This window comes from Rattus rattus, chromosome 9, assembly GCF_011064425.1.
Source record: "Rattus rattus isolate New Zealand chromosome 9, Rrattus_CSIRO_v1, whole genome shotgun sequence".
Classification (NCBI taxonomy): domain Eukaryota; kingdom Metazoa; phylum Chordata; class Mammalia; order Rodentia; family Muridae; genus Rattus; species Rattus rattus.
Window position 1 is genome coordinate 85829613 of NC_046162.1, and position 70663 is coordinate 85900275.

General features: G+C 44.7%; 3 protein-coding genes and 1 long non-coding RNA gene across 10 annotated transcripts; 3 read left to right on the forward strand and 1 right to left on the reverse strand.

The window, feature by feature from the left end:
• Positions 1–1899: 1899 nt before the first annotated feature.
• LOC116909194 lies at positions 1900–2759 on the reverse strand. Its single transcript, XR_004389057.1, has 2 exons — positions 2515–2759; positions 1900–2436 (listed from the first exon to the last, which is right to left on the reverse strand). It is a non-coding gene; the product is annotated as an uncharacterized LOC116909194 (long non-coding RNA).
• A 96-nt stretch (positions 2760–2855) lies between these two features.
• Ggnbp2 (gametogenetin binding protein 2) lies at positions 2856–34583 on the forward strand. 7 transcript variants are annotated; one of them, XM_032912682.1, is made up of 14 exons: positions 2856–3040; positions 3540–3735; positions 12395–12475; positions 13677–13930; positions 16166–16264; positions 20078–20203; positions 20291–20404; positions 27564–27773; positions 28655–28829; positions 28915–29109; positions 30176–30323; positions 31207–31481; positions 32600–32848; positions 33947–34583. In XM_032912682.1, exons 2-14 carry the CDS (start codon positions 3643–3645, stop codon positions 34148–34150), a joined length of 2223 nt encoding a protein of 740 aa, XP_032768573.1. In that variant the 5' UTR covers positions 2856–3040; positions 3540–3642; the 3' UTR covers positions 34151–34583. The 7 variants fall into 7 exon arrangements, with proteins under 7 accessions (XP_032768573.1, XP_032768574.1, XP_032768575.1 ...); XM_032912683.1 differs by having other exon boundaries at positions 2856–3010; XM_032912684.1 differs by having other exon boundaries at positions 2857–2974.
• Positions 34584–37826: 3243 nt separating this feature from the next.
• Dhrs11 (dehydrogenase/reductase 11) lies at positions 37827–47480 on the forward strand. Its single transcript, XM_032913172.1, has 7 exons — positions 37827–38206; positions 42633–42842; positions 45082–45176; positions 45751–45880; positions 46455–46547; positions 46740–46805; positions 46927–47480. The coding sequence occupies exons 1-7, from the start codon at positions 37850–37852 to the stop codon at positions 46966–46968; spliced, it is 993 nt and encodes a 330-aa protein (XP_032769063.1). The 5' UTR covers positions 37827–37849; the 3' UTR covers positions 46969–47480.
• Positions 47481–48974: 1494 nt separating this feature from the next.
• On the forward strand, positions 48975–54168 carry Mrm1 (mitochondrial rRNA methyltransferase 1). The gene is made up of 5 exons (XM_032913121.1): positions 48975–49536; positions 49691–49784; positions 52378–52510; positions 52592–52711; positions 52881–54168. Exons 1-5 carry the CDS (start codon positions 49001–49003, stop codon positions 52958–52960), a joined length of 963 nt encoding a protein of 320 aa, XP_032769012.1. The 5' UTR covers positions 48975–49000; the 3' UTR covers positions 52961–54168.
• Positions 54169–70663: the final 16495 nt, after the last annotated feature.

Genomic DNA, 70663 nt, shown 5'->3' on the forward strand with positions numbered 1-70663 from the left:
TTTAAACTAGTTGTCTTCATATTATAGATTATATGTTTTGTGGTGCTGTGAATCAGAACTTCAAGTATCCTGGGCAAGCATTGTACTGAGCCACACCCCTAAATCTCAAAAAAAAAAAATTTTTTTTTTTTTTAAAATTTTATGTGAGTACACTGTAGCTATCTTCAGACACTCCAGAAGAGGGCATCGTATGCCATTAGAGAAGGTAATGAGCCACCATGTGGTTGCTGAAAATTGAACTCAGGACCTCTGGAAGAGCAGTCAATGCTCTTAACTGCTGAGCCATCTCTCCTGCCCTCAATATATTTTTTAATGTAAATATACTGAGTAATAAATGTGTTTTGTTTACTTCAATTTCTTAATTTAATGGCTAATTTAGTGGGCTAAATATGACTTTGTATTTGCTGACTACAATTATATCTGATTTTATTTTCAAGTAAAAAATAAGACTTGAAATTTAACCAATAAGATTATAGTATGTAAATTAAGCATGACTACGAAAGTTGATTTTTCTGCTGTGTCACACACTGTACCAGTACCTCACAGTTTATCTATTGGAGCAGCCAGAAGGAGGCATAGTAGTTTAACTAGTATATTCATTTAAGGAAAGTAGTTATGACAGTGAACATCTCATTTGGTCTGTTGCTTATTGTCAATAACTTTTTTTTTTTTCTGAGACGGGGTGTCACTATATAGGACAGGCTGGCTTGGAACTCACCGAGATCTACCTGCCTCTCCCTCTGGCATGTTGGGATGTGTACCATGTGTACCATGTCTAGCACTTTTTTATTTGATATTATGGTATTTATTTCTGTGGTACTGGATACTGAACCTTGGGCTTTGAGCCTGCTAGACCAAGTGTTCTACCATTATACCCTCAGTCCTCCATACTTTTCTAGTCTCACTAAGTTTATATCTTGATAATTACAGGTGTTAACTAAAAAGGACAAAGTGTACACTGTTTTTCTCCGTTCCAATTCCTAATGTTCTAAAGAAAAGCTACTGAGCTCACAAAATCAGAATTAGTAGGCAAAACTCCCTCTGATTTTTCAGAAGAGAAAGACCACAATTAATTTACTGAGCTCTGTGTCAGGTACAGGTGCCAGGAATACAGATGAGACAAAATCCCTACCTTTAAGGAGCTTACATTTTCATTTATGTTTATTAAAAAGGTATGTTTACTTAATTCCTATTTTGAGAAAGGGTCTGTGCAATCCAGTTTGTCCTTGAATTTATGATAAACTCCCTGCCTTGGTCTCTCCAAGTGCTGGGCTTGCAGGTCTGTGCTACCATGCTGGGCTTGTGTTTCTATTTTTAATTGATTAAATAGAATTTCACACTATCAGATCATGAAAAGGAAAATCCAACTTTCAGGTTTTCAGATGTACTAATTTAAATAACATGCCACTGATTTTACTGCCATATCAAATATAGCCATTATAGTGAAAACAAGGTATCCTAGCTTGTCAACTGCCATTTTCTTCATAGCCTAATTCTTTGCTAGTACCTGGTGTGTATTTAATAGTGAAAATTAAAGTTGGCAGCTACTTATATATTGGCTCAATATTCATTACCAACCATAACCTAAAATTCAAATAATCAAAGTAGGTGCATGGATTGTAGTAGTTGTAGACATAAAGCACAAGATTCTCTAAAAATGTCTGTAATTTTACTGTGTATTCTAACCTGTCAGAAGTGCATGAAAAACTGGATTTAAGCCGAGGATAAAACTGTTCTACTTTTAATATGGCCTAAAGACATACTTACTAGATAATCACACCTTTGGGAACACACAATGGTTCTTCCAGTTTATTATGTCACCTACTCTAACAGTGACCACACAATGTGATAAGTCAACATGGTTAAGGATGCACTATGGACTTTTTTTTTTTTTTTGGTTGACTTGAAAGACTTCATGTGATCAAAATACTTTTAAAGGTCAGTAACAACCGTTTTAGCCTATTTTACCAGAAAATATTCGATCTGTCCTTAAGGTCAGGCAGTTTGTACAAGCAGCGAATGGATTTATCATTAAAGCCATCGAGACGAAACAATTGCCATCTTTTTGGCTTCACAATGGGCCCCCTTAGACTAGGACCTGAGAACGTGGCAGTGGTCAGAGTGCAGAGGAATTGTCTTTACAGCAGCTCTGGTTCTCGGAAGATGGTCAGACCGAAGGGCCTTTGGCCACTGTCAGTACTTTGCCCAAGGGAGTCCCTTAAGTTAATATTAACTTAGGAAGTTCCTTTGGTCAGAACCTATAACATAGACTACAGCTCAATTTTCTGTCTATTATAACAACAGGTTCTGCACGTATTTTCCATCCTGTCAAGATATCTTGACGCTGTCCCCATAAGGCGGCTGGCTCTGGGTCAGTCAGGGTCGCAGAGCCCTTTCCTCCAGTCTTCCAGTGGTGGAAGTCCGCATGTGTCAAACCTGGAAAACAAGGTCAAAGGTCTCTCCACTCACTGTCCGTTCTCTAGACCTCGACCGCCTCGGCTCCTCATCGCTCACCTAAGTCTTATCGGGCCCGGACCTGCGCCGTCCACCCGGAGTAGGCGCTTTTCACCCCACCGGTCCCCAGAGAGCAGATCCTAGTTCTTTACGGGCAGGGATCCAGGCTACTCCTGCTCAGCCTCCCTACTGGCCCTATTTCACGATCATCTTGGTAAATCCGGGCCTCCGCGCAGGCCAGCCGCGCGCGACGGCACAGGGAGTTCCCCCCACCCCGACACGCCGATTTCGAAAGTCGGGACACGAGCGAGGTGGCCGCGGTCTCGCGAGAAGAGGCAGGCTCCGCCTGGAGTTCGCGGCCCCTCCCGGCCCCACCCTCCCCACGTCCCCCGCCCTCCCTCCCACACTCCCCGTGGCGCGAGCGGCTGACTGAGCCTGGAGAGGAAACGGCATTCGCAGCCGCGCTCCCGCCCAGGCCGGCCCTGACGCGGGCCTCGTCAGCCGGTAACGGGGAGCAGAGGTGGGGGTCAGGGAGGCGTCCGCGAAATCAGTGAAGGTCAGAACCGAGAGCCCTCCTCCGACCTGGGTGAGGACAGGGTCTGAGCTTGCCCCCCACCCCAACTCTGCAGAGCCGAGGCGGGGTCGACCCCTCCCAGGGGCGGGGTGGCGCCGGGCAACTGCAGCCTAGGGGCCACCCTGGGCGGGGCGCTCCGACCGGGGAGAAGGGGTCAGCGGCGGGCACCAGGCATGGGCTGTGGAGCCGAGGCGGGGATGGGCTCCTGGAGCCCGGACTCCCGAGCCGGGCGGGGATGTCCCGGGGCCAGCAGGTCCTTTCCGCCTCTCCTTTGGACCCTGACTGGAGGCCAGCGGGCGGGGGGGGGTAGGTGGGGGAGGGCAGGCGGCGCGAGGGGGCGGGTCCCGGCCCTGCGGGGCGCTGATTGGCTGGGCGCGTGTGGAATCGGGTGATGGGAAACGCAGCGCGGCTCTCCCGTCCTTCTTGCTCCGCGCCCCCCCACCCCTTTCCCCCGTGGCGAATGTGCTGCGAGGTGGCGGGTGCTTACGCTCGCGGGGTTTGGCTGTTGCAGGCAGGAGCTGGGAGGAGGCAGCAGCGGCAGGAGCAGCAGCGGCGGCGGCAGCAGCGGCAGCTGGGAGGAGGTGGTGACGGTGGCAACGGCAGCGTCGGGAACGATGGCGCGACTGGTGGCAGTGTGCAGGGACGGGGAGGAGGAGTTCCCCTTCGAGAGGAGGCAGATTCCCCTCTACATAGACGACACTCTCACGGTGAGCGGACTGGGCCGGGTTGGGCCCGCTGCTCCCCTGGCAGCTGTTTCCCCTCCTCCCCCTCCCCCAGGCCGAGTGCTGCGCACTAGAGAAAGAGTGTGTTGCAACTCCTAGGCGAGGCCGTCTCTCCCACAGGCCCCACAAACTCGCCTTTGCAGTGGCCCCCTTAGTACCCTTGGCAGGCCCCAAATCCAGCGCCCCGAACGCACTTGGAGGTCCTCTTCTCAGGTCTTCCTCCCTTTCAGAACCCTTGGCCTTTATGTCTTCCTTTCAGACGCTGCTTTGCCTAAGCACGCGCCTGGAAGAAGGGTTGAAGGAGCTGGGGCGTTTAGGGCCTATCCTCTACAGAAACCACTTACCCTCCGGGAGGCTTAATTATCTGAAAATGTCGCAGCTGCATTGCTACCTGTGTATTTTCTGTTTTAACACTATAGCTATTACTACATAAACGTAATTACAGAGGCTAGAGTGACATTCTCTTGCACAGTGAAGATTCCACCTAAATGATTTGATTTCCTAATAGGTCTCATAGTGCCTAGTACATTATAATTCTTGAAATGATTGTGTTAAGCCATGACTCTTCAAAATGGGCCTTCTTGGCATTATTTGGTTTACAAGTAGCCCAAGACCAAATTACTGACTGTGTAAAGTATATTAAAACCTGACTGCTCGCTGTGGATATAAGAACACAAACGTGGGAAGATGGTTACTTGGTGTAGGTATGCCTTTGCCGACCCTCTGCTTCTGCTCTGTGTTGTAGTACTGTTTCCTTTAAAAGGAAATGGCAGAAATTTGAGTTGATTCTGAGCAGGAAGTGAATGCAGTTGCTTACCACAGTTAAATGAACCTCCTCTGAACAAGTTTTGAAATCTTCATTTTGATGCTGACGCTCTTGGATTTTACACTTGCCCATTGTGATCTGATGTAGATCAGTCTTCCAACCTTTGACTCTTTTCCACTCCCAGGCAGAACGGTTATCTTCCTGAAAAAAATTTTTGTAGTTATCTACTGAAGGTTTTAACATTTTATGTAAAATGCAAGTCATTGTGGAGATGCCAGTCTGAGCCTTCTTTTTGACAGCCTCAATTAAGAGGTTCAGTACTTTAAAAGAATTAGGGGAGCTATTGACTGGTTCACCTCCATGGGACTTTGCAAGGGAAAGCATGCTTTAAAAAAAAAGTCAAATGATTTGACATAAAATAGAATTTGTATTAGAAATCACTTGTATGTATTGGTTATGGTTTCTTATTTTCTTGAATTTTAATTATAATGGACTTATATTTAAAATACTTAAAAGAACAAGCTAGAACACGAGTTAAATGATTTCTTTCTCAGTGTGACAATGCTTGGTCATAGTTCATTTGTTATTACCTTCTGTCCCCTTCACCATAAAAGCTTCAAAAACTCAGTTCGGTAACAACCTTTCTGTGCAGGTTCACTTTTTCCCCTTAATCCTGAGGGTTTTTTTAATTATATAATATGAAAACAGAAAACCATTGTAAATTTTATGCATTTGTAAATTTTAACATAACTTATACTCTCCTTTCACATAACCACCCTTATCGTGAATGTAGCACATTAATCAATATTTACTTTATAAAGCACTTTAAAGTGAAAAGTATGTATATTCTTGACAATGTGAGTTTCCAGTTTTTTCCATGGATAATCTTACACTATGGTTTAGTGTCACCTGCTTTTGCTTTGTACAGTGTGTCTGAAGTTTGCTTTTATTACAGACTCATTACAAAGATAATTTAAGCCTATTTAAATAACTTCAAGTAATAGGTATAATTTTTCCTTGGTTAGGAATGGATTTTTGTCACAAAGGAATTAATTTTGTTAGTTTGTCTTAGAAACTTGTGAACTGTCATTAAATGTCATTAATGAATGGGTATTGAAAATTCATGTAAAGCTGTGCCACATTTAGGGACACAAGCTTCTTATCCCTCCCAGTTCAAGGGAGAGTATAGAACAAGACACCTGTTGGGAGGGAAGTGGGAAGAGGAGGCAGAGGTGTGTGTTGTGTAGTGGTCTGTTGACGTTTGATGGCAGTGTTTGCCTGAAGTTAACTTGGTTTGATCTTTGTTCCTAGGAACCCAAAGGGGAACCTTGTGATCTTTGAGTAAATGGTTTTAGAAATCTTGTTTGCAGAAAAAATGTTATCCTAGTTTATTCTAGTTATCACTGCACATAGGCAGGGTTGAGATACATTGGAACATTTTATACGTGCGTGGGTGTGTGTGTGTGTGTTTGTGTGTGTGTATGTATACATGTATATAGGTTTATGCATATTCATTTTGTGTATGTGTGTACATGTAGATGTGTATGCCATTGTATATGTGATGTATATGTGAAGATACAGGACTGTTGATGGGGAATTGGTCTCTTTCCACTGTGTAAGTTTTGAGATGGAAGACAGATTGTCAGGCTTTACAGCAAGAACCTTTATCCACTACACACGCCATCTCTCTGGCCTTTTTTTTTTTTTTTTTTTTTTAAAGATGGGGTCTCAAATTCCTGAGCTAAAATGATCTTTGCTATTTTAGCCTCTAAAACACTAAGATTAAAGTTGTGTACCACTACTTTTTGTCATTTTTTAAAAATGTTTTTAATGGTTGTACATGTTGTATGATATTCCATAGTATCACCCTTCCATGAGGTTCTGACTTCTCATTTTTGAATAATATTGTAAGAATATAGAGAATGCACTGAGTTAATTTTTTCCCATTGGGCTTTTGGAAGTAGAATTACTGAAGGATAAGAACATTTTACAAGTTTCTTGGTTCATGTTGTTGAATTATTGCAACATTTCTAGAAGATAACCCTTTTAATTCAGATTGATCCAGATGAACTGTAAACTGGGATAACAAAATGGTTTAGTGGGTGGGTAAAGGTGGTTGCTGCCAAGTACGATGATGGGAGTTCATTCCTTGGGATATTAATGGTAGAAAGGAAGAACTGATTCCTGCAAGTTGCCCTCTGACTCCTACATAAGCACCTCTGGCATGGATGTGCCCCCTACAATAAGAATAATAAATAGACTAGGAATTGATAGGAGTTCTAAACTGTCTGAGGTTAAAAGGCAGAAAATGGTAACCCTAGGGGATTAGGAGTTTAGCATTTTCTTTTTTTTTTTTGGAGCTGGGGACTGAACCCAGGGCCTTGCGCTTGCTAGGCAAGAGCTCTACCACTGAGCTAAATCCCCAACCCCAGGAGTTTAGCATTTGCTACAAGTTTAGTAGTGTGTTTCTTTCAGCTCTTTAATATTACCTTTCCTAATGCCTGCTGAACTTTCCTGATGCACGTTAAAAGTATTTTGTTTGTGAATAATGAGACTGATACAAAAGAGTAATACTAAAGTGACATTTTGATAAATATATTAATTGATTGATTAATTAATTGATTAGAGCTCATGGAAATGGTCTGAACCTTTTTTTTTTTTTTTTTTTTTTTGGTGTGGTCCAGTAAAACTGGGGCAGATGCTTAAGAGTGAAAGTCAGTAATAGATGCAATAAACTTGACAAAGCAGTAATTGCTGTGCGATGACTTGTTCTATTTGGGTGGCTCTGCATAGGCATTCTCATAATGCAGCTGAACTGATGACTCCTGAAACCTCACCTCCTGCACTTTACAGGGTTGTCTTCCTTCAGGTAGCCTAGGGTCTAAGGTGAAGTCAAGCAAGAGGTTTGAAAGAGTGGGGAAAGTGATGCTAGCAGCCCTTTTGCCTTTCCCTTTTTTTACCGTTCTCTTAAAACATCAAATGACATACACTAGCTGACTAGAGGACGATGAAGTAAAAAAAAGCTGTTATCCGGCTGGAGAGATGGCTCAGAGGTTAAGAACACTGATTGCTCTTCCAGAGGTCCTGAGTTCAATTCCCAGCAACCACATATATAACCATCTATAATGGGATCTGATGCCCTCTTCTGGTGTGTTTGAAGATAGCTACAGTGTACTTATATATAGTAAATAAATAAATCTAAGAGAAAAGGCTGTTATCCTAAAGGTTCAAAAGGCAAGGATGAGGCAGAGAATATAGTTCAAGAGAAAATATAAAGCAGCCAATTCAGGAAGAATCTGATCTTGATAGTTATGCTATCAAGTTGTTAAGAGTATCAACGCACAGCATATGTGTCTATGTTTTATTGGTGTTTGAACTCAGTATCTCCCATATGCTATGCATCTACTTCTGAGTGAACATCCACATACCTTCAAAAAAAGTTTTTATTTTTATGTGTGTGGTTGTTTTACCTGCATGATGTATGTATATCTGTGTGTCTGGTGCTCTTGGCCGCCAGAAAAGCAAGACTGATCCCTTAGAGCTGGAGTTACAGATGTTAGTGAGCCACCATGTGGATTCTGGGAATGAATCCTGGGTCCTCAGGAAAGAGCAGCTCTTAACTGGTGAGCTGTCTTGCCAGTGCCACCCCCTGCCTTTAAATTTTTAGATGTGGTTTCAATAAGGTGGTTAGACTGGCCCACAAATGTACATTTATTTATTTGTATGCATGTTTATGTGAATGACCATGCATACTTCACCCCCACTCATATGTGTGTAGAGGTCAGAGGAAAACTTGAGGGAGTTGTTCCTTTTTAACATGTGGGTACCTGGGATTGAACTCTGGTCATCAAGTTTGGCAGCAAACACTTTGCCCTGCTGATCTTGCTGGCCCTGGCCTGAACTTTTGATCCTCTTTCTTCAGCGTGTCAAACTACTGACTACTACCTAATTTTATTTTCCTTTCTTGTGCTCGGGAGCCTGAACACAGGACCGCTCATATTAGACAAGTGCTATACTCTGAACTATAAGTCCAGCTTGACAGTTAAATTCCTTAGTCTCTTAAATTCTGTGAGGTGATTCTGAAAAACCTGTGAGTTAATTGAACAGCTTGTTTTTGTTTTGTTTTTACCCCCAGTGCTGGAGGTCAATCCTAGGGCCTTGTTTGTGGTAGACAAGAGTCACATCTCTAGCCTGTGGGATTAAAAATTAACTATTTTTAGTTTAGTTTTCAGGACCAAAATTTGGAGTGATGATGGTGATGAGGTAGAAGCATAGGTAGGTTTTTTTTTTTTAATTAATTTTTATTTACATGAGTACATTGTAGCTGTCTTCAGACACACCAGAAGAGGGCATCAGATCTCATTACAGATGGTTGCTGAGCCACCATGTGGTTGCTGGGAATTGAACTCAGGACCTCTGAAAGAGCAGTCAGGGCTCTTAACCACTGAGCCATCTCTCCAGCCCCAGGTTTTTTTGTTTTTTGTTTTTTGTTTTTAATGTAGCCTAGGCTAGCCTCAAACCCATGACTTTCCTGCCTCAACCTCCTGTGTGCTGGGATTATAAGCATGTACCATCATGTCTAGCTTGGACCAAGGCTCCTAATATCAGGCTTATTTAAAATTTGAGTAAGTTTGACTAGAATAAATATAGTGGACAATATATGTTATTAGATAATTCTGCCTGTACATTAAAGTGGTTATTTATAGCTACAGCATTATATGAATGACTTTAATTTTACTTAGTAGTGTTGGTAGAGGTGACGTCAGAGTGCTTAGAGCATACCCAGTAAGTACTGAAGCTGCAGCAGGTGCTGTGTCCACCCATTGGAGGTAGTAAAGAGAAGGCTGGTTGGGAGCAGTGGCCTTTAATCCCAGCACTCAGGAGACAGAGGCAGAGGCAGGGGCATTTCTGATTTCAAGCTTAGCCTGGTCTGCAAAATGAGTTCCAGGACAGCCAAGGCTACATAGACAAATCCTGTCTTCAAAAGCAAAGATGAGATGGGTCTGGGGGGATAAAGCAGAAGAAACAAGATGTGATTGATAAACTTGAAAATTGGAAGCTTTTAAGCAGTAGGATTAGGGCATTTTGTATATGCATATTGAAAACAACTTTTTTAACCAAAATTTTCTTTATACAAAGTATTAAAATACAATTGCATTCATTTCTAAAATGAAATCATCGGTATACAGTTGTAGTCATTAAGTAAACTAAGTTAAATGCTATATATTAAAGAGAAACATCAATGAGGCAAATGTATGAATGAAGACACTCCTGAACTCCTCCCCCCATTTCATTGAGCATCAAAAATCACCAATCCTTTTTTTTTTTTTTAAGATTTATTTATTTTATATATGTGAGTACACTGTTGCAGTTGGATCCCATTACAGATGGTCGTAAACCAACATGTGGTTGCTAGGAGTTGAACTCAGGATCTCTGGAAAAGCAGTCAGTACTAACTGCCTAGCTATTTGTCCAGCCCCCCAAAACCCACCAATCTTTTAATCCTTTTCTTGTACATTACTCTGTATCCACATTTTCTACATCTGATTGGATCCCTGGATTTTATTTCATTTTTGGTGTGACACTCTCCACAAATCTGTATCATTGGCTGCTGCTTTGGTGGTTGAGCATCTTTCTGGGTGTCCAGTGTTAGTGTCTGTGCAGCTTGAAGAAGCGTTCCTTCTCCTGAAAAAACTTTATAAACAGTAAAAACTGTGTTGAGGTAGAAGCTAGTCTTACAAAGTGATAAACTTACTGTAGAATTGGAAGCAGGGAGCATTGACTCCTTGATAAGTGTGTGCATTGAAACACACTTGGAAAAGAAAGCCACACACAGTAGCTCATAACTGTAATCCCAGCACTTGGGAGGTGGAGACAGGAGGATCAGGAGTTTGAGGCAACTCTTTTTTTTCTATAAGGTAAGCTATATACATGCAAAATTGTCTATGCAGTTCTGAGTGTGTGAGACTGAAATCCTCTGGATGACCTTGAACTTCAGGTCTTCCTGTCTTATATGCTGGGATTATATAGGCTTGTGTCTATATGCACATGAGGATTTATGCAATGTTGGGGATTGAACCGAGAGCTCTGAGCATGCTAGGCAAGCATATATCTACTCCACGCCTCCAGCCTGGGAAGGATCTTTTTAAGGCAGCAGTCAGTGAAGTGGGTCTTATTATTCTTGTTTTGCAAACTCAAATGGCTCTCTTTATCTTGACTCATTGGGTATACAGGAATTTGAAGCCCTTGTTATCTGGGAATAGTTTGCCCTTGTATGTTTGATATTTTTTACATTGTTTTAGTTAAGACAGGTGTGAAATATATATACATATATCTGTGCATAACTTGTGTGCCTGGTGCCCTCAGAGGTCAGAAGAGGGTGTTGGATCCCCTGAAACTGGAGTTGCGGACAGTTGTGAGCTGCCATGTGGGTGCTGGAATAGAATTCAGATTCTCTGTGTGAACAAGTTCTCTTGAGTGCTGAGCCATCTCTCCACTCCTGTGCATATGTGCCTATATTACTGTTTTGAAGGCATACATTTTCACCTGTCTCTGAATTTATGATGCTTCCTATTTCTTACCTTAAGCTCTTTCCTTGGTTGATATATAACTTCACAGATTTAAAAAAAAAAAAAGTCTTACTCACATGTGCTGGTGTGCTTGTAGGTGCATATGTGCACATGAGTATAGTACAGCAGAATCCAACACATTGGATACCTTGGAGCTGGGGTTGCCCTCCCTCCACTTCATGGATTTTAAAATCTGTAATGTTACAGATGAGTGAAACTACTAATTTATATCGTCACACACTGGAGCCTCTTAAATTCCTCTGGTAGTAGTTTTTAATAACTGAATAAATACCTCAGTACTTCCTTTTTCATTATACATAGCACAGACCTTTACTAAATACTAGATACTAAGTTACATAAATGCTAGTTCTAAGTTACTAGTGAATGTGTGTGTGTGTGTGTGTAGTTGGGAATTAAACCTAGAACCTTTAGTAGATTGTTAGTACTAGCTGGGCTACTATTCTGTTGCCGAACTATATCCCATATCAAAATATGTCTTAGTTTTCAAAAAACCATTTCTTTGTTGGGGTGAGGGGTGGGTCAGATGTCCCACAGTGAGCATTAGACAAAAGACAATTTGAGAAGTTTATCCTCTTCTTTTCACCATTTAGGTTCCAGGGTTCAAACTCAAATTATCAGGCTTGATGGCAAGCACCTCGATGGCCACCTGAGCCAGCTCACTGGCCCCCAAATAAATTTTAACAAATAAAAGTCTTATATTCCACAGTTACAAGCATCTCACTCAATTCTTGTATCTAATTAAATATTAGTGTCCACTACTACTTTCGAAAATACAACTTATTTTTACAATTGCTCCATGAAGTAGATTCTAGAAATTATTAATCTTGTTTTACAAATAAGGTAATATAGGGGTTAAATAACTTGCCCAGAGTCTTGACAGACTCTTAAGTGCCAGAGCCTGGATTTCTACTATGTGTTTGACTTTAGTGCCTTTGGTCCTAATGACAACACTATGTCTGGCTTTAGAAATTTATATACTTTTGGCCAATGGGGCAGCTCAGCAGGTAAAGGTATGTGTCCACAGAGACTGGAAAACTGAATTTGATTCCCAAGATCCATGTTATAGAATGAAAAAGCTGACTCCTGCAAGTTGTCCTCTAACACACATGTGCATGTGTTTGTGTGTGAAATTTTAAAATAGAAAAATTTGTATACTGAATATCAGGACCCCTTTTTGCAGGAGACAGTCTAGCTTTATAGATGTTTCTGTCCTAATATTTTATAAAGAATGCTGTAGAATGTGTACAAAGATTCCGATGAGTGATATCTGTTTTGCTTGCCTTTTAAGATGGTGATGGAATTTCCTGACAATGTTTTAAATCTTGATGGGCATCAGAATAATGGTGCACAACTAAAGCAGTTTATTCAGGTAATAGTTTTTAAATCATTGTTTTCAGTCATGTGTGTGTTTTTTTTGTTGTTTTTAATTTTTTTGTTTGTTTTTTGTTTTTTCCCCCGGAGCTGAGGACCGAACCCAGGGCCTTGCGCTTGCTAGGCAAGCGCTCTACCACTGAGCTAAATCCCCAACCCCTTTTTTAAAAATTTTATATTTAGCTATAACTTTTTTTTTTTTTTTTTTTTTTTTTTTTTTTTAGCTATAACTTCTAATTTCTTTTTGAGCAAATCTCGTAGTTCTGGCTGGACTAGAACTCTATGTAGAGTAGACTTGCCTTGCACTTACAGAGATCTGCTTGTTTCTGCCTCAAATGAGCTGGAATTAAAAACTTGTCTCTCACCACACATTAGTTTTTTTTTCTTGTCATTTTTTTTTTTTTTAAACCTAGGCTTTTGCTCAGGTATTAATAGTGTACTGAAGTTGATTTCATTTTTACTATGGCAGTAAATATAGTTATGTACCTGATTTATAGATTACTCATGTGAACGAATTGGGTTGTGTTCACATTTTACAGGTCTAAAAGTCTTTGATTTTATCAGGTCATCTTTCTTAGTTTTTATAAGATAGGGTGTGCAACATTTTATTAAGAACTTGTTTGGGGCCAGGGATGTCGCTTGGTGCCAGAGTATTTGTCCAGCATGTGTTTGGCCCTGAGTTTGATGTCCTGCACCACCAATATATATATACCATATATATTTTTAAATATATATTTAAGGTCAGTCCTACAATATGAATTTCTTAATTTTTGTATATTTATTTAGACATAAGATACTTTTTAAATTCTCAAAAATACACGATTAAGATAATAGGAAATGAGTTGTTAGATTATTTAAGAACTCTTTTTACTTTTAAAGATCATTTTGAAAAGTTAATGGTAAAAATGAAGAAATACTTGAATATTCTTTTCTCATTGTCTTTCTGGAAGTGTTAGTTGTAACATAACTGTTACCTTCCTTAAGTAGAAGAAGTTACTTAGCGGGGTTTTGCCCATTTCTCTGTTGCTGTGGTTTCCATTCATTTTTGTTCTTTGTCATAACTAGTAGGTTACATTCATGTATGCTAACTTATTAGTTATTAATTGCAGGCCTAGTTCTTTCCCAAAGATAGAAGCCAACAGTAATAGAAGAGTAGTTTTATGTCTTAAGAAATCTTCATTTTTCTTTCTCCCTTTCAGCGACATAGTATGCTTAAGCAGCAAGATTTAAGTATTGCCATGGTGGTAACATCACGTGAAGTCTTGAGTGCACTTTCTCAGCTTGTCCCATGTGTTGGTTGTCGTCGCAGCGTGGAACGCCTCTTTTCTCAGCTTGTAGAGTCTGGAAATCCTGCCCTTGAACCCCTGACAGTAGGGCCCAAGGGAGTACTATCTCTGACTCGAAGCTGCATGACTGATGCAAAAAAGCTTTATACATTATTTTATGTACATGGGTAAGTATAGTTAATTAAGAAGAGTGCTTTTATTTCAAACAACTTTATAACAATAAGGTCTTTCAATGAAGGGAAACCTCTATATTTGGTTAGAGCAAAGACTGAATTTAGCAGTTTTATTGAGTAGCCTCTAGTTTCTGATTTCATATGGAGAGACTAAGCAAATAATGTATTAAGTATAAGTTAAAAAGAAAACAGTAGGGCTGGAGAGATGGCTCAGTGGTTAAGAGCACCGACTGCTCTTCCAGAGATCCTGAGTCCAAATCCCAGCAACCACATGGTGGCTCACAACCATCTGTAATGGGATCTGATGCCCTCTTCTGGTGTGTCTGAAGACAGCTACAGTGTATTTGTATATAATAAATAAATAAATCTTTTAAATAAAAAGAGAGAAAGAAAACAGAAAGATGGGTGGGTAACAGAGAATGAGTGGACTAAAGTAATATGAAGAATGATCTGTCAATGCCCTTCTGATAAAGAAATAAGTAAAGGGAGGGATCCTACATCTGTCTGGATGAAGGAACAAAAGGAATAGTAAGCATAAAGGTTCAGAGGTTAGAATTTTCTTGACATGTCTAAGGAACCACGAGAGTGTGTTGGTTAAAGTCTGCTGAGTGAGGAGAACAGTAATAAAAGATGAGATCAGGGGGTTGGGGATTTAGCTCAGTGGTAGAGCGCTTGCCTAGGATGTGCAAGGCCCTGGGTTCGGTCCCCAGCTCCGAAAAAAAGAATCAAAAAAAAAAAAAAAAAAAAAAAGATGAGATCAGAGGAGTAATAAAGATTCAGTTGTGGTCGTCAGTGCCGTATAGGTCATGCTAAGGTTAGAACTCTTGAGTACACAGGAAGCTTGGAGAATTTTCAGAGATGAACAACACAGTCTCCCTTGAAATTTGGCCTATAGTATTGTATTGAAAATATCATGAAGAGAGTACAAGGGTAGATACAGAAATCAAGAAATGGGTTCTTCATTGTTAAGTAGGGAATGCAATATCAGTTACAGGTGATAAAGATACCAAGAAATGATAGGATCCTGAAATCTTTGGAGGACTGAGTAAATAGGATTTTTGTGTAGGTTGATAAGGGAGGGATAGCTTTAGTGATGATTTTTAGATTTGTGGTATAAAGTAGTCTAGGCAGACCAAGGTACTTCTTGTCAAGACTAATGGATTCAGTAGGACCCACATGGTTTAAGGAAAGAACCAGCTCCAAGACACTCTTGTTTGACCTCCATGTGTGCTTGAACTCACCCACATACATGTATGCATACATACATATGTAAGTGTCATTAAAAGAGTTTTAATGGAGGTGGTAGGGACTTCCAGTTTGTTGTTGTTTTGTTTTGTTTGAAATTTATTTTGAAGTTCAGGGGACTGATCTTAAGACTTCATGTGTATTAGGCAAATGCAATACCTCTGAGCTCCAGCTCCAGCTTGAAGTAGAAGCAGCTTTAGAGTTTTTTAACAGAGGAGTAGCATAATCTGATATTCTGAATTAAAAGGATTGATTACTCTTGTAAGTGAAGCCTAGAATGTAAAAGGCAATGGTGGCAGTATGGAACCATTTGGGAAATTGAAGTTGATTAAGCTGGAGGTTGGTAGGTTGGGCAAGGGATATAAGTGTAGATCTCTATTAGGGTTATGAAAGTTGATATGCTTTGCTAATTAATTGGATGTAGGATGTGTGTATTCTGTATACATTTGGTATATTTTTTACATTTATTACTCGTGTGTATGCTTACATGCCATAGGTCATGTGTGAAGGTTCGTGGACACTGTAGGGAGCCAGTTCCACCATGTGAGTCCCAAGGGGTCAGACTTGGCAGCAAGTTTCTTTACCCATGAGCTGTCTTGATAGTCCAACATTGTTTATTCATATAAAATTTCTGCAGTTTACCTCTCAAGAATAGTATTTATATAACATTTGGGAAAGGAAGATGGGTGAAAGTCATGTAAACAATGTCTAAAATATCAGGAGTATCAGACAGACCGGTAGCTACCAGTATAAGAGTTGTAGTCTAGGGAAAAAAGGCACTGAGTCAAGTAGGTTTTTTCCAACTGAACTGGCTAGGTATGGAGAGGGAAAATAAGTGTAGACTGCTTTGTGTATTTACTACAGAGACAAAGTCAGGGTAGGTGATGTCTCTGTTAAATATACCTTCTCACAAAAGGGCAGCTAATAGAAATTTTAAAATTTGAAAGTGAAATGATAAACCTTTAATGGCTTCTTTTTTACTAGGTCCAAACTAAATGATATGATAGATGCTATTCCAAAAAGTAAGAAGAACAAGAGATGTCAGTTACACTCTTTAGATACACACAAACCTAAACCTTTGGGGTAAGTAGAAATAAATGTCAAAATGTTCTATCAATGTTAAGTAGATTAATGTTAGTCGTATTTAATAAAAAGGATAACTTGCTAGTTTTGTTAATTGGATTACATTCTGACAAATGTCAAGATAGCATGTTCTTGGGTTCTATGGATCTTTCTGAATTGAAACTATAAGGTCACTGAGTTAAGTTTTTTTCCTTTATGTTTCAGGAGATAAGAATTTTGAGAAATTTATGTCACTAATTTTAAAGTTTTCAAAGTAGTAATATTATTTGATTTGTAACCATCATGTTTAAATTGTTTTCGTCTTTCTTATTTTTAGATTTCCCTAAATACTTTTTCAAAAAGTAGACAATGTATTTTATTAAAGATTAAAAAAAAAAGCCTTACTCAGTTATGGTGATGTGTATTTGTGTAACTAATTTTCAGTTTTCTTGGTTGGATACACAATACTGGTTTGCCCTCATTTTCTGGCACAGTGCCACAGTTGTTTGCTGGTTTGCCCCAAGTATTCTTGGGGAGGATAGAGTCAGCATAATTTATAGGGAGTTTGAAATAAATTTTGGGGAAGAATAAGGTGATATAAAACTGTTCTGAGTTAAATATCTCTGTCATTGGAGCCATTTTATAGACTTATTTCCCTCTAAAATAAAGACCTGAATATCCAGGTTTTTCCATGCCCAGGAAAAACATATTTAAAATTTTTTTCATTAGGACTTGGTGTGTAGCACAACACTTGGAAACAGAAACAGGCAAATCCCTGTGAGTGAGGCTAACCTGATCTACATAATAAGTTCTAGGCCAGTCAGGACGATATAGTGAGACCCTGTCTCTCAAAAATAAACAAAAAATCATGAAAGCTATGAAATTCAGAGAAGTAGAAAGACCATGAAGTAGAGACTTTATTATTTGAGATAGCATCATCACCTTAGCTTGTCAGGAACTCTGCTCAAAAGATCCTCTAACCTCAGCCTCCTGAATACAAGTGGACACTGCAGGGACTCCTGCAGTCCTGTGTATCTTACTCAGATTCAACACTTAACAAACTTTGAAACATTTGTTTCATTCATCTGTTTGCCTTTTTCTTTGCTGAAGTATTTTAAAGAAACTTAAAGGCATCCTGCCATTCTCCATTGACATGGGTCTCTAAAACTATGAATATTTTCTTTCATACCTACAATGGTATAGCACTTATTGGAATTAATTATAATTTGATACCCAGCTGATACTCAGATTCACTTGTGGTGCTTAAAAATATCTTTTTGGATTTGTTTGAGGTAGGATCTGAACAACACCCATATATTCCATAGTATCTAAATACAGAGTACTCTGAAACCAATGAACATTTGTACAGTTTACAGTTTTACAGTAGTTCTCAAGCTTCATATACTTGTGGAATGTGTTGTTGTTGTTGTTGTTACTGTGGTTGTGGAGACAGGGTCTCATGTAGTCCTGGCTGGCCTCTAACTTTTTGTATAGTTTGTATAGTGGAAGATTACCTTGAGCTCCTGATCCTGTTAGTACCTCTCTAGTACTGAGACAGCAGGCATGGACTAACTACTGCATCTGTCTTTAATACTTGTTTTTCTCTGTATTTGTTAGAGGAGTCCTCTCTAAATGTTCATTTCAGTCGTCATTTTCTCATTAGAAAGCGAGCTGAGCAATATGGCATAGTAGAGAGGTCTGTTTTATGATTTTGTTTTCTTCTTTTGTGGTTGTTTATTGAAGACTAATAAAAAGCAGTAGATAGCCCAGCACCTTACATACCTGTTCTCACTGCTGTTTTCCTGTGAAGACCAGTTCTTCCTGTTTTGCTCCAACTGCTACTCTGGTTCTGCAGTGACTTGCTTTTTTGTTAGTTGTCTATGAGGCTACATCTTCATATCTTGTAGCTTACAAAAATAAGTAAGTCTCCACAAACTTCATGTTCTCTTTCAAGTACAGCATCTCTACATGGAAAATAAATGGTTTCTGAAGATTGTTGATTGAATGTGAAATTAATGTAATGGAGCTAGTTGATCTTGGGTAGTGTGGCCTAACTAAAGTAGCTTTAGTTATTTCCCAGTGTGTGTAGATAGTAGTCAGTGAGTATAGTCTTGTTTACTCAGAATACCTGGAGTAGGTAGAGTACTTTGAAAGGCTTCCACAATTGTTTACTGTTAAGTCTTCATTTTATGTTTCTTCCCTGTTCCCTAGCCTCAGATTTTTAATCAAACTTTTTCCAAGAAAAGTATACTCACTGGGTTCCAGCTTTATAAAGAACAGTGGTTGAGTTGCCTTTACTGAGAGTGTTCTTTTAGCTGTGCAAGTAAATCCTAGGTTTTTTGTTGTTGTTTGGAAGTTTGGTATCTGAAAGAAAGATCCAGGCCAGACTTGTAGGTGAGAAGTTAGCAGTTAAGGATACTTTGAGAACACAGAATGTAAAACTGTGTAGAGAGAAAGTAGAGCAAGAGCAGAGAAGATAGGAGGTTTCAGTTAATCAGAAGAGTATGGCTGGATGGGTAGGAGGGGACCAAAGAAGGATGTCTCAGATTGGTCTGGTCAGCATACTGAATGTTCCTTAGTCACTGAGGACCCCAGAACAGACACTGGTTTACAGCACTGTTGTAAACAATGGTGGTTGAGTAAATGCAGAATCTAGATTGGAGTGGATAGAAAATGAAAACAAGGTTGTACTGTGTTAAGCCTTAGATGGAAAGTACAGGAATAGAAGAAGGAAGTGACTTTGAAATTCTTCAGAAAGCATGTCTTAAAGGAGACATACAGAGCATAGGCCTAGACTCTGATTTGAGTGGTAGCTTATTTTAACTGTCATCAGAGGAATGTGAGACTTGAGACAGTATTTAACATGCAAGATAGAGCAGAAGTTGACATTTCATTGTCAAAGTAGGTAGAACTGAACCTCAATTTGATCTTTCCCCTTAGTGGGATTAAAGTGCTCAACTGTATAATGACCTGTTAAGCTGAAAGTTGAGAAATTCTTATTTAGCTATGAAAAGACTTGGGTCTTACCATCTTAAGGAGGTGTGACATTGAATTTCTAGGATTGTAATGAGACCTGTAGAAGATCAGGCAGGAGCCAGTTCAGAAGTAGTAAAAAAATCTAGAAGACTCTCCCTGAATGGAATATAGACAGACATTTGTGTAGGAATGCACATCTGCCACACAGCCAACATGTATGACCAGTGTCACTGAAACTGGTCTGGGAGGAGGGGCTAGGAAGTTCTCAGTAAGTGTAAAGAAATTATGTGTGTATGTAGTACTCGCTAATTTAGGCTGTTTAGAGTATGCATCTTAGTATGCTATTTTTATTAACTATAAAATTTACGTACTTTGTTAGATTAATATGTGACTTTCACAGCTACTTGGAAATCAAAGTTTTGTTGCCAGATCTAGCTGTAAATAAGAGTGATTTAATCATTTAATGATCACATTAAAAGAATTTTCACTTGGTTAAAGATTGATCCATGTTTAATAGGTGAAAAGACTATCACTTTTTAAGTGCCATTTGGCTTTAGAACATTTGAAGTATATTTGCTTGTAAAATGCTTAATATATAAATGAGTTTTTATTTTTATAACTGTAAATAATGTTAAGCTATATCAACTAAACTTGATAGTCAAGTGTTTGATGTAAATGTGTGAAACACATTAAGTAACAATGTATTATAGTTAAATATATAATTTATTATTCAAATTTGCAGATTTATCTACTAATACCGTAATATGTTAAAGAATTCATGATTTTAACATAGACCTTAGAGATTATCTCTTCAGGTTATCTCAGTGTCACTAAGCCTTGTACCATACTGTACTGCAGTGAAGGGAGCAGTAGCAGTGTCAGTTCAGAGAAGTTAAGTACAGATAAGAGAAGTAGTGAAGACCACAGGAAGGACAGCAAGTGTAGGATCATTTTCCATTATGGACCTTTCCAGGGAACAGCCAGGTAAAACCAAGCAATCCTTTATTCTGCCTTTTTAAACCTTTTACCTCATGTATGCCTCCTTTTCACTAATATTTATTCTTTTTACAGAGGATGTTGGATGGATGTTTGGGAACTAATGTCCCAGGAATGCAGGGATGAAGTAGTTTTAATTGACTCTAGTTGTCTTTTAGAAACACTAGAAACGTATCTTCGAAAGCACAGGTAAGTGCAAAAGTCATTATGACATAGTGGGGAGGGTATCTTAATGTCTGACCTTCAGAGTAGCCTGACACTGGCTAGTCCAGTGACAGGCTTCCAGTATTCCAGTTGTCCTGTTAATATGTGCACTAGGAGTCATGGTAGGCGATTTTTTTATGAAGTGACCTTGAGTGTTAGTCTTTTTGTGTCTTTTTAAAGACCTATTCTTATAATTATTAGCTTGTTTTTTTGTTTGTTTGTTTTGAGACAGGGACTTTCTATGATCCCTGGCTATCTGGAATTTATTATGTAGATCATGCCTGCCTCTGTCTCTTGTGCTGGGATTAAAGGCACGTACCACGACCAGTGTTGTTTCCATTTTAAACTTTGTGCGTGGGTGTGCGCGCACACATTTGTGTAGCTTGTAACCAAAGGTTATGTTGGGGTCGTTCGAGCTGGAGTTACAGGGAGTTGTGAGCTACCTGACATGGCTGCTGGGAGTCAAACTCTGCACTTTTACATAAATAGTTTGTACTTATTCTCAATCATAGAAACAGTTTCTCTGGTTTTTGTCTTTCTCTTTTTCTTTTTTCTTTTTTAAAATATTTACTATTTGTTCCAGATTGGTCTTTCATGAAACACGGGTTGACTGAATCTATTGAAGTATAGTTAATCACTTTGGAAAGTATAATATTCCTGGGTTTTTTGTAATAAAATCATGCTTGATAGATTTTCAAAATTAAATTAGCAGGTTTCAGCCTAGAGTTGTGTGGCTCAGTTAGTAAAGTACTTGCCTAACATGCATGAAGAGTTTGACCCCCAGCCCTAGCATAAATTAGGCCTGGTTAAACTACATTGTAATCCCAGTGCTTGGGAGGGAGAGGCAAGGTGATGGTGAGTTCAGGGCAGCCTGGGAGACAGGAGACCGTGTTTCACCCCAAAAGCTTTTTGATTTCTCTTTCTTTTCTTTTTTTCGGAGCTGGGGACCAAACCCAGGGCCTTGTGCTTCCTAGGCAAGCGCTCTACCACTGAGCTAAATCCCCAACCCCAGCTTTTTGATTTCTCATTGGAGATACATCTTCTGTAATTATTTGTTAGAATCTTTAAATATTTAGAGTTAGAATATATTTGTTTCTTGTAACCTCATAGTTTTCTTTATATAATACTATTACAAAGGAATTTTCTAAGTGCCCTTAGCATTTGGAATCCCTTAGGAAGGAGAGAAACTGGTAAAGGAAACATCTAGTGGATACTGTTTTTTTGTTGGTGTTATTGGGAAAGCTCTGCTATTACAGATTTGTTACATTTGGCCTCGGGTTCACTTTAAAAAAGAAGAATTATAGCCTGGTGGCTATGCTTTTTATCTCAGTACTTGGGAGACAGGGGCAGGCAAAGGAGGAGTTTGAGGCCAGCCAGTTCCAGGACAGCCAAGGCTACACAGAAACCCTGTCTCAAAAAACAAAGCAAAAAGAATTATAAACACATGTGTTAACAAAAATCCATGTTTTTTTTTGTTTGTTTGTTTTTTTTAAAGATTTATTTATTTTATTTATAGATGGTTGTGAGCCACCATGTGGTTGCTGGGAATTGAACTCAGAACCTCTGGAAGAGCAGTCAGTGCTCTTAACTGCTGAGCCATCTCTCCAGCCCCAAATCCATGTTTTTTTTTTTTTTAAAGATTTATTTATTTTATTTATGTTATTGCACTGTAGTTCTCTTCAGAAGAGAGCATCTCATTACAGATGGTTGTGAGCCACCATGTGGTTGCTGGGAATTGAACTCAGGACCTCTGGAAGAGCAGACAATGCTCTTAACCGCTGAGCCATCTCTCCAGCCCCCAAATCCATGTTTTAAAAATTGTCATGAAGGGTTGGGGATTTAGCTCAGTGGTAGAGTGCTTGCCTAGCAAGCGCAAGGCCTTGGGTTTGGTCCTCAGCTTAAAAAAAAAAAAAAAAGTCATGAATTAATGAACTGCATACTCAGCTCCTTTTTTTTGTTATAAACTTTCTCATCTTTTTTTTTTTTTTTTTTTTTTTTTTGGTTCTTTTTTTCGAGCTGGGGACCCGAACCCAGGGCCTTGCGCTTCCTAGGTAAGCGCTCACCACTGAGCTAAATCCCCAGCCCCATCTTTGCCTTTTTTGATTGGTTTTCAAAATGTAGACAATATATTGATGGTTTGAATTTGAGAGGGGAGACTAAATGACATAAAGTTTTTGTCCTTCCTCCTTAAATATGAATTGCTTCACCCCGAAAGTGTCTTTAGGGGTGTTTTAATAATTTATAATAATTTAATGTTTTAAAGTTTCCTATATTTTGGCTTTTAATTAGGTGATAATAGAGTATTTTATAAATATCCTAAGAATGAGAAGAAAAATTTGATTAAAAGAGTAATTTTATATTTAGAAAAGAAGTTGAGATTGCATAGAATTTGTTCTACCCATTAAAGCTTTATGACGTTTCTTTTTTGGTTTGTTTGTAAATATAATATTTGTGCATGGATACCTATACCACAGCTCCTTCTGTGGTGGTGAGAGGCTCACTTCTCTCCTTTCACCTTTACACGGGTTCTCCTTCCTGTATGGTGGTGAGAGGCTCACTTCTCTCCTTTCACCTTTACACGGGTTCTGGGTTTGAACTCAGATTACTCAGCCGAGGAAGCGAGGAAGCACCTAACGTAACATGGAGCTCTCTCAGATTAATTACATTATTTTATGTGTATGTACGTGGGACTGAATATATGTTTGTACATCACATGCGTGCAGTGCTTACAGAAGCCAGGGGAGGGTGTTGGGTTCCCTGATGAGGGCGCTGAAAACAAATCTGTGTCCTGTAAGAGCAACACGTGTTAGCTTCTGAGCCATGCCTAAGTGTTTAAGACAATAGAGTTGGGTGGTGGTGGTGGTGGTGGTGGTGGTGGTGGTGGTGGTGGTGGTGGTGGTGGTGGTGGTGGTGGTTTTGTTTTGTTTTTTGAAACAGAGTTTCTCTGTGTAGCCCTGGTTTATCCAGGAACTTACTGTAGACCAGACTGGACTTGAACTCAGAGAGATCCACCTACCTCTGCCTCTGAAGTGTAGTCCTTAAAGGGATATGCCACTTTATCTGGCTAAAAATAGTAACAGTATTGGTATAGGGTTTATTATGGGATTAGATTAAATTGTAAGGATTGACAACATAGTACTGTTTGCTTAGGAATATATTTGACAGTATAGTAATGTCAGAGTGTTTGCAGAACCTTGTCTCTCAACTTTTAACTTTGTCTTTGTTTTTGAGGATCTGTTTCACTTGCTTTCTCAATATTTGCTTATTTATTTTATGTATATATGAGTACGCTTGTAGCTGTCTTCCTTCTTAAAAGTTGGATAATGTCCATATTTATATATATATATATATATATATATATATATATATATATATAGAGAGAGAGAGAGAGAGAGAGAGAGAGAGAGAGACATCTCCTTTACTCATCTATTGATGAACTATAGATTATTTCCATGTCTTAGTTATCACAAATATTGCTATGGTGAATGCGGGCTTGCAAAACATACATAATTTATTCCTAGAAATGGGATTCCTCAATCATGGTAGTTTTATTTTTTTAAATTACATTTTATTTACTTGGATTGGTGTACTGTGGGCATGCACACACTAAAGAGTGCATACAGAGGTCATCGGATAACTTCTAGAAATTGGTTCCTGCCTTAGGTTTTACTGCTGTGAGCAGACACCATGACCAGTGCAAGTTTTATAAACGACAACATTTAATTGGGGCTGGCTTACAGGTTCAGGGGTTCAGTCCATCATCATCATGGGTGGGAGCATGGTAGCATCCAGGCAGGTATGGTGCAGGCAGAGCCAAGAGTTCTACATCTTCATCTGAAGGCTCCTAATAGAAGACTGACTTCCAGGCAGCTAGGGTGAGGGTCTTTTTGCCCACACCCACAGTGACACACCTACTCCAACACCTTCTAATCAAGCCACTCCCTGAGCTGAGCATATACAAACCATCACAGTTCCCTTCTATCATATATATCCTAAAAGTTAAACTCAGGACTCCAGTCTTGGCAGCAAGTGCATTTACCCACCAAGCCGTCTCACTTGCCTCAAGTTTTTATTTTGAGGAACCTTCATATTTGTCTTATTTAGCTTTTTTGGGGGGCGGGGGGCTCTCACTGAGTAGCCCTGGCTTCCCTGGAATTCTCTCTATAGAGTAGTAGGCTAGCTTTGAACTCACAGAGATCCACCTGATTCTGCCTCCTGAGTGCTGGAATCAAAGGTGTGCATCACCATTCACAGTGTGTTGACATTTTTATGATTCTATCCCAGCATGCAGCAGTAATTTCTCTGCATTCCTATGACCACTGGTTTTTCCTTTGGGTGTTCGTTTGACATTTTGTTTATTAATAGTAACTATTTTAGTAGGAATGATGACAATCGTGGTTTTTGGCTTTGATTGGCTCTAATACAGCATTTCTATGTAGGCTAAGCTGGCTTGCTCCTTCTGCCTTTTCCTCTATGTTGGGATTACAGGTGTAAAACACTGTGCCTTGTTTATAGGAATTGTTTACATTCTGGATATTAATTGCTATCCAAACACTATCCCTGATTCTGTGGTTTCCTGTTACTGATAATTCCTTTTCTTTTTCTTTTTTCTGTCTTTTCCCTCCTTCCTTTCTTCCTTTCTTGTTTTCTTTGTTTGTTTTGTTTTTTGATACATGGTTTATCAGTATGTTCTTGGCTGTCCTGGAACTCACCCTGTAGACCAGGCTGGCCTCAAACTCAGATATCTGAGATCCTTCTGCCTCTGTCTTCCAATGCTGGGAGTAAAGGTTCGTGCCACCACCATCTGGCTTCCTCTTTTTTCCTTACTATTTATTGTAGTAGTGTGTGTGAATTATGTGTGTGTAGGAGCCTCATGGAGGTTAGAAGAAGCATCAGGTCCCTTGGAATTGGAGGCAGAGACAAGTTGTGAGCTACTGTGTGTGTGCTGGGAACTGAACCCAGTCTTCTGTGTAACACATACTCTTAGCTGCTGATCCAACTCTCCAGCTCTAGCTTAGAAGTTTTTAGTTTAATGAAGTCCCTGTTGTATATTTGCTTTTGTCGTGTTATGATCCATGTTGTGCCATGTCCAAGAAATTGTTTCTTAGTTCAATGTTGTGATATTGTCCCCCTATATTCTAAGAGATTTATAGTTTTAAGTTTTAATATGTGTATCTTGAATCCATTTTGAGTTAATTTTTGTATTTCTGTATGTACGTTTTTCAAAGCATTAGTGATGTAGAATGAATGATTTACTGTAACTTGTCAGTCTTACTACCTCCTAACCTTAGCGGCTTAGGAAGCCTCTAACTTAGCATAAAAACATAATTATCTTCTATTGGGCCAGAAAGACCTGGCCCATGATAGTTGCAAGATAAAGCAGAAAGATGTGCAAGGCTGTACCTATACTCACTGCTATTTCCACCTTCTAGGGAGGCAGAGCCATGGAGATTGTACAAACCCAAGAATTCAAGAATAGCCTAAGCAATGTAATTAGGCCTCTCACCCCAACTGTTTGTGCATGTAATGTGCATGTGTGTACAGTTACATATGCTCATAAGGCCACATGTAGAGGCTAGAGGTGTTAATATCAAGTTTTTCCTCTATCAATATTCTCTCTCCCCACCACCTGCTCAGAAGCAGGGTCACTCACTGAACCTGGAGCTTGATATTTTGTTAGATTGACTAGTGGGTAAGCCCCTGAGATTCACCTTTCTTGCCCTTAAACTCTGGGGTTACAAGTATGTGCTGCCAAACTCATCTTTTTATGTGGGTACTAGGGATCCAGACTCAGGTCCTTCCTCATGGTTACACAGTAAGCTCTTTGCTCACTGATTCATTTCCTAGGTCTCCCTTGCTCTCTTTTTAAGATTTATTTTGTTTTTAGTTTTGTGTATATGTGTAGGTTTGTGCACATGAGTGCAAGTACCTACAGAGGCGAGAGGAGAGCATTGGATCTCCTATAGCTGGAGTTGCAGGTATTTTTAAGCTTCCCAGTGTTGGTGCTGGGTCTGAACTCAGAACCTCTTGAAAGATAAGGAAACATTGAGCTCTAGAACCATCTTTCCACACCTCACACTTATCTCTTAGTAGTAATGGCTGGCCTAGAACTCACTATAGACCAGGCTGGCCTGGAACTCAATGCCTCTGGATCTGTCTACTTCTGCCTCCTGAGTGCTGGGATTAGGGCATGCAGCCACCACCACCTGGCAAGCCATCTTTTATGTTGTTAAACTATGTCTTCTCTCTTCTATGTTATACTTTTTTTTAAAAATTTTTTTTCAGGCAATTTAAACCAGGGTAGAAGATACTGAATTAGAAGGACCTACAAAAAGATGGTGAAAGTCAGTTATAATAGTTGGGTTCATATTTAATCCAGAACTAGGAAGAAGTTGAAATTAACTGAGGTGATTCTCTGAGTGATTGTTTTTAACTGAGGTTAGAGAGGACATCCGAAGAGAATGTTGCCCTGGAACACTAAGTGTAAGCAATTGTCTGCTAGGTGTCTCTAGTGTCTCACTATTTTATATTATAAGTCTAGCCTCAGGCAAGAAGAATGAGATCTTGGTCATAAGTCATCATCATAAACTTGGCTGAAGCCATGGATGTGTGCCCATGGGTGCAGGTGACCACCAAGTTTCCATGAGAAATGAATTTAAGTCAGAGAGAGTCAATATTTTTTTTCCCATCACAACAGCTCTCTTCCGACAGTCAATTAGTAATATTGTAAACTTGGTGTTTTATCCAGGTTCTTGTTTTGGGATTCAGAAATAAAGAAATTAGGTTCTGAGGGTCATGGTGGTATATACTTAGATTTGAATATACTTGAGGCGGGGGAATCACATGTGTTTTTTGAAACAAGAATATATCTGCCTTAAGCCCATTTTTAAAGTTTAAAATCTTTATACTTGAGCCCATATTCTAGTTTAAAGTCATTTCTAGTTGACAAAGCTGCATTCATGTAATCTTTAAATTTGCATTTAATGTGGATATTTTTATTTTGTCTTATTTTTATTATTTTTTAGACTTTGTAACTCTGGCTGGCCCTGAATTCTCAGAAATCCATCTGCCTTTGCCTCTGCCTCTATAGTCATACCCCATTCTTAATTTTGAAAGTTTCTGTTTGTTTGTTGTTTTAAAACAGGTTTTGCACTGATTGCAAAAATAAAGTCCTCCGAGCATACAATATCCTCATTGGCGAACTTGACTGCAGCAAAGAGAAGGGCTACTGTGCTGCCCTTTATGAAGGCTTGCGGTGCTGTCCGCATGAGCGACACATACATGTTTGCTGTGAAACAGACTTCATTGCACATCTCTTGGGTCGTGCTGAGCCAGAGTTCGCAGGAGGGTATGAGTATGTAGTTTGCTAGAATGGGCTATCTAGCGCTTTGCTTCATTTTATTACTCAAAGTTTATTTCTCTCACCTATGCCTCACTACATAAGTGTACACATTAAGGTATGCTGTAAAGATTATGCTTTCTTAATTGAATGAAAATATGGGAAAAGTGTTCTGGTTTTTGGTTTAGTCCTCTGCTCTCCTTAGTTTTGGAGAAGAGATAGACTTTCATTATAGATTAACATTTTTACTTGAAAATGATTGAAATTAATATTTCTTCATACATCCTGCTTTATCATGTTTAGATTTTATTCACAATTTTGCATACAAGTTAGGTTTTTGCAGCACGGGGGTTAAATGCTTTATTGAATGTAATTCATTGTATTATGTAACTATTAAATTATAAAAGAGCCTAAATTAATATCTCTGGCTTTGTTATGAATATGAAATTAGGAATAGTTTTTCATAGGCTACATCAAGCCCATTCTTCCTTTGGGTTTTATGTGTGTCAGCTCCCTTTTGAGTCCTAGTGTCATCTAGCAGTTTTTTAATTCCTACTAGACTAGCCCTAGAAGGCCTCTGCCTGTCATTGAATCACTTTGGAATTGCCTTTTTTCCCATTCTTCCTCAAACCAGCTTACCAATCAACTAAAAAACAGTTGGCATTTTGCTGGAGTTGAAAGGAGCCTACCATATCTATGAGGGAACCGCTCCATGGCACTTCTGAGCGCTAAGACCGATTTCCTTAGAGCAGTTCCTGAATTATCTTAATGTTCACCAGGATTAGAATCAGTTTTACTTGCATATATATTTCTTATTGACTGTGTTAACAATCTGAATTTTCAGGTTTTACTATTTCAGTAAACTCTAAGAATTGATGTTTGATTGTTCTGAACAGGCGACGAGAAAGACATGCTAAGACAATAGATATAGCTCAAGAAGAGGTTCTCACCTGCTTGGGGATTCATCTTTATGAACGACTGCATCGAATCTGGCAAAAACTACGGGCGGAAGAGCAAACGTGGCAGATGCTCTTTTATCTTGGTGTTGATGCTTTACGTAAGAGCTTTGAAGTAAGTGGATCACTTCTGACGGGGTTCTATTAATCATGAGTCTAATCTTTTGGATTTTTCACATTCAACTTTGTTTTTATAATAGATGACTGTGGAAAAAGTGCAGGGTATTAGCCGCTTGGAACAACTTTGTGAGGAATTTTCAGAGGAAGAACGAGTTAGAGAACTCAAGCAAGAAAAGAAACGCCAAAAACGGAAGAACAGACGAAAAAATAAGTGTGTGTGTGATATTCCTGCTTCCTTACACACAGCAGATGAGAAAGCAGTAAGCCAAGAAAAGGTATGTATATGTTGTTCTTGCTTTTGGTAGAGGTAAGACTGTAGATTTGGGCATTTTTATTCTTTTTACTTTTTTTTTTTTTTTTTAAAAATACGAGGTCTTATAATTTGTATGACTTTTCCTCCAAAATCATGGGTAAATCACAACATTTAATGCATGCACTTGTTTATAAAGGCAGTGTGCTGGATTGTTGTTTCTTCATAACAAAGTCAAAACATGAGTTATTGTTTTTGTAACTGACCAGCCACTTCTCAATTAGAACCCCTATCTCTTAAAGTACCCAAACTTTTTGTGGGTTATATTTAAGCAGTATTTATTATAATAAGTAATAAACTGGGGATATCATAAACCATTTAGAAAATTGTAAGCCTACTCTCTATTAATCGAATAAGATTTAAAGATAGGTCAACATAGTGAAACCTCATCTCAGAAAAAAGTAAGCTTTCAATATCTGGCATTGTCTCAAGATGTAAGAGATTTTTGCTTTTTTTAAAAAATTAGGACAAATACTATGGGTTTTTTTTTTATTTTGTTTTGTTTTTTTGCTTTGTTTTATTTTTGAAGTGACAAATTGACTTTTCATTTTTGGGGAAGTACCTGCTAAATACACAAGTTTGAATAAGCAAAGTTTGTCTCAGTCATTCTTTGAAGTGAAATTGTTCTTAATTTAGTTACCAAAGTGTAGGGTATGGGACAAAAGATTTTTGCTAAGTGTTTAATAACTAAGGGGATACAATGACTTCAGTACATTTTGGTTGACCCAGTCTTCACTTACTAAGGCTGGACTAGCAGTGTCTTAATATGGTGAAAAGGAGCATAGTAACACTAAGTATTATGATAAAACATTTTGCCTCTAAGGAACCCTTTCTCAAAAAGTTGGAGCAGCCCTCCTGTCTCAAATGGCTAGGCTTACTGACATGAGCCTCTGAATGTCTCAGTGATTTTTGATATGGATACTCTAAAATTTTTAACCTATAACTGCTGTTTTAATTAGTTAATTAGAAGTTAAAATGCAGCCACTATGTAAGTAAATCTTTTTATTGTCTCTTAATGTCCATCCTCAAAGGAAACAGACTTCATGGAAAATAGCTGCAAAGCCTGTGGCAGCACTGAAGATGGTAATACTTGTGTAGAAGTAATTGTTACCAATGAAAATACATCATGTACTTGTCCTAGCAGTGGCAATCTTTTGGGGTCCCCTAAAATAAAGAAAGGTGAGTAAAGAATTGGTTTTAAAAATTAACTCTTGCTGGGCAAGGTGGCACACACCTTTAATCCCAGCACTCAGGTAGCAGAGGACCCTGACTCCAAAAAAAATTGTTTTTAGATAATTTATTTTTATTTTATGCATATTGATGTTTTACCTGCATATATGTTTGTGTGAGGGTGTTAGAGCCATTGGAACTGGAGTTATAGACACTTGTGTGCCAGTATGTAGAACCCAGGTCCTCTGAAAGAACAGCCAGTACTCTTAACCACTGAGCTAGCTCTCCAGCCTCCCTCCCCCAAAACAAAATTCAAATATATTCTTCTAATAGAAGGGTTTTTAGAGATTTTTGGAATTAGTTGTTTTTTGTTGCTTATTTATTTTATGTATGTGAGTACACTGTAGCTGTCTTCAGACACACCAGAAGAGGGCATCGGATCTCATTACAGATGGTTACGAGCTACCATACAGTTGCTGGGAATTGAACTCAGGACCTCTGAAAGAACAGTCAGTGCTCTTAACCACTAAGCTATCTTTTCAGCTCTGGAATTAGTAATTTTTGCTTTTCAAGACAGGGTTCCTTTTTAGACCTGCCTATCCTGGAACTTACTATGTAGACTGGGCTGATCCCAAACTCTGAGATCTGCCTGTGTCTGCCTATTAAGTGCTGGGATTAAAAGCATGTGCCACCACTTTCCTGCTGGAATTATAATTTTAAAGTTGCTTTATTACCTCAATATCATATGATCATCAGATACTTAATATTTCTTTTTTTATAAGACACAAAACATGTAAATGCTAATCATGCTTTCATTATGTTCTATAAGCAATAAACTTTGATATTTTCCCCTGGGTGCTGAGTTAATGTTTGTTGTCACCTGCTGTTTTAGGCATGTCTCCACACTGTAACGGCAGTGATTGTGGGTATTCATCTAGCATGGAAGGAAGTGAGACAGGTTCTCGGGAAGGTTCAGATGTTGCCTGCACCGAGGGAATTTGTAACCATGATGAACATGGTGAAGATCCCTGTGTCCATCACTGTGAAGACAAAGAAGACGATGGTGACAGTTGTGTTGAATGTTGGGCAAATTCTGAAGAAAATAACACAAAAGGAAAAAATAAAAAGAAGAAAAAGAAAAGCAAGATGTTGAAATGCGATGAACATGTAAGTGGTGATTTGCAACTATAAATCTTTGCAGTTGAAAACAACTTATTTGAATTGGCATGCATAGGTTAATTGATAAGGGCTTTTGTTTTCAAGATTTATATATTTATTATATACGAATACACTGTAGCTGTCTTCAGACACTCTAGAAGAGGGTATCAGATCTCATTACAGATGGTTGTGAGCTACCATGTGGTTGCTGGGAATTGAACTCAGAACCTCTGGAAGAGCAGTCAGTGCCCTTAACCACTGAGCCATCTCTCCAGCTCCTGATAAGGGCTTTTTAAGAATGAGTATTTTAAACTGGACAGTGGTGACACATGCCTTAATCCCACTACTATAGGGCAGAGGCAGGCGGATCTCTGAGTACAAGGCTAGTCTGGCTACAGAGTGAGTTGTTGTCTTGAGAAAACAAAGAGTGAGTGTTTTGTATAGTTTCATTGCTTACTCATTTTGTGGGTGTGGATATGGGGAGGGAATGTTCATTTGTATGGAAGTTCTAATGAATCGTAAATCTGGCTAATAATCTTTTTATAATACTTTGCGATTATTTTTCTTTAGGTTTATTTTATGTGTGTGAATATTTTACCTTCATTTATGTCTGTGCACCACATGCCTGCTTGGTCCCTGCAGGGGATAGAAGAGAGTACAGGGTTTCTTGGGAATTGGCCATTAGAATGACTTTTGTACTACCATGTGCGCGCTGGGAATTGAACCTGGGTCCTCTGCAGGTGCTCTAAGCTGCTAAGCCATCTCTCTAGTCCCAATACTTTATTTTAATTAGCTATATAATTTTGAGAAATTTGTTAGTTTTTCTCTTTACACAAAGTAGGATAATAGAGCGTTTTAGGTTCCATGAAGATGAAGTAAGATTGTATAGCAGGTTAGCATGGGCTGAATGGGGTGAATGTAAATATCAGTGGTCGTTGTTAACCTGCTATGACTTGTCAAGCCCTGTCCTGTAAATTTGTTTGTTTTGATTATTGACTGTCTTGTCTGGATTGTGAAGGCTAAGCTGGAGCTCACTGGGCATCTGGGCTGTTTGCTATTGCTTCTTGGATAATAAGTGCTGCTCTTTTCCCCTCTTTTCCTTGGGAAATCTCTTGCTCTGGTTTCAGATCCAAAAACTTGGAAGCTGTATTACAGATCCAGGTAATCGAGAGACCTCAGGAAACACCATGCACACAGTGTTTCACCGTGACAAGACCAAAGATGCACATCCTGAGAGTTGTTGCAGCACTGAGAAGGGTGGGCAGCCATTGCCTTGGTTTGAGCATAGGAAAAACGTACCACAGTTCACAGAACCTACAGAAATGTCATTTGGTCCTGACTCTGGAAAAGGTGCCAAGAGCTTAGTTGAACTTCTTGTAAGTAGTTCACCATATCTTACTGTGTATTGGGGGAGATATTTGAAGGTTTCAGGTAGGAAACAGAGATGACTTTCTATTTTTCACTGATGACTTCTATGACTTCTGGAGCACATTGTTTTATTTGTCTCAAAGTTCAGAGCATTGGGAGAGTAAGAAGTGGCATCATGTCTAGAAATCTGAGTTATTGTAAACAAAATTTATCCACGTGGCAGTTTAGTACTTACCCTTCTAGATCGGGAAAGAATATTAAATAAGTATAATTTCAGTATCCCAAAGGAAGAGTGAGGAAAGATTAACAGTTTGACTCATGCTCAGCCACTTAAGAGTTTGAAGCCATCCTAGGATGAGACCCTGTTTTAAACCTCCTATACTCCCTACTCCTAGAACAAAAACAATAAAAAATACCTTGAACTAAGGCTCGCATTCCAAGATAATTCCTTCAAGTGGTATCTAGGAGGAAAGTATAACTGGCTTTGGGAAAGCGGTAAATTGATACTGCCTCCTAAGGGATTAATTGAACTATACTGGATTGCCAGTGTCCGCTGTACAGCGTGTGCTTGAGCATGAAAAGGAAAGAAAGAAGACTGCTATCCTGCCATTTAAGTCCTTGTGGAACTGTCTTTTGGAATATTAAGAATTTTATTATTTCTTTTTTGTGTATGTTGTAAAGTTCAGTGGTGATTCTATATAACATTCCTTTAAGTTTAAAAAAAAAGTCATCTTTTACTTAATTTGTGAAGATAAAAGTTTCAACATAGGACCAGCTAAAGATAAGCCTGCATATTTAAAAATTGGTGATTATTTGCATCTATCTCTAATTAGTCACTTTTAAAGGCAGAGAAGTATGGTAAAAGGTAGGCTCATAGGTATATAGGGGATAATTACAGATTCAGTGTTTGAAACCAAGCTGAGTTAGGTTTTATTTTCTCTAGTTTCTAAGATGGGTTGCATGGGGCTTATTCTGTAAGCAATGCAGTTAGAGATTGTATGACTGGGTGGAAACTAAAAGCTAGACTGCTTTAATTTTTAGTTGCCCCACCAACCATAGTGTTTTGCATTCTTTGTCATGGTCTTAACTACTGCTTTAATTTGCAGGATGAGTCTGAATGTACTTCAGATGAGGAAATCTTTATCTCACAAGATGAAATACAGTCATTTATGGCTAATAACCAGTCTTTCTACAGCAATAGAGAACAATACCGACAGCATCTGAAGGAGAAATTTAATAAATACTGCCGCTTAAATGACCACAAGAGGCCCGTTTGTAGTGGCTGGCTGACAACGGCTGGAGCAAATTAAATAAATAAAATAGCTCTGTCTTTCAATGAAACACTCAAGATGACTACTGCGCCTTCTCTTTTAAAAACTCCTAATTTAGTGACTTCTGGCAAAATTTTACCTTAAATCTTAAATCAATGTGATTCCTTGTTTTGGGAGACGGTGGAGGTAACCTCATTCGTTTGTTCTTTCTTCAGGCTTGTGTCTTTAGTTGCGTGGCTACGCAGGCCTGCCTATGATTTAAGCCATCTCTTCATTAAACGTTTCTCTTCCTGTGAGACTTACTAAAGCAACTTAGTGGCAAAAGTAATGTTGTACTTACACTTCTGTACAGAAATGACAGTGAGCTGGATATATGGTTTACAGTAGACATCCACTTGCAAAGCGTCTGGACAAAATGTTAAAGGCAATGTGCAAAATTTAAAATAAAGAGTATTTATTAATACGCATAGTAGAATGTGGTGTACATGTTTCTACTCAGTATGGTGGCACTTTAGTATTTACCACTCGTGAGCTGTGTACTTGGCCATTGTTGATGGAGTGAGCATGAAATGCAAATGAGGATAGAGATTCAGGTCACCCAAGACTGAATTCTTCCTTTGATGAGACTCGATAACTGGGAAAAAGTTTCTAGTCTTGTTCTTAAAGAATAAATGCATTTAAACACTGGCTAGCATCTTCCTTTCTCATGAGACTTGAATTGCCATACTAGAAGTTCCCAAAGAGGCAACAGAAACACCTTAAAAGAGGTTCATATTGACATAAAAGAATGAAAACAGAATATTGGTATTCAGCCTTTAAGGCTGGGAGGGAAGGAGTCATGCTAGCTGACTACATTTTACATTTTCCAACATGAACTCAGTATGGCTTTACAGTTCAGGGCTTATCACAAGCTGTCTTGAGTACTGAAGGGGAGAGATTCCCAGAAATAGTATTTTGTTGCCATTTGATAGGTCGGGTCAGTTATGGAGAGATGACCATTAGTAAGATAGTTGTAAGACTCTGAGTTCCATTCCCAAAACACACTACAGGTTGCATGAGGGATAAGACTGGGTAATGGGGGTTAAAAGGAAAAGGACTAAATACGTACAGTATGAATCTGTCAAAGAATAAAAACAAAATCAGATAAAAAGGAAAAACCCCAGTGCTGGGCATCAATAAGAGACAGATCCTGAGACTTACTGACTTGCTGACTGGTGCTCCAGGCCACAGAGAGACCATGTCTCAAAGAAGATGGGGTCAATAAGGTAATGCATTGGGGAGAAGGTGTTTGCCACCAGCCCTCAAAACCCAAGTCCGGTTCCTGGGATGCACATGGAGAGAACTGACCCCCACAAGTTGTTCTCTCTTGCTGCATGTGGCATGCATATCTGCCACAAGTGTGTACATGTATTTTTGTTTGTTTTTGTTTTAGAAGCTTGCCATGTAGAAGCTGCCTGCCTGTTTCTCGAGTTCTGGCATTAAATATGTGTGTCACCACATATGTGATAAAAGAAGGATGGACTGTTTAGGAGGGGACCACACCAATTTACTCTGCCCTGCACACACACATGCCTGGGTACTTGCATACCAGTGTCCTTAGCACACAATACCCAAGAGTAAGTTGAATAGCCCCACAAATGCATAGTTAGGGTTTTGTGCCTCTGTGACAACACTTGGCCCCCAAAGTAGTAGGATATCATGTCTGGGTAGTGGGGCTGGAGTGACTTGTAGGGGCTTCCTATCAACTGGATTTCAAATGGGTAACGGTGATGCTTAGGTTCAGTTTCATCCTTGGCATCTTTTGTTGGTAAGGCCTCACTGCAGCTCAGACTGGCCTTGAACTGAAGTTGATCCTCTTAGCTCAGCTTTGTTAATGTATGATGTATTTATAGGTGTGAGCCACCACACCATAGGTAGTTGATGGCATTTCTTTGATCAACTTCTGAATTGTCTTTAAAATGGATTGTAGATCACTGAGCAACATATCAAAACAACTTTTTTTTTTCTTTTCTTTTTTTTGGAGCTGGGGACTGAACCCAGGGCCTTGCGCTTGCTAGGCAAGCGCTCTACCACTGAGCCAAATCCCCAACCCCTCAAAACAACTTTGGAAAGATACACTTATGTTTTCTTTATTAGGCATTTACTCTGCCAGATGAACTAACACTCCTGGCTACGTAAGAGCCACAAAAGCAGTAGTTTTAATTATTGCCCTTGTGGCTATATGAAGGATAGCCAAATGGGTGCTTCTTAAGTGAAAATTTTTTATTCCTATTTTTAAAATGTGCACTGGTGTTCTTGACTGCCTGTATGTTTGTGTGAGGATGTTGGGTCCCCTAGAGCTGGAGCTCCAGATCATTGTAAGTTGCCAGGTGAGTGCTGGGAATTGAACCAGGATCCTCTGGAAGGGCCAGGCAGTGTTAACCTCTTGGGCCATCTCTGGCTCCAAGTGAATTTATTTTTTCTTTTAAAGTCAGGGTCTCACTAGTTGAGACTGAGCTCAAATTTACCATGATGCCTCAGCCTCCTAGGACTGCATCAACTTAGCTTGTGTGACTGCTAGGCTGGTGCCTGACCTTTGAACTACTTACCCCTCTCCAGCAATCATTAAGGATGGCTATCTGAAGAAAGTAGACATCAGACTGTTGGGTTTGTTTGTTTGCTTTTTTGAGAAAGGGTTTCTCTGTAACCTGGGTTGTCCTGGGACTGACTCTGTGTACCAGGCTGGCATCAGACTCAAGATCTGCCTGCCTCTGCCTCCTGAGTGCTGGGATCAAAGGCAGGCACCACCACTACCTGCAATATCAGGCAGGTTTAAATCCTGACTGGCCAGAAAATAAGAGTCCTGCTGTGAACAAAACTGACAACCCAATAATGGAGAATAAAATGAAAAGGGTTGGGCACATTCCTGTCCTAGGACTGGGCTGCCAATCACACCTATTTATGTGCCAGTGTTACTGTTTTCTTTTTGAGAAAAGTTCTCGTGTTCCGCTTGGCCTGGAATTCACTCTGTAGTAAAGGATGGCCTTGAACTGGTTGACCTGTCACTATGTCCCCTCACTGGCTTGTGCCACCAGGCCGTGTAATAGAGCCCTCTGTTGAATCTCCTGCACAAGAGAAAAACAACAAAAATCATATAAGGGTATATTATGTATGTTTAAAGATATGCCTGCCACGTGGTGTTTAAATTGTCTACTCTTGCGGGTAACAATTGATGTATGTCGTGTAACATTTGCACCCATGTAGGACTTGGGAGTGGGTGCAGTCAGACAGTTGGAGACCATAGTGCCATTTAGGTGTAGAGTACAATACTTGGGTATTTTAATTATCTACTTCTTGGCTAGTAAGGCCAAAGGATCGGGTACAGTGAATAATAGCCCTTCCTCAGGTCAACTGGTGGTAGAGACACTTAAGCTTTTTTAGACTGAATCAGTGTCAGTCACCAGTGGTTTGGGAGAGCACTAGAGAAATCTTTAGTTCCCCCATCCTGTCCTCAGGCCTCTGGAAGTAGGAGTGATTAAGCAAAGGAGGCCTTGAGTGCGTGCGTTCTCTTTCTCGTAGCAGGAGACTCTCCACCACAAAGGGAAGCGCTCACCGTAAAAGCAAATTACCGGCTGTCAGGGCCCACTTCCGCGCCAGTGGGCCCCTACCCTCAAGGCTGTGCGGTTTCCGCCTGCCGCGGGAGGGACAGGCTCGCGCGGGGACGTGGGCGTGGCCGGAAAAGGCGGCCACTCCGACGCGATGTGGCCCAATGTGGAGGTCCCCAGGGCGGAGCCCCGGCCGGAGGCCGGCCCGCAAGGGGTTGGGTCTAGGCGCAGCTCCAACCTTTCCAAGTTGCCCGCGCCCGCCCCAGCAGTGACCAGGGAGCTACCGAACTTCAGTAACTCTAGACTAAACTCCGCGATCCCAGTGCCTAGTTCGCCGAACGAGGTGGGCAGACGGCTCGGGACCATGACCAGAGCTGGCATGGAGCGGTGGCGCGGTCGGCTGGCACTGGTGACGGGAGCCTCAGGGGGCATCGGTGCGGCCGTGGCCCGGGCATTAGTCCAGCAGGGACTGAAGGTTGTGGGTTGTGCCCGCACCGTTGGCAACATCGAGGTAAGGCTCCGCTGGGCAGCGGGAACGCTCGGGGGCGGGTGGGTGGGGACATGGTTTCCACGGGGTAGGGCTCTGAGTCGGGGAGGAAGAGTGGCCGTGGACGGAGCCAGAGACCCTGCTCTTGCCAGCCTGCTACCCTAGGACCATTTGCAACGAACGGCCTTGAGGACAGGAGTTTAGTAGCGAGAGGACCTACCTTCTCTCTAAGTCCTATTTTTATAAAGAACCATTCACTCCTGATAACCTGAGCCACAGTGTACCAAATTCTGACCCCTGGTATTCTCTTCTCTTACCCCTGCCATCTTGTCCCCCACCCCACCCCCCAACACCCCATACTGGCAGGTGAAAGAGGAAGCCAGAGGTCAAGGGCTAGCTAGGCAGCCAGGGAGAAGGAAAGAAAACTGGCTAGCCTAAGTGGCTAGGTTAGTTTCCTCTTGTCTCCAGACCTCATCCAAGCCACACTGAGTAAAGTGCTAGCCAACCAATGAGCAAGAAGCTAGAGGTTTTGAGTGACCCACGAGTGAAGGTGGGGTTAGGGTGGAAGCTAGCTCTCCTTTCAATTAATATCTGAGGCTCAATTCACATGCCATGAGCCTAAATGGTGACTGGAATATTTACTTATAGATTCTTCTCCCCCCCCCCCGTTTTCCTAGGTGGGGCTGAATAGGTGAAATAGGGCATTAAACGTGTTAAGTCTTGAGAAGACCAAGTGTAATGGATCCAGAACTCCCTAGTTTTTCTCTTAATATGCTTTTGGGGGTTCCTAGAGTTATGAGCAGCATCAGCTCAGAAAAGATGGGGAGGCAATAGCCATTTGGGAGAAGACAAGAAAAGTTCCCATTGTTTGCCCTGGCAGGACCACCATCAGGTGTGTGTGTTAGTCCTTACCTGCAGGCCTCTGTCTTGACCATGGCTCAAAGTCCTCTGACAGAAAAGGGTAAGGAGGCCTTGGGTGGAGGCAAAGGGAGAAGGTGTTGCAGGAAGGAGGACTGTCCCCTCCCCAACTACTGACCAAAGGTACACTTTATAGCCTCTCAGATAATCCCAAGGTCACCTGCTCCACCATTGCCTCACTTCGCCCCTCCCTTTCCCTGGAGAAGTACAGGGCCCAGCCCCAGCTTTGGAGCCAAGAGGATTAAGGCCAGGGATTGGACAACTGGATTCCCTATTTTTTTTGTTTTTAGTTTTGATTCCCTAATTCTGAGGCCACTTTTGCCTTCTCTTCCACTTCTCTACCCTAAGCTAGCCAGAAAGGGAATTCCTGAATCCTAAGGGAATCTCCAAGCAGATCATTCAGCCCTAGGGTGGCTGCATGTCATTAACGGAGAACCTCTTTGCTGTGTGGGGACAGCCCTGATTTCAGGTCATTTTGGAGAGGAAATGGAGATGGCAGAAGTAAAGCAAGGAGAGGCGATGGCAGGAGAGTAATGGTCTACACACACACACACACACACATACACACAGACACACACACATACACACACACAGACACACACACAGGCAGACAGACACACACACAGACACACACACAGACACAGACACACACACATACACACAGACACACACACAGGCAGACAGACACACACACAGACACACACATATACACAAATACAGACACACACACAGACACACACACACACACACACAACACACACAGACACACACACAGACACACACACACACACACACACACACACACACACACAGACACACACACACACAGACACACACACACAGACACACACAGACACACACAGACACACACACAGACACACACACAGACACACACACAGACACACACAGACACACAGACAGACACACAGACACACACACACTCCACCGCCACAACCATACACACACACAGAGACATAGACACACCCAGACACCCAGACAGACACACACACACACACACTCGCACACACACACACTCACACACACACACACACACACACACACACACACACAGACACACACACACACACACACACACACACACACACACACACACACACACACACACACACACACACACACACACACACACACACACACACACACACACACACACAGACACACACACACTCACACACACACAGACACACACACAGACACACACAGACACACACACAGACCCACACACACACACACACAGACACACACACACACACACACACACACACACACACAGACACACACACAGACACACACAGACACACACAGACACACAGACACACACACACAGACACACACACACAGACACACACAGACACACACACACACACACACACACACACACACAGACACACACACACACACACACACACACACACACACACACACACACACACACACACAGACAGACACACACACACACACACACACACACACACACAGACACACACACACAGACACACACACACACACACACACACACACAGACACACACACACACACACACACACAGACAGACACACAGACACACAGACAGACACACAGACAGACACACACAGACACACACATACAGACACACACACAGACACACACACAGACACACACACAGACACACAACACACAGACACACACAGACACACAGACACACACACAGACACAGACACACACACAGACACACAGACAGACATGCAGACACACACACAGACACACAGACATACAGACATACACACAGACATACAGACATACACACACACAGACACACAGACATACAGACATACACACAGACATACAGACACAGACACACACACAGACACACACACAGACATATTCAGACATACACACACAGACACAGACATACAGATATTCAGACATCCACACATACAGACACATCCACAGATACACACACACACATAGACACATAAACATACACACAGACATACAGACACACACACAGACACACACACACCAACACACAGACATACAGACACACACACAGACATACAGACACACACACAGACATACAGACACACACACAGACATATTCAGACATACACACACAGACACAGACATACAGATATTCAGACACACACACACACAGACACATCCACAGATACACACACACATAGACACATAAACATACACACAGACATACATACACACACAGCTTTGCTGTTGGGGATTTTTAGTCTGGAGCAGGGTGAATTCCTGGGTTTCTTGCTCACTATCTGTTTTTATTTGTTGGTGAATTTGTTGATATCAAAACTAAGTTTGGATTCTGGTATTCTACTGGGAGAAATCCTATTCCATGAGGTAGCTATGAACAGTAAAATCAGGTGGTAGGGGGCTTCTGAGTCCCAGAGGGGTACCATTTTTTAACTTGCAGAGAGTTACAGCAGGAAGGAGCCAAACATAACATTGGGGAGGCAGAGATAAACGGATCTCTGTGAGTTCAAGGCCATCCTGGTCTACCTATCAAGATCCAGGACAGCCAGGACTACATAGAGAGACCCAGTCTTAAAAAAGAAAAAGAAAAAGAGCAGGAAAGAATTTATTTGGTCACCTGATTGAGCCTTTTATTTCTAGCTTCACTGGGAAGGAGGAAAGGGGCTCTAGGCCAGGGCAGTTGGCCAAATTGGCCTTCCTCTAGGGCAGCTTCTCCCCGCACCCCACTGCATGCACACAGTCACCTTCACAAGGCTGTCACTTACTGGCCTCCCACAGCCTACTTGCTTCCAACTTCTAAATGTCAGTTCCCTCTATGCACAGTGGCTCTGCTTTCTCAGGGCTCTACAGTATGTCCTGAGGACTTGACACAGGGAGTGTCTAGTGGCTGGTGTCTAAGAGTGGGTGGGGAAAACTTAGGCTGGGGTGGGCAGGAGGGATTAGAGAGAGTACGTCTTGACATCCCGACCACTTGTAGGGAGAAAGAGGAGATTGAGCTGCATTGAGAGCTCTGTATAGGACTCACCTTTAAGTTCTGTCTGCCCTCTGGGAAGAGAAGGTGGCAGTTCAGACTGAGCCCTTCTGGGAGGGACTGCCTGATGTTAAAGAGAAGAGAATTGGGGCCTTGGGGTAACCAGCTCAGGGTCTCTTGGCACTAGTGGAAGAACGATGTAGCATCAGAGGTATATATAGATTTACTTCCGGGTATTGGGGAAGGTGCCAAAGAGAAATCTCCCTCTCGTCCCAGGACCCCTGCCTCCTCCTTTCTCTTTAGCACTGAAGACTTTCATGTATATGTGAGAATCCTTCTTAATGGACTTGATTATTCTCTTTCACTCGGGGAGTTCCCCATCCCCTTGGACTTTGACCAAGCTTTGGGGATGGGTAGACCCTGCCTCTCTCATATGGCCAAAAGGTGGCTGCCACTATCGTGAGCGTTCTGGGTAGTGTTGGGGGAGGGGAGGCTGACCCTGGGTGAGGAGGTTTGGGAATGAGCAGCACACCCCAGTTAGACCCCTGTTGGGTTTCATAGGAGCTGGCTGCTGAATGTAAGAGTGCAGGCTACCCCGGGACTTTGATCCCCTACAGATGTGACCTGTCAAATGAGGAGGACATCCTCTCCATGTTCTCAGCCGTCCGATCCCAGCACAGTGGTGTGGACATCTGCATCAACAATGCCGGCATGGCCCGGCCTGACAGCCTGCTCTCAGGCAGCACCAGTGGATGGAAGGACATGTTCAATGTAAGGTTTCCAGAAGCGGGGCCAGAGGCTGGGTGGTGAGGGGAGAGTAGAAACCAGGGGCCTGCAAGACAGAGGGACCTTGGGGACAGTTTCCCACCGGGGCAGTTTTTGATTTCCCATTTACTACTCGTTTCACAAGGATAGTGAGTGGATAAATATCCTTCCAGCTGCTGATAGTTCTTAAACTGTAGATTAGTTGGGATGGAAGAAAGATTGCAGGGAGAAGACTATAGTTTTGTTTTTTTTTTTTAATGTCCCCACCCATGCTAGATACTTGGGATCATGGTTTTAGGGGATGAAAGGGAACAGGGATGAGAAAAGTTAGGTTTGCACCCAGCCCCGCTGTAACTGTGCGGTTCAGGCAAGTTCATGACAGCCTCTGAGCTTCAATCCTGTCAAACTTAATTGGTTTACATTACCTGTATCCCTAATTAATTTTGACCCCTAAATCATCAATATCACAAACTCAACTGTCTCTGGGTATGGTCTACAGAGTGTGGGAGAACACATGACTTTGTAAAGGGGTGGCCCCTGCTACAAGTTGGTTGCTCCCCTGCTGTATTGGCAGATCTTTGATTTAAGAGAAATGGGGAGTCTGTCTTATGCTTCAGAGCATGTTCAGGCCAGGGGCTGGGGAGATGGCTCAGTGCACGAACGTGCTTACCATTAATACCCAGGAACCATATGGTGGGAGAAGAGAGTCAGCTCCTGCAAGTTGTCCTTTGACCTCCGTATGAGCAATGTGGTGCGCGCGTGTGTGCGCGCGCGCACACACACACACACACACACACACACACACACGTAAATAAGTAAATGTAATAAGAGCATGTACAGGTCAAACACAACCTAGAAGACATGTGTTTCCAACGTCTGGGCTGTCTTATAGGGGAGTGGTTCTCAACCTGTGGGTCATGACCCCCGTAGAAGGGCATCAAGTGACTCTTCCACAGGGGTTGTCTGAGACCTCCAGAAAACACAGATATTTACATTATGGTTCATAACAGTAGCAAAATCACAGTTATGAAGTAGCAACGAAAATAAATGGTTGGCGGTCAGCATAAACACAAGGAACTGTATTAGGGTCTCAGTATTAGGAAGGCTGAGAACCACTTCTTTAGGGTGTGGAAGTATTTGAGAGGCTGAAAGCGACGCCATAGCCCTCCCTGCACCTGGCATATTAATAAGTACTTCAGAGTGGAGCACTGAACAAGAAAATGAAGCCGTGTCTTCTGGGAGATCAGAGTGCTAACCCTTACGTGTAGATGCGTCTATCTAAACCTGGCCCTCAACTTGCCCATCTGTAAAATGAGAGACCCCTAAGTGCCCAAAGGCCCCTTTGTTTTGAATATCACCTAAGTCCATTAGCCCCTTCCTAGTAGGCCCTAGACCTAGGAGGCTTCCTGCCTGCTCCTAGGAGTTCATTTGTCTTCCATATTCCCCACAATCCCTCCCTGTTCAGAGGACCAGAAACGGGCTGAGCCCTTTCTCCATCCTAATACCCAAGAGCTGCTGAGGTAGTCCTCGCTGAGGGTGTCCCGTCCTGATGCCTGGGTGACACCTGATAAAGTGAACCAGCTAATCTGCCAGCTGCCCCTCTCCTCTGGAGAGGGGGGAGGCAGGAGGGCCCGATGAAAACTTTATCTTGCTGGCCTCTCTGGCAAGGCTAATGGGTGGAGCAGACAGCAGACTGGTGCTTCAGAGCAGATAGCTCATTAGACCTCTGCTCTAAGAATGGTGAGGACTTGAGGTCAACGCTGCCGGGAGTGGCCAGCAACCCCACCCTCTGAAGATTCCCCACACCTGGGACTGTTGCCAGGGTGTAGGTTAAAGGCAGGTGTGTGAGCCTCCGCCATACATGATGGGCGGGGATTACATCCGTGTAGGGTGGCTGAGAGGGGCAGGGAGAGGCGGGCTGGGTTCTTTGTATGAAGAAAACATTTAGGCCGTTCCAAGAGGGCTTTCAATCTGTTTAGGAGGGAACAGATCTGGACACCGTCCCTGACAGGTTTCGTGAGGGACAGAGGTCTGACTGGGGCAGAGTGTCCTGGGCTTGGGTGGGAGGCTCATTCCTATAGAGACTCAGCCAGGAAAGGAGCTGCCTCGGCTGTCAGCTAGAGGAGGCAGCTGTGAGGGGCGGGTCATCCACAGAGAAGGCACCCCCATCCTGGCCACCCCCGGAGCTCTAACGTCTGCTCGTGGGGCCCAAGCTGGAGACACTGTTGCCTTCCCTGGCCTACAGGTGAACGTGCTGGCCCTCAGTATCTGCACTCGGGAAGCTTACCAGTCCATGAAGGAGCGGAATGTCGATGACGGGCACATCATTAACATCAACAGGTGAGACCCGGCAGCTGTGGCTCAGGTCTTGGGACACCCTTCAGCTAGAGATCTATCCGGCGCAGCTCATTCAACCTCTAGACAGCAGTTTCTTCGGTAGTAAAGTAGGGATTTAATATCCAAACGGCATGATTCTGACGAAGGGGAATGCCCACTTCTGACAGTCTAGAGTGGGCAGCTCAGCCCCTGCGGCCCACAGCCAATGCCTGGGACCGAGCGCCACTGTGCCTCTTGTTCAGGCCCTGGTATCAATCTGCCCTGTGGTACAAAGAGACTGCACAGGCTCTACCATAGGAGTGCCCATTATCTGTTGGGGGCATATATCAGTAAGCACACAGACAACATTGTGAAGCTGTCTGACTGCAGTCGCGAGTGTGTCAGCTTCCAGGCAAAGCAGGTTTCAGGAGCTGTGCAGACTACAGAGACTAGATTTATTCCGTGGACTGGGGTAGCCATCAGAGCCCCCTCCATCGAGGTTCCCTCTGGGTGAGGAGGCTGACCAGGATAATAGGAGCACTGCCCATGCCTCTGGAGCTTTACTCTGTCCTCTCTCCCCTTCCCTTCTTCCACCCAGCATGTGTGGCCACCGAGTCCCACCCCAGTCTGTGATCCATTTCTATAGTGCGACTAAGTATGCCGTCACTGCACTGACAGAGGGACTAAGGCAAGAGCTTCTGGAGGCCCAGACCCATATCCGGGCCACGGTGAGGCTGTGGTCTAGCCCTGGTGGGAATGGCGTGGGCCCAGCCCTCCTGCCTGTGCATTCCCAGGAAGGCCTGCTGAGCGCCTCTGGGCTCAACAGTGCACAAATCCTGGGCACTGCTGCACCTTACAGAGACTGTCACCTCAAAGCCAAGGGCCAGACTCAGGCTTTGAGTGGGAGAGGGACAACTTGAAGGGAACATGGAGTGAGACCAAGGGAAATCACACACAGTGACTGGATACCAGCTCTCTGGGCTCTTCCCTAGACAACCACATGACTGGGTAAATCACTGAGCCTCCCTAAGCCTCAGTCTTCACATCTGTGAAATGGAATGATGCTTTAAGGAACACCATTTTATAAAGCATCAACCAAATACATAGAAAGGGCTCCACGTAAAGGGTCTTGTGAGAGTTGCCGGTCGGAACTCTCAGTGGTGACTTTGGAAGGAGGAGGACAGTTGAGGACATGAGACAGATGTCACTGTGAAACAGGAGCCCTGTGGACTAGATCCTTTCCCCTCAACCTCCTCAAGGCCTATAAAGTTCAGGCTGAGCAGGACCTCTCTGTTGGCCCAGTGTATTTCTCCAGGCTTGGTGGAGACACAGTTTGCCTTCAAACTCTATGACAAGGACCCTAGGGAAGCAGCTGCCACCTATGAACACATAAAGGTGGGTCTTCTTCTGGGCCTAGGAAAGCCACTCAGTCCCTTAGTCCCCTTAGACTGTACCCTCTACTGAGCTTGTCACTCCTGGGGGTTGGTTGGTGTGGGAATGTGGATGTTAGAGTCCCTCAGGGTGGGAAGGAACTTGGGTCAGGGTCAGGTCTCCTCTTGTCTCAACACCCCCCACCCCTGCCCTCAGTGTCTCAGACCAGAGGATGTGGCCGAGGCTGTCATCTATGTTCTCAGCACCCCTCCACATGTTCAGGTGAGTGTGGCCTTAAGGAGCTGTCTCCCCACTGGGAAGAGCCTAGCCGTGCCCAGCAGAGGGGCAGCAGGGAGTCCCTAAGCTAAGGGGGTGGCAGCCTCAAGCCTTCTGCCTTCCACAGGTTGGAGACATCCAGATGAGGCCCACAGAACAGGTGACCTAGTGTTCTGTGGGGAGTGCCTACCTCCCTGACCCTTCACGGCTTGCCTCCTGCCTCTGGATTTTAGGTGTTGATTTCTGGACCCTGGCTCTTACTTTCTATATCCACCCACTAAGGGACAGACAGTTTGTCAGATTATTCCCATTACAAATGTGAAAAAAAATGGGCTGGGGAGAGAAGATGTAATCGCAACTATTTTATCTAACTTCTTCCGCGTCCCCCTCTTGGCCTCCCTCACCTTTGCTCTCCTGTGACCTAGGAAAAGGATGTGGCTAAAAGGGGCGTTGCTCTATCCTTTTGTACCCTACCCCCTACCCCTTAGTGTAGGAGCAGCAGAGGCCTCATCTTTTACCTGTATGGTTGTCCAGGGCTCCAGGCTCCCCTTTCCAAACCCTCCCCTCCCTCAGCTTTCCAGCCAGGTTTTGGCTCTTTCTCTGGGGTCCCCACTGCTACAGAGTATCAGGGTCTGTCTCCTACATTTCACCACAACAATTAAAGAGCAAGATTGCAACCTCCTCTGCCTTCAGAAGTATCTTTCAGGTTTTTCACCCTTGGTTATCGGTGTGGTTGGTGTCTCAGAATTTCTTCCAGGAAATGGAAAGGTGGGTGGATTTGGAACATGGCTTCTAGAATAGGAACAGGGGATGGTTAGTTTGAGGCCAGCCAAGGAGCCAAGGATACACGTCTCCAAAACACACAAGTGAGTAAGTCCGTACAGTGGCTGCACTAGAGGACCCAAGCTTGATTCCCAGAGTCCACGGGTTGATTCTAGTCCCAGGGAATCCTACATCCTCCTCTCTTCTCCTGGGACACCGGACACACATGTAGTGCACAGCCATACAGACAGACAATACGTCCACACACATGAAAGAATTTCGAAAAATAAAGTAAGTTGGAGCCAGGTAGAGTGGTGCACACCTTTAATTCTAACATTTGAGAAGCAGAAGCAGGGGGGAATCTCCGTGAATTTGAGGCCAGCTTGGACTACACAACGAGTTTCAGGCCATCCATGAGGGCTGCTTAGTGAGACATTGATTTTAAAAAGGGGTGGGGGGAGGGGAGAAATGGCTCAAAGGTTAAGAGCATTGGCTGCTCTTCCAGAGGACCCTGGTACAATTCTTAGCACCCACATGGCCATTCACAACTGTAACTTCAGTTCTAAGGGTCCCAACCCCCTCACAGACATACATGCAGGCAAAACACCAATGCACATTAGAAGAAGAAGAAGAGGAAGAAGAGGAAGAAGAGGAAGAAGAAGAAGAAGAAGAAGAAGAAGAAGAAGAAGAAGAAGAAGAAGAAGAAGAAGAAGAAGAAGAAGAAGAAGAAGAAGATGTAGAAGTAGTATTAGGAAAAGGGAAAAAAAAGTTTAAAAAGATATTTTAAAAGACTGGGCTGAAAAGAATTAGTAGAGTCTGAGCAGTGAGCAAAGGAGTCCCAGCATTATTGTGGGCTAAGAGCATCTGTCGCTTGATAGGCTCATTGGGGCTTTTCATTTCAGTCGTGGGAAGATGGGAAATGTTCTTGGAATTCTGCTGGCTGGTGCTGAGGGTCTGACAGGATAAGCTTCTGAGATAAAGTCCCAACTATGACATTGTGCCTGGATGTAGGAAGGCACCAAGACTGACAATTGAACAGGTGGCCGAACCATTGTCATAAGTTGGTTTTTGCAGATGAGTTCTTGAATGCGGCTATCCCAGCCTCCTGACTTCTCCCTTTACCCAGAGCAGTCCAAGGTAGGGAGGTTAGCTCAGCATCTGTACAGCCTCTCGGCTCGCCAGCGTCAGTGGAGGCAGTGCGAGCCAATCCTGTTGGGGGTGCTGTGGAGACATGGTTGCCGCCAAGCCCACGCGTGCGTCATCGGACAGGGGGCTGGGCCTCCAGAACCCGGAAGCTGGGGACCCACGTGGGAGTCTGGGAGGCGACTGTCTAGGCTCGAGTGTCAGGTCCTGGGCAGTCTTTGAGCGGGGACGAGGTGTGGGAGGCTAACGTGTTCTCCCCAGCAGTCTGTTACAGAGTCCTGGGCGCTGCTGGAGCAATGCGACTCCTCTGGACGGTCGGATGTTTCAATCGCCTGGTTGCCCGCCATTTCTCCTCCGTGGCTCGGCGCGGGGAGCGGCCTGGCGGGGAGGAGCTGAGTCGCTTGCTTCTTGATGACCTGGCGCCAGCCCAGAGGCTGGAACGTCTGTTTGGCGTGTCCCCGTGCCTCCTGGCCTTGCGGGCCGCCCGCCGGCACGTGGCCCGGCTCCTGCTCCAGGCCGGTAAGGCTGGACTGCAGGGGGAGCGGGCCGAGCTGCTCCGGGTGGCCGAGGCTCGGGGCATCCCTGTCTTGAGGCCCAGGCGGCAGAAACTGGATGCCTTGTGTGGCTACCAGGTGCACCAGGGCGTGTGCATGGAGGTCAGCCGGCTGCGACCTCGGCCTTGCGATGAGGCGGCAGACACGAGCTCAGGCGACGACCCTCAGCAACTGTGGCTCGTCCTTGAGGGGATCCAGGATCCCCGCAATCTTGGGGCTGTGATGCGCTCCGCTTACTTCCTCGGAGTAGACAGGGTCATCACCAGCCGGAGAAACAGGCACGGACGTCCCTTAACTCTGCCCCTCTCCCGCCCCCCTCCCCAGCTGGAGGCGGAGCCAAGTTCCTAAGCACCTGGTGGGGATCCCGGGGGTGTGTAGGGCGCGGGGCTTGAGATTTCCGGGTTTAACACGGATCGTGGGGAACCTTTGCAGCTGTCCGCTTACTCCAGTAGTCAGCAAGGCCAGCGCTGGGGCCATGGAAGTGATGGACGTGTTCGCCTCTCCTGACCTGGCGGGTTTTTTGCAGGTAAACCTGGGCGAGAGGGGAAGAAGAGGCAATGAGTCTAGCTCGAGCTCTTAAAGCTACCTCCAGGTTGCAGTGGTCTGGGGGTCGGGGAAGAGAAGGGGACGTGGTGGCACTGATTCCTAGGACCTTCTAGGTCCCACCGGGAAGGATCCCAAGGCCTTTAAAATAGAGCCTCGTCTGAAGTTAGATATTTCCTCGCCTCGTTTACTTTACTACACGCCTTGGCCACCTGTGTCAGCAAGTCAATGTCTGACACCCATGGGACTTCAGCAGCACTCTAGGGAGCTGGTGGACAGGAGTCGTGGGTATTTAGAATAGAAACTCAACTTGAAAGCGATTTAAACAAGGCTTTGCAAGGGGCAAGCTTTAGTGTACTTTAGCTGTGTATTGCCTGGATAGACCCTAGGGGGCAGCATTGCCTCGCGTTTGGCCGTCCCTCTGACCTCTGTCCTTCCCCGTCCCCACCCCCATCCCTCAGTGAGAAAATAACCTTGAAAAGAGGCGGAAGAAAGCTGTAATAAACTTATATTCAAACCACGTGTCTAATTTCAGATTTTCCAGTAACCAAGCTGAAAAGTAAAGAGAGCAGGCATGATGACACGCCTATAATTCCAGGTTTTAGGAGGTGAAGACAGTAAGATCATTCATTGCAAGGCCCTCCTGGGCTACATGAGACCCAGTCTTAACAAAACAACAACAACAAAGACAAAAAACTAAAAAGAATCATAATTTTATACAATATACCACAAATATTATCTTTAAAACATAACATTTTAAATATTAATGAAAAAAATTTGAGACAGGGTATTGTGTGGCCCAGGCTGGCCTCAGATCCACAGAAATCCTCCTGCGTCAGCCTCCTAACAGATGTGTAAACCTCATCTTAAAATGTTTATACATAATACATCTCAATTTGGAATAGTCATATTTCAGTCCCTAATAGTCACGTGTACTAGGGCTGGAGAGCTGGCTTAACAGTTCAGAGCACTGACTACTCTCCCGGAGAACTGAAGCACCCACATGGTGGCTCACCACCATCTAGAATTCCTCCTTTCAGAGATTTGATGCCCTCTTCTGGCCTCCCTAGGCCTTGGATCTCTTTTAAGTAATTGATTTAATGTTTTTTTTTTCCTAATCTAGTCTCATAGCTTCATTTTCCCCTTGTTTTAGCTCTTTGAGAAAAGGATTGGCTATGTAGCCAACCTCAGACTCACAATTCTCCTGTTTCAGCCTCTCAAGTTCGTGTGTGTGTGTGTGTGTGTGTGTGTGTGTGTGTGTGTGTGTCTCAGATTTGGTAGCCAGTGCCTTTATGCACTGAGCCCTTTTGTGGCTTAAGCTTCCATATTCATTCATTCATTCACTTTTGAGACAAGGTTTCTCTGTATAGCCTTGACTGTCCTGGAACTCACTCTGTAGATCCGTCTGGCCTGGAACTCACAGGGATCCACCAGTCTCTTTCCCTCTACTCCCACCGTGGGCCTTTCAAACTCCCCATTTCCAAGGCTGACCATCTATTTTCCTAGGACCTACCCTGCTCAGTTGTTCAGTCAGACATCTGACTTGTCTTGATCCCACAGCTGTGCCCCCAAATCCTTGTTATTGGGGTTACTGTCATACCGTCCTCATTTCTTACTGTTTCCTCTGCTACTCTCGTCTGAGTTCCCAGCTCCCTGGACAGGGGTTTGGGTCTCGGCATGGCAGACACGATTCTGCTGAGACCCAGGTCAGACTGCATCACTTTGCTCATAACCTTTCAAAGCACTAGGTCTCTGAGACCTACTTGTAGTCTCAGTACTTCAGAGACTTAAGACAGGAAGATCACCATGGGTTCAGGGCCAGCCTGGGTTGGGTTTTTTTTTTTTTTTTTTTTTCTTTTTTTCGGAGCTGGGGACCGAACCCAGGGCCTTGCAGTTGCTAGGCAAGCGCTCTACCACTGAGCTAAATCCCCAACCTTGGTTTTTTTTGTTTTTGTTTTTGTTTTTTTTTAATATTTATTTCATATATGTGAGTACACTGTCACTCTCTTCAGACACCCCAGAAGAGGGTTGTGAGACACCATGTGGTTGCTGGGACTTGAACTCAGGACCTCTGGAAGAGCAATCAGTGCTCTTAACCTCTGAGCCATCTCTCCAGCCCATGAGCTCATATCTCAAAAAAAGCCAGACAATGGCTCAACACTTTTATATCACGATAAAAGCCCTATATTTCCAGTGGCCCTTGAGACCTAACCCTATGTGGCCATTGTCCTATCACTTGCCAACTTAACAGTCCTGAGGTATGACAGGTGGGCGGGGTCTTCATGCCTCCATACTTGTAGATCTCCCTGTCTGGAACCTTCCCCCGCTGTCTACAAGACACTCATTCCTTAGTTATCTTTAGATCTGCTTTCAGCCACACAGCTCGGATTTTATTCTGCGTGCTCTTGGGCAACCTCAGTGCCCAGAGCAGATCCTGGCCGGGTAGAGGTCCTGACTTCCTGACTAAGTTGAAGTCATCTCTCAGTGAATGTGTGTGTGCAAGGCTGGGCTCCTCCTTGACCACGGCTTTGATGAAGATTCAGTGAACCAGCACATGGTTTCCTTCCCTCTTCCAGGCCAAGGTCCAGCAGGGGTGGCTCGTGGTGGGCACGGTGGGCTGCCCAGGTCCTGAGATCTCCCAGTCCTCCAAGGTCCCCGTCACTAGCTGCTTAGAATTCATCTGGGACCGGCCCACTCTCCTGGTGCTGGGTAGGTAGGCCGTACCTGCTTTATATTTGCATGTGGACATCCGGCTGGGGCTCACTAATACTGTCTCATCGTGTTCTGCAGGCAATGAGGGCTCTGGTCTGTCCCAGGGGGTTTTCGCCACCTGCCAGCTGCTCCTTACCATTCTGCCTGGACGCCACCTGCCTCCCGGCCTTGAGTCCTTGAATGTGTCTGTGGCTACAGGTGAGTCAACACCTTCCCTCTCCTCTCGCTTTCTGACTATTTATCCCGAGCAAGCATCTCCTCTGTGCCTCACTTGTATGTGTGAAACAAGTGTGTCCTACCTGTGTTGTGATCCTCTCCCTCTTGTCCTGCCTGTGTTGTGATCCTCTCCCTCTTCCCTCACGTTTAGGAATTCTTCTACACTCCATTTGCAGCCAGAAGAAGGGTTTCCCTGTACAGGAGAGAGGACAACGTCTCCAAGACTCCTGAGAACCCTTAGCTACGTTTGAAGGACTCAGAGAGGCTCAGTACCCAGGACTACCATCGTGGTCAGAAAAACAGGGCAAATGTGGGCTGACATAGACTGTCTGAGATGAGTCACGCATTCGTCCTCAGGCTTGGATGTAATGGACCCTCGACTTGTGAGATCCTCTTTGCTGGCTACAGTCAGGAGACTTTAAAGACCAAAAGACGTTTCATTTCCAGTTGGAAATGGTAGTTTGCTAATTTCCAGGACGGATTAGGACAGACAGTATCTGTCTTGGCTCCTGCTAGAAGTCGGGAGGCTGCCGTGGCAGGCGGAGGAACCAGGCAGTCCAGTGCAGGGTGTGTGGAATGTGAGGGTGAGTTTGTTGAGGGAAGCTGAGTGAACAGGTACATAATAGCCCTATCTCTCAGAGTGGTGGGGATAAGACTCCAGATTCCATCCACTGAGCCCTTAGCAGCTGAGTGGTCATGCCCAGTCTCTCCAGTAGGTGGCAGTCTTGCTCTTTGCAGCTCCTTGCAGGGAGACCCCTCTCTGCAGGGACCCATTAGAGACAGGGAAAATAGCCAACAGCTTCCAGACACTGGCCAGTGCAGCCCAGTGGAGGGAACCTATGATCCCAGGCCTTTGTTGCTTTTGAGTCTGAGAGGCTGTGAAATCAGGGTCACTTTTGTGCAACCCACTAGGCTTGGACCCCTCCTCCAGCGTCCCACAAGTGGAGCAGAAGTGATGTTACCAAGCAGTGGTCTCACTCTGGGCTACACATTGGAACACCTAATAAGCTTTAAAGAAACTACGCCAACATAGCAGCTGCTGTGTGCTGCTGGGAAGGGAGACCGGGTCTAATGTTCTGTGTACCTTTGGTGTCCTCAAACTTGTTATTTAGCTGAGGATTTCCTTGAACTTTTGATCTTCTTACCCCACGATGGCCAATGTATACGTTGCTGGGGATAGACCCCAGAGCTTCGTGCAAGCACAGCATTCACCCTACCCACCAAGCTGTATCTGAACCCTGGGCTGGACAGTTCTTTGCTGTAGGTACCGTCCTGGGCGTTGTGAGATGCATCCTCCCGATGACAGGGAGTCTATACCATCTCTTGTCACAAAACCAAAACTGTCTCCACACAGGGCCAGATCGTCTCTGACCGACAGCCCTGAGTGTGGGGTGGGAGGACAGTGACCCTTGAACTGTAACCCCGGAGCTGTGAGAGCGGGGATGAGTTGCCCCCATCTCTGTATCCTCAAAGGATGTATGTAGTAGGTGCTCGATAAACAAACAAACAGCCCCTTCCCCTGTACTCTCCCTGGAGTTGATTTGTAGGATCCTAACAGCTATGTACACTTACTACAAAGTTTGAATCTGTTTGCAGAGGACCTGTAGTGTTGCTATTTGGGGAATATCTTGACAAAAACATCTGAGGGAAGGGTTTGAGTTTGAGGAAATACCGTCAGTTCATCATAGCAGGGAAGACATAGCAGCAGGAGCGGGTGTGAGGCAGGAAGTGGGGTGAAGGATGCTGGTGCTCAGCTCCCTTTCTCCCTTTCATTTAGTCCAGGACTCCAGCCATGGGATGGTGCTCCCCACACTCAGGGAGAGTCATCCCTTAGTCCTCCCTGGATCACCCTCACAGCAAGGTGTGTCTCCCACGTGATTACAAACCCAGGCAAATAATGAAGATGAACAGGGCCCGCGATTGCCTTAAAGCTTTCATCCCAAGAAAGTCAGCGAACCCTTTTGTCAGCGCCTTTCCCCGCCGGGGTTCTCATCTTGAGCTGTGTGTCCCCAACCCCACAGATGCTGCAAGGTCTGCTGAGCTCGAGCCCAACAATGTGCTGCCTCACTCGAGAGCCTCGGGCAGGGATTCGGGTTTTGTTTTTCTTTTGTATTGTCTTGTCATTTTTATTAACTCAAATAGAGATTTCTAACATGTCCTGTGCCTTGGAGCCATGGGGTAGGGAAGAGAGTGGCTGTTAATGCCCAGAGACACCAAATCAATTAATTAACAGTCTCCAAGGGTTGGCGAGATGGGTCAGCGAGATGGTTGCTCTTCCAGAGGCCCTTAGTTCACAACCATCTGTGATGGGATCTGATGCCCTCTTCTGGTGAGCAAATGTACACGCAGGCAAAATACCATATTTGTAAATAAGTCAACCTTTAAAAAAAAGTAAACGAATGTCTCCGGGGAAGGAGCCTGGCGTCACTCTTGCCTTTCTTAGCTTATTCTCACTCTCATGTGTGTGTGTGTGTGTGTGTGTGTGTGTGTGTGTGTGTGTGTGTGTGTGTGTGTGTGTGTGCGTGCGTGCGCGCGCGCGCGCGCTCGCGCTCGCACGCGCACCTCACAACACACATGGGGAGGTCAGAGGACAACTTTCTGGAGTCAGTTCTTTTACCATATGGGTTCAGGGGATTGAACTCAAGTCTTCAGGCCCAGGACAAGTGCTTCTACCCACTGAGCCACCTGCCCTGCCCCACTTTCTTTCTCTTTTGGAGGTCCTGGGGCTTGAACCCAGGGCCACACTCTTACTAGGCAAACACGACCACTGACCTGTATTGTCAACCCTCTCTATTTTTTGGAAACAGGATCCCTGGCTTGTCTAGAATTTATCTTCTACCCCAAGCAGGCCTTGGACTTGCAATCCCCCTGCCTTAAGCTCCTGAGTATCCAGGATTACCAGCCTAAGCCACCAGACCCAATTCATTTCTTTCTTGCTTGTTTTCTTTCAAGATTATTTTCTTTTTGTGTATTTTATTATATGTGTGGATATGAGAGCTTATGAATCTAGAAGAGGGTGAGCCAGCTACAGGTCATAAGATGCTGGCCATGGGTGCTAGGAGCCTACTTGGATGCTCTGCAAATCATACTATACACTCTTAATTACTGAGGCATTCTTAAGCCCCTCCTTTTCCTTTCTTTTGTAAATGTTTTAATTTTTCCGGGCATGATGGCCCCTGTCTTCAGACTTGAAGGCACTCCCTCTGTGTGACCTTAAGAGATTGTCTAACACTGTGCTGGCTAGTTTTTTGTCAACTTAGTACAAACTAGTCATCTGGAAAGAGAGAATCAGGGGGCTGGAGAGGTGGCTCAGTGGTTAAGAGCACTGACTGCTCTTCCAGAGGTCCTGAGTTCAAATCCCACCAAACACTTGGTGGCTCACAACCATCTGCAGTGGGATCCAATGCCCTCTTCTGGTGTGTCTGCCAATGGCTATAGTGTAGTCATATAAAAAAATAAATAAAATGGAAAGAGAATCACAACTGAGGAAATTCCTCCATCAGATTGGCTTGGAGAATGCCTCTATCGGAATGGCCTGGAGGCAAGTCCATGGGGCCTTTTCTTGATGAATAATTGATGTGGAGAGCACAGTTCACTTGTGGTCCTAGGATGTATAAGAAAGCAAACTGGGCTGGAGAAATAGTGCATCAGCTAAGCTCACTGGCTGTGCTTTCAGGTTCAATTCCTAGCACCAACAGCCATGTGTAACTTCGGTCTTAGGGGATCTGACACCCTCTTCTGGTACCACACACACACACACACACACACACACACACACACACACACACACACACACCGTATGCAAAACGTTCATACATATACAAATAAAAATAAATCTTTAAAAGAAAAATCCAGGTCTCAGCTTTCAAGGTCTGTAAGATGCAGATAAGGAAAGGCCACGCCCATCTCTGGAGGACACTGCTGTTCCCTAGTGCACCTGAGGATATGCCTGGGGCTAGGGGCACTGGGATGTGCTTCTCTTTCACACTGGCCTCAGAGGTTTTAAGGCCCCAGAAGTTTTAAGGCTCCACTCAGCTGCAATACAATGACTTACCCTGGGATCCCGGGAGCAGTTGGGGAAGGACTAGAGTTGAAAAAATATTTACAGAATTTCCTTTTGGCCAGCTCCCTCCCCATTTTCCCTCCATCCTGGTTGAGATGTTGAAGGTGTCAGGAGGGTTGGAAACTCATTTGGAATTTCCTCAGTAGCTGAATGGACCCCATACTCTCTCTATCTCCCATCCCCCTCTTCACTCTCACCTGGCCTCCCAGACTGGAATATATATATATATATATATATATATATATATATCTCAAGAGGCGATGCTGTCAAACCTTCCCAAGCCCGGGGGCCCTAAACTAGATCTCACGATGGCCCCTTGCAGGGCCAGGCACCAGGGATCCCCACAGTTTGTAAATGTAATCAACCTTGAGGTCTCTCACTTCCACAGGTGCAATTAGCGTGCCCATCTGCTAATCCCTGATTAATGATGTTTACAAACAGGGACTCGACCCCGCACCTCAGCACCTCCTTCCCCCAGCTTCCCCCTCCCTTTTTGCAGACCCCTCCTACCGGCTCCCTCCTCCTCCGGGCAGTGAAGCATCCTACTTCAGTGCTCACTGCACACCTGGGAAGGAGAGAACAGCCAGGAAGCCTTAATGGTGGGGCTGGAACCCTGCCACCCTTCATTCTTCCCCCTCGGGAACTTCAAGGTCGCATGGTGAGCAGCCCGCCTCCCTGTGTGCAGTCCTTGGTGGGTACACGTCAGGTGCACTGTACCAAAAGCACAGAGAACAAATACTTTCTAATCTAATTAATTTTATGCAGGCAAGATCTCATGCAGCCTCAAGCTCACTCTGTAGTCAGTGCTGGCCTTAAACCCCTGGCTTCTTCTGCCTCCATCTCTGAAGGGCTTGGATGATAGGTTTCTGTGACGTTGGAGATCAGGCCCAGCTGGGCCTAGTGCATCTTGGGTAAAGACCGTATCATCTGAGCTGTATCTTCAGCACTGGCCTTGAACTCACGGTCTCCCTGTCAACAGCCTCCCAAGTGCCTGCGTTGTAGTCGTGTACCACCATGCACTGCCCTGTGAACACAGACTCTAGACAATTCCAGGTCTCCATGTTGGCCTTGGTTTAACTAGGTTGCTTCTTCTGTAGCTTATGCAAGCAAGGCAGTGCTTATGATATAGGCTTACACTATATAGGTTAGAGGGGAGGAGTCATAATCAGATATATGAAAAGAGACTTAGTGCAGTGCACAGGAAATAGTAGTGGCCAGTAAGTGTGAGCTTTGTCCCGCAGTAAACATAACAATGATGAAATGGGGCTTCAGAAGGACCCCTCCCTCTCTCCTCGTCCTCTCTCTGGGGAGAAGGGCAGGTCCTAGCTCATTACTGGTGGGGGCTGGGGTGGAGGTGTCAGATTGGAATCACTCCTGGGTCTGTTCACAGCTTCCCCGTTTCATTAACACCTTCCCGGGGGTCTTTGGGCTCATCCTGCTGGGGGAAGCATTCCAGAAAGTTCTGACCACCTCCTACCCTTAAAGGCTTATGCTCCAGATGTGTACCGAAGGGTCTTGCACCAGGGGAGGCTGGCCGCTGACCTCGCACCTGAGGGTCTGGGGTCAGGGGACACGGCACCTGGAGTGGCCCATTCCTTACCCTCCCCTGTCAGCCTCTCATCCAAAGGTTTGTCAATCCACCCCAACCCCGCCCAGCCCCACCCAGCACTGCAGTGTGGTCCCTTCCTTCAGAATCCTCAATGTAAATGTGGCTCGAATCTCAGGTCCGATTCCCACCTGCCTGTTCTGATGTGGACAAGCCTCTGAAAATTGCTTATCATTTGATGTTTTCTGTAAAATGAGAAGAACATACGTTTCAGGGAGCTGCACAGTGCTCTATAAATTGTGACCCTAGTGACTGCCAGCAGTGACTATCACTTCACTCTGGGCTGAACAGCTCCTGACATTACCTTCTTGCAGGCAGAGCCTCGTTTTGTGGACCCGGGCGGTGGAGGAGAAGTCAGGCCAGAGTCCCAGGGCCTCCAGCTCTACCTGCTTCTTTCTAGATTGGAAAAGTGTGGGATGAGGGTGGGGGGCATCACTGGGTGGAGGCCAGACTGCTCCTAAACAAAGCTCCCCTCAACCATAGCTCCACAAGGATTTTCACGGACACTGGCTCTCTGGATCACAGAATCCCATTTCAGAGAACACCCTCACTGGGGACCGGAAGGGCCAGCCCTGCTCTCTCCTTTGCTGGCTCTTTGTCCCTCAGGCTCTCTGTTTTTTACTGAGGTCTGTGGCTGTCAGAAGGGAGATTCCTTGAAAAGCAGTTGACTCTGTGGTTTATTATCAACCTCAGATACTTCCCGCAAATTGGGCAATTTTTCTTAAAAAGAGGAAGTGGGAACAGTAGATCTGGTCCCTTCTTGCAAGTGGTTCTAGGTCCTCTGTCAGCCTCTATAGGCAGGCAGGGAATTATTGGGATGACGAGGATGGTGATGGGGATGATGATGATGGGGATGATGATGGTTGTGGTGGTGATGATGATGGTGATGATGATTGTGTGTGTGGGTTGGTGTGAGCACATATGAAGAGGTCAGAGGAGAACGCTGTGTTCTCTCCCACTTTTACATGGGTTCCAAGGGTTGGACTCAGGTCTGTCAGGCTTTTGCTGCAAGTACCTTTCTTTCCCTACAGGGTCTCACGTAGCTCAGACTAGCCTAGCGTCAAGCTCACTACATAGCTGAGCGTGGCCTTAAGCTTCTGACCCTCCTACCTCCACTGTGCTATGACTCCAGGAGCACGCCATCATGGCTGGTTTACACAGTGCTGTGGACTTTGTGTCTGCTTGGCAAGACAGCTACACCCCAAGTCTAGTCATTTTGTATCCCAGGCCCTGGCATGGGGACAGGGCACCCTAGATGTTTAAGAAACCAAATGAGTGGGGTTGGGGATTTAGCTCAGTGGTAGAGCACTTGCCTAGCAAGCACAAGGCCCTGTTGGTCCCCAGCTCCAAAAAAAAAAAAAAAAAAAAAAAAAAAAAAAACCAAACGAGTGAAGGGACTCTGAGATTGAACACTAACGTCTTCCCTTCCTATCTCCGTAGCAGGTTGGAAGGCACCCCAGGTTTCCCGTGGCCCTTTCTGACTGACTCAGAGGAGGTAGATTGTCCCAGCTGCAGGTGCTTTTGATTCTCTGGGGGAAATGGGTCTGTGAGGGCTAAAGGAAAGCTCCACAGGTCTCAGCAGAGCACCACAGGTCTGCACCAGGGCCTAGCATAGACAGCCCCTTCAGGAGATGAGGTATCGGCAGGGCTGCCTTGTGTGAATTGCTGCATCTTGTCTGATCTGAGCCCTGAGTAGTACCCATCAGAGCACAGAAACCCTTGCTGGGTTTGCGGTCAAGAGCAGGAGCCTATGGTGACGGTGGTGTTTGTGAGGCTGGTGGTTAGGAGGCACACACCCTTGCTAAGGCTCTCCAGCACTCACAAGAGGACTCACTCGCACTGAATTCTTCCTGTACGTTGGATGAAGGACTGTCACTCTGTTTGGCTTGTAAGTGGGAAATCACACTGGCCCACGGTCATTCTATGTAATCCAAAGGGTTTGGGAGGGACCGAGGGATGGGTAGGGACAGAGAAAGAATCCTCTAGCCTAGCACCACTTGGGAGGCCAGCTGCTGAGAGCCAGCCAAGTCTATAACAAACCCCCTGCATCCAGTCAGCCTTCATCCCTGGCCCCCAACAGTATGGATGAACTCTGAGCTGGTATCTCAGTGCAGGGGTGACACTTCCCACTGGGCTGTGTATGGGATTGCACCAGGCCCTAAGACCTGCGGTGACATCTTAGATCCACTGTGGGATACTGCAAAGAGTCTCGGTCCCCTGGAGAACCCCGACATGTGTGTGAATCTCGGCTTTACTCCTGGTGCTCCTTCCTGGAGTCTAGTTTGTTCCTTGTGAAGTAGAGCTTTCTCCCAGCGCAAGACTGCCATTTTCTTTTTCTTTTTCTTTCCTTTCCTTTCTTTCATCTTTCTCAGAGCCTCCTTCAGAGATGCTACTCTACCCTCTACTCACGGGCCAGCATGTCACCCTGCCTCTGATTTCTGGTGATCTTCATCCTGTCTGCCTGCTCTGGCCTATTACTAGGGCTGCCTGGGGCTGCCCTCTCTCTGGGCCCGTGTCTGTACTCTCTGCCTCTCTCTCTTGTCTCTTTTATTTTCTCCCCTGGCTTCATTACCCCAGGGGCTGATCAATGGCAGCCGCTGGTTATCGATCTGGGTGGGCATCCAAGTGTGGCTGCCCCCAGGCCAGTATTGATGGAGAGAATCGGTACTGAGGCTGGGGTAGAGTGTGGATAGGAGCTGACGACCATGGGGGATGGAAGTGGGGCTCCCTCTCCCCTGCAGGGACTTGACAGTGGGACTCCTTAAAAGCAATACCAGGTGAGAGTGCAGGCAGAGCGCTTCTGAGGACAGAAGGTCAAGGCTTAGTTCACGCTCACAAGTACTCATTGAGCATCTACTGTGTATGCTAGGAGGGGGTCGCAGCAGTAAACAAGCCAGCAAAACAAAGCAAACACGTAAGATTATATAATGCGTTGTACGAAAACTACAGCAGCAGGACCCTGCCACAATCCCTTCTCATCGTATCCCGGGGGTCGTGGGGGAGGACTCCAGGGTATGGTATCTTGGAATCCTCCAGGGGCTCAAATGACTAATCCAGTCCATTACTGGTCTCTAGCCCTAGCTAGGGTGGAAGAGAAGCTTGCGGCAAGTGACTCAGTTTATAGCCAAGCCACAAGCCACCCTACAAAGGACCACTGTTTGTGACTTCTTGCCCATTAATACTGACCTTGATGTCGGGCACGACCCAAGCAGGGCCTATTCCAGACCACTTACTGCCAACAGAGATCCTGTTCTCTGCGGTCTAATCAGGTCAGTCTAGACCGGCCAATGCTACACACACCTAACTGGAGCTCGTAACGCACAATAGGGGTGGAGAAGGTATTTATGCCTTCCCCACCGCAGCTCCCCAAATTCCAACTCTAACCCCCCCCCAAAGTCTATTGCATGTACCATTTCCAAGATGATTAAATAGAAGAGTGCAGGGTAGCCTCGCCTAGCCTTGGCCTTGAGAGAGAACCACAGGTTGGGTCCATCCCAAGTCAAGCTTTTTCCCCAGGCTCGCTTGGGATAGACCCAAGGGCCCAGGGCCACATATCACTGGGGTTTGCTGTAGGCTAAGCATTCCATGTTCGCACATATCACAGATGCTCAGAGACACATGCGAACAGGCAGGACACGCAGGCAGACAGGTTCAAACCTCTGCCTAAGCCCTGTAGGAAGACAGGGACCCCCAGATAAGGTTCTCTCTCCCTCTCCATAAATCCATGGCATGTCCAGGGTCTTACTGCCCTAAAGGACCAATTAGGTTCCCCTCACAGTCATATCACTCGCCACCCTGTTAGCTGTCCCTCCTTTAGAAGCTGTGTTGAAGGACTGAGGTGGGAGGGAACAGAGGCAAAGGAACTTCAGAGTAAATTCAGCAAATGTGGGAGAAAATCAGGCCTCGCTGAAATCGGATGTTTCTCCAGGATGGGCAGGGCCACCTCTGACGTCAGACCTCAGAGGGTCTGGGGATTAGAAGTCAACTTCAGAGGGACAGAGAGACAGATGGCCAGCAGATGGACGGGTGTCAGGCTGCCATCTTTCTACATCCAGGGAGAGACCTGAGCTGGCTTGAGGGGCTGGGTGTCTGCAGAGGCTTGAATGGGCTCGGAATGTGGGCGTCTGAACTCCTGATCCCCAGAAAAAGCCAAGGGGTGTAGGGAGCAGTCACGGAGTATAAGGACGTGCAGCCACTATGCTCACTGGCTTCGAGGGAAAGGCGATGTTCAGTGGGTTAATTCTCATCCCTATAGTTACTGGGAAGCGGATGGGCCCGGGAACCTGTTACCACAGCTCTGCAGAAAGCCTCGAAATGGCCAACTGTTTTCAAGCTTCAGTGACTGAGCCTCCAGATCATTAGAATGTTCTCCAAACCATAGGAATAGATGTCCCCTTGTTCAAGTGGAGAGAGAGGGTCAGAGCCATCAAAGAAGTCGCTCACAGCCACGTAGCTGGTGGGTGGTGGAGCCAGTACCGGAACTACGGTCCGCCCGGTTCTGATGCTCAAGCTTCCTCCATTCTGCCACGAGCAGCCCCTGCCAGGTCCTAAAGCTGCCATATCCTCATCTCTCTTCTCCTCTTCCAGCCCCAGTCACCATAGGCAGCAGCTCTAGGATCTGGGTTCAGGCCTCACATGGACAAGAACCCAGGCAGACCTCCTGCATGGCTAGACCCAAAACACAGATATCTTCCAGTTCAGAAGACCTGGTCAGCCATAATCCTGATGGCCCCTACTGGCTGAACTCTTAAAACTCTTTCCCTTATAGAATGATAGGAGGGACCAGACATGATAAGCCCAACACACACACACACACACACACACACACACACACACACACACACACACACACACACACACACACACACACACATATATATATATATATATATATATATATATATATATATATATATATATATGTATTCAGCCTGAAGGCCCTGGGCGATATCTTACTCAAGTGATGAGTCCTTGCACTCCTCCAGCGATGGGAAGCTCACTACCCCTAAGTCACCCATTTTAGCTCCAGCATCCGGATGCTGCTACCTGCATCTCCTGGGTTTTTTTTTTTTTTTTTTTTTCCCCGGAGCTGGGGGACCCAACCCAGGGCCTTGTGCTTCCTAGGCAAGCCTACCACTGAGCTAAATCCCAACCCCATCTCCTGGGTTTGTAAGAAGGTTCCACATTAGCAACTTGACAGGACCTCCATCTCATGGATGTGTCTGCAGGGTTGTGCTCCAAATGTAGCCTGCCCCACCTCCTGTCCCATCCTTGCACAGGGGTGTCATACAAGTTCATGGGTGTGCATGTATGTTCTCCCTACAGCTTCTGCCCAGGAGCTACAGGCGGCTCTCTGGGTCCCAGGGACAGGCCAGATTTATGGTGCTGGGAGAAATATTTAGGCCTGAGACAGTTTGGTTGTGTTAATTATGGAAATCTAAAGATAATCTATATTTAATGCTGAATTTTGTCAAATTTGCTAAAGAATTAGGGGAGCGTGTGCAAATAGTGACACTTCAATGAAGAAGAAGGTGCAATTAAACTCTGAAATTTACAGTGGAATAATTGGAGAGCATGACAAATATAGTTATCAGCAGCAACTAATTAGGGGTCTGCTCGAGGTTTCTGGGCTTGATTAATCTCGCCTGGATGTTAATAAGTTATATGGGGCAGAGGATACTGGTTTGCAGCTTCCTTCTGCCCACTCTCATCTAGATCATTTGGTATGGTAATGTGATCCGTACCACTCATCCCTTGGGCCAGCCTGGCCCAAGGGGAAAATGCAGAGACCCACCTCTCCAGGTAAGGATCGGGTGAATGCCTTGAGCTATCCTCTCCCCACACCCCGATCGATTGGTAAATTCTTTTCTTTTTCTTTTCTCCCCCCTCTTCCTGCTCCTGCTCCTCCTCCTCCTCCTCTTCCTCTTCCCCTTCCTCCTCTTCTTCTTTCTTTTTCTCTTTTCCTTTTTGCCTTTTTTGAGTTGGGGTCTCATGTAGTTCAAACCTCCTATGTAGCTGAGGCTAGCCTCAAATTCCTGATCCTCCCGCTTCTGCCTCCATGCTGGGATTGCAGGTATGCCTCACCACGCCTGGTTTGGTTGGCAAACTCAATGTCTCCCTTGAGGCTTGTTGAAACTGAAGGGGTGCAAAGCCACGTCTTGGGGTTCCCTGAGCCCAAATAGGTCGAATCTGCTCCCTATGCAGATGCAGCTCAGCCCACTCTCCTGACCTTATCTGTGCAGGAAGGTTCACTGAGCGGCTCCCAGCCCGATCTGCTACAGAGTCCACAAACAGCTTCTTGGCTCCAACACCTCTCTCCCTACCCGCTTCAGGATATGGCTGGCTGGAGTTTGGACTGTGAGCCTCTGATTAAAGTTTAGACAGGAGCTGAGCTTCCTGCCTAGTTACAGCATGGCTGCCAACTGAGGAACTGTTGGTGAGCCCAGCTGTGGAGCCAAAACTACCTCTCCCTTGCTCTGTCTCCCTCCCCTCCCCCCTTGTCTCTTCCCAGCCCTCTCGGCTCTGCTGCTTATTTAGGTCTCCCTTCGAGAGCCTCCCCACCTTTCAGGGGTCTCTGTGTGACTAATTCCCACAAACTCTCTCTTCCACAACCTACCTTTCCTTGGGTGTACTCTCTGTCAGGGTCCCCAAGGCATCCACTGAGGAAAGTCGATGTGTCTGTCAGCTCTGTGAGTGGGTCCTGTCCTGAACAGTCCCTGCTGCTACCTCCTGACTCTGTGGTATCCCCTGGCACAGGCCAACCATAAGCTGGCAGTCACAGCTGAGACTCGTGAGCATGGAGGAGGCTGGTGTTTGTGCCTCTAAACAGGATCTCTGTGTGAGCATGTCCCAGGAGGCTGAGAGCCTGCTGTACCTGCCAGGAAGGGGTGTTGGAGGAGGACAGGGGCCTCCTGAGAGGAGGAGGGTAGCTTCTTGGCAGGTTTAGTTTCTCTTTCTGCTTTGGGGTCTGGAGAACTTTGGGACCAGGGGTGGTTATTTATTTATTTTTTTTAAAATTTATTTTTTATTATATATGAGTACACTGTAGCTGTCTTCAGACACACCAGAAGCGGGCCTCAGATCCCATTACAGATGGTTGTGAGCCACCATGTGGTTGCTGGGAATTGAACTCAGCACCTCTGAAGAGCAGTCAGTGCTCTTAACCACGGGCCACTCTCCAGCCCATGGATGGTTATTTTTAAATTACATTTATTTGTTTACTATTTTTGGGGTGGCTCATGCATCATGCTGTGGAAGTGGGAGTCTGAGGACAGGTGAAGGCATTCTGTCCTTCCACCACGTGGGTCCCGGAGACTGGACTTAGATTGTTAGCCCTGGCAGTAAGTGCCTTCGCCTTCCGAGACGGCTCATCAAGCCTGGAGCTTATTACGTTTTTAAGGATTTCACTTGCTTTGTTTTTCCACGTATGGGTGTTTTGCTGCCATGTATGAGTGTATGCTTTGTGAGGTGGGGCCAGAAGAGGGAGGAGAACTGGAGTTACAGAGGCTCGTGAGCCATCATGTGGAGGCTGGAGTCTAACCATGGACCTCTGGAAAAGCAGCAAGCACTCTTAACCACTGAGCCATCTCTCCAGCCCTCTGGGGGCTATTAATTGAGTCAGGTCTGGTTTTGATTTTTCACAGACAAAGGCATTGTGTCCCACCAGGGTCATCAGAACCTCAGGAGAAGGGCTGTCAGGTCATCGGGGCCTCAGCTTCTTCCTCCACCTCTGTGCCCTCCAAACCTCCACTTCCCAGCATGACTTGATGATCTTTAATTTAAAAAAAAAAATGTGTCTAAGCGTCTTGCCCGCACATATGTCTGTCTGGGCTGAGGTTACAGATGGTTGTAAACTGTTTGATGTGGGAATTGAACCCCGGTCAACCGAACCTGGTTAAGGACCAGTGCTCCTAACCGCTGAGTCATCTCTCCAGCCCCATGAAAGCTCCTCCAACCCCCCTCTCCTTGAGGCAGGATCGCATGTAGCTCCTGATCCTCCTGTCTCCAGCTTCTGAGAAGTCACATAGGTTATAAGCTTTTATGAGTTCTGTTTCCACCCATAAAGTACATTTTCCTCCCACGCCCACACCCACACCCACATCCGGAAGTCTTAGCTCCACTCAGCATGTCCTGACCCTTACCCTAATTGCACTTGCCAACTCCCTGTGGTGCCTGCCTGACCTTTCTATGGTTTAGTAGCTGCCTCGTGTGATGTCAGGCTTCGCCGCTAGAGGGCAGTAGACTCCGTAGGCACAAGCTAAGTTTGAGCCCAGATGAGGGGCAGCCTGCCTTTGCTGAGCTGTCCCCTGGACTGCCAGCCTGAGGTCCTCACTACGGGATTTCAAAGCTGGAGGACTTAGGGACAAGGCATATTTCACCAGACCAGATCTCCTGTGAGATGTGTGTGGAAATAACAGAAGGAGGTTTTGATGGTACCGTCATATTGAGGTGTCCCCAGGACAGAGTTGATTTGGCCCACCCTCCAGATGGGGAAATGTCTTAGTCACAGCTGCACCTCACAGAGGCTGGCTGACAGTATGTCAGATGTTCAGAGGGAACTGGTTAAAGAGAGGCTCAGTGCCAATTGCCGAAGGAGATGTGGCCTGAGACAGCTGAAATTTGAATCCAGATCTTTCTGACTCCTGTCTAAGTGTCTTTTCTTCTGTCATAGCCTTTCCAGTCATTCAAGATCCTGGTATAATCCTTGTCATTGTTACATTGATGGTAACTGAAAACGATGCCTTGGCTCTTAGACCCTATTTCCCAAACCTTCGGGTGCCCTGCGTCTGTGGCCGGGTCCCTGGCCTCTCTGAACGGCAGGCAGCTTTCTGTAAGCCGGTTAGGGGATGGTGCTTAGCCCCTTCTTCTCAGGGCTACGTGGGATGGAATGAGATGAAAGCTACCGAGACCCCTCTCCTCTAGAACCCCTGTGATTTAGGGTTAGACCATTTCGCCCCTGAGTCTTGTTCTACATCTTGAGGGCTGGGAGAGGATTCTAAACACCCAACGTCTCCTCCAGCTCTCTCTTGGGGAAGAAGGATCTGGGGGTTTCCTTCCTCAGGAGCTCCAAGCCTTAAAGCTGCTGGAAGTGGTCGGACTCCGTTGCCATGGCAACATGGACCAGCCGCCGGTCCTGTGCCAGCTGCATTGACCTCACTTAGGATGATTACTTTTCGGCAAATAAAATAATTATGTTAATAAAGAGGCTGTTCGTCCTTCACCACCACTGCCTACCCTGCTTGGCTTCCTATGCTCACCTGGGGCAAAAGCAGCTCCTCTGGCCCTTCTTACCTCCAGCCGGAGGCATCCTGCATCTTTTGGTGGGGTGGGGACTGGGATGCTGCCTGGGTTTTAATTTTCAGCAACAGAAAGCATCACCTGTCTTACCTTTGCCTCCTGATCGACATCTGTGTAGAAGCTGCCAAGGTGAGATGCTACCGTCCATCCTGTGTGCCTCAGGTGTACTGCTGAACACCAGCCAGGCCTCAAAAGCTGTCGTTATAAGAAATCCTGTTTATTGAGGGCCTACTGTGCATTCTTTGTGAATGCCTTTGCAAAAGGACTCTCTTTATTCCTTGTGCTAACTGTGTGAGTTGGGATTTCAATACTATCTCCCAAATGTGAAGACTAAGGTGCCAACAAGACAAAATGCAGAGGCTTTTAAACAATGCGTGCACGCGCTCATGCCTACATACATACACACACACACACACACACACACACACACACACACACACACACACACCAACCTGCTATGGTGTGCATGTGGAAGGGACAACTCTTGGGAGTCAGTTCTCTCTTCCACTGTGCAGGTCCTGGAACTCAGGTCACTGGGCTTTAGTGGCAAACTCTGCCACCGGCTCAGACATCTCACCAGTTCCCCTTTTTCTTTGAGACAGGGTTTCATGTAGCCCAGGATAGCCCCACACTTTTCATATGGATAAGGATGGCTTAGTAAACACTCTATTAACTGAGTTATATCTCCAGCCCCAAGCAATGAATAGGATACGTTACATGGACTAAGTTATGATATGGGAATCATATAACACTACAGCTTTATTTCTCCCCTTGAGACAGGGTCTTATGTAGCTGAGACTAGCTTTGAACATGTTACATAGCTGAGGATGGCCTTGAACTTCTGATCTTCCCACTTCTGCCTTTGGAGAGCTGGGTAACAGGAATGTACCATCATGATGAGTAAAGATGTTCTAGGCTTGGGAACCTGGTAGCCCATTCTGCAGGGCATCTGTTTGACGTGGTGCTGGGGACAGAGCCCAGGATGCTATGTGTACTAGGCAAGTCATCTACCTACTGAACTATGTTTCCAGATCCTGCCTTGGGCTCACTGCTGACTAGGGTTTTCAGAAGGGAAAAGGGGAGCTACAGAGGTCAGGGGTGGGGCAAGGGAGAGGAAATTAAATACCTGCAGAAGATATAGAGAATATTAGAGAGAACATCCCTTATCTTCTAAGACTCTCATTACAGCCCCATTTTACAGATGAGAACAATGAGGCTCCCAAGCACTGAGTGAGTTTGTCAAAGTCACACACTGGACATGGAGTGAGGCTTCAGACCCAGATTTGCTTGGCCTTACTGTCTGGTCTCAGTGCTCAGTGGACATTGTCAGAATGACTGAGAGACAATACGTGTGTTTGCTATTTGAGTCTCTTGTTAAGATAAAGACTTGCCGAAAGGGGTTGCCAAGATTTGGGCCATTTGGAAATTTATTTTTCCACCAATAAACAAAATAACAACACACTGTTGATCAGGGGTCAGAAAATTCATCTTAAATCTCATCAGTGATAAAGTTGAGGCTTTGTCAGGGATACATTGTGACTGAGAAAATCGAGAAAAGAAATGTATTTATTTAAAAAATTTATATTTATTTATTTGTGTGGGGATAGGGGTGGGGCACACACACAACACACAAATTGCATTTATTTATTTGTGTGTGAAGGTCAGAAGACAACCCCTGCAAGTTGGTTCTCTCCTTTCACCATTTCGGTTCGAGGAATGAAACTCAGGTCACCAAGTCTGGGGACAAGTGCCTTTTGCCATTGAACCATTTCGCCCGTTCCAGAACAAAGCTTTTCAATGGAAAGGGTTGCTCACTGGATCTTGGGGGCTCCGTGACTGAAGGAGCACTGTCATCTCAATGTCATTAGGGTCCTTTGTAAAGATGTGTCCCAGACTAGCCTTCCTCTTCTGCCCTTCCCCTCGAGTAGCACCCAACTCACGGAGACAATGTGCAGGCTGGGTTCCGAGCCGGAGATGCCTGCTAGGTGCACTAGGTGGCGCTCCAATACTGGCCAATGCTCAGATCGCGCCGGGGTCAGTGGGCAGGATGGGCAGGCACAGTTTAGGAGGAAGGCGGTCTCATTGGGCCTGAAACCCAGGGCTAGAGCTGTGCCAAAGGTACCTGGGCATAGATGCCAGGCTGGGGACCCGGGGCTGAGCATCACTCATCCCTGACTTGTGGAGTCCCAGTGTTTTTAGGTCTTAAACAGCAGCAGTGGGAAGGACGCAGAAGTCTGCAGGAGGGGAAGGGAGAGGGAAAAGGATGGAGGACAAAGGGGAGGAGGGAGAAGGGGGGGGAGGACCGAAGTGGGGCTACACTTGTGAGGCCAGGCTAAGCAACTCCTCTGGTGTGGAGATGCTATCCTCTCACTGATGCTGTGAACCTGGGGTGTCTTGTTGGTCTTGTCCTGAGAGCCTTGGGCTGTGTGTGTGCCTGAGGAAGTCGGTGTGTGTGTGTGTGTGTGTGTGTGTGTGTGTGTGTGTGTGTGTGTGTGTGTGTGTGTGTGTAACTTTGCCCCTGGGGCATGATGCAGACACAGGCTCCAGAGGTCTGGCAGATTTTGTCCTATTTAGTTGTCTTAGCCACATGACCTTGGGTGAGTCACTGAGACTTCTTGGTCTTTGGTGTTTGGGGATCATAACAGTCGTCTTCAGAGTTTGGAGGAGACTTAAATAGGATTATTCACACAGAGCCACCCTGGGGAGATTGTGATCCCGCTCTTTATTTTGTATCCCTTCCCCAGAAACACTGTTGTTAACAAAGTAACTCAGAGTGAGGGTTTGGGGATGGACGGGGTGGAAGCAGGGTTGTCAGCAATCTCCACACCCTGCTCACTCTGCGGGGTCCAATCTTCTAGAACATCTTGCCTTAGAATTTAGCATTTCCCTGCTTAGAAGAGTGCTGATTTATTTTTGTCAACTTGGCACAAACTATAGCCACCTGAAAAGAGGGAACTCACATAAAGAA

Bases quoted from the DNA above. Each gene is read 5' to 3' on its own strand.
- Ggnbp2 (XM_032912682.1), top strand. From the start codon at position 3,643: ATGGCGCGACTGGTGGCAGTGTGCAGGGACGGGGAGGAGGAGTTCCCC. The intron at 3,736-12,394 runs GTGAGCGGACTG...TTGCCTTTTAAG, and splicing joins ACATAGACGACACTCTCACG to ATGGTGATGGAATTTCCTGA. The intron at 32,849-33,946 runs GTAAGTAGTTCA...TTTAATTTGCAG, and splicing joins AGAGCTTAGTTGAACTTCTT to GATGAGTCTGAATGTACTTC.
- Dhrs11 (XM_032913172.1), top strand. From the start codon at position 37,850: ATGTGGCCCAATGTGGAGGTCCCCAGGGCGGAGCCCCGGCCGGAGGCC. The intron at 38,207-42,632 runs GTAAGGCTCCGC...TGGGTTTCATAG, and splicing joins GCACCGTTGGCAACATCGAG to GAGCTGGCTGCTGAATGTAA. The intron at 46,806-46,926 runs GTGAGTGTGGCC...TGCCTTCCACAG, and splicing joins GCACCCCTCCACATGTTCAG to GTTGGAGACATCCAGATGAG.
- Mrm1 (XM_032913121.1), top strand. From the start codon at position 49,001: ATGCGACTCCTCTGGACGGTCGGATGTTTCAATCGCCTGGTTGCCCGC. The intron at 49,785-52,377 runs GTAAACCTGGGC...TCCCTCTTCCAG, and splicing joins ACCTGGCGGGTTTTTTGCAG to GCCAAGGTCCAGCAGGGGTG. The intron at 52,712-52,880 runs GTGAGTCAACAC...CCTCACGTTTAG, and splicing joins GAATGTGTCTGTGGCTACAG to GAATTCTTCTACACTCCATT.